We start from the raw sequence: 62,382 nt of genomic DNA on the forward strand, positions 1-62,382 counted from the left end.
AACTAAAGACCTTATTTACATTGTTTCTGGATATCAATTTTGCATTGTAGAATCACTTTACTGAAGAATGTTACATATTTATGTGACAATATGGTGATTTATAGCAAAATTGTTTAGTAAAATTACAGTGAAATAGAATTGGTCAGTTAAAACAGTTATATTTTTGTCAAATATGGGGCCCTTTTTCCAAACTGCTTTAGACTTGTATTTATGGAAAGCCTGGGGAGGCTTTTTGTCTCTATCCTACAGCACGTTTCAACCTGAATACACAAGCACACAGTGATATGGAAAGATTCCAGAACATACTCATTTTAGCTATAGATGGTGATTTTTGCAATCTGTGGTCTCACTTTGGTAAGTTAAACACATTTGTGCTGATTTAAAATACTCACTTAAGCCAACTGGGATTAAATAATAATCATAACAGGACCCTGAATTAGACTGGCCTAGTCAGAATTCCCCATGGTAATTCAATAATTCTACTAGGTATCAAAGACACACTAGAATTATGAGAGATAATCTTTCAGTATTTCTAGAATTTAAAAGCAAAATTAGCAGACGATTAGTGATGTGTGTGTATATATATATATATATATATATATATATATATATATATATATATATATATATATATATATATATATATATATACACACACACAAAACACTGCTCACAGAGCACAAAAATAAAAGGTTTAAACAAAAATAAATCTCGAACACAAAGCACAACATTCAGGTCCGGCTGGGCAGTAGCTTTCATGGCACGTCTGAGTTTTAGTTTCAGTTTTATTTTAAATCTCTCCTCTTGCTCTCCTCTGTACACCCACCCAGAGTGCAGAGAGTTGTGGGTTTATATACGGGTGGCCATCTCCCGATTAGCAACAATCACACAATTAATTTGGGAGAGGGCCACCTTCTGCACTAGGTTTTTAAATTAATGCAACATAAATACAAGACATACGGCTACGCCATCACTAATACAAATAATAATAACAATACAAGAAAACACTCGGCTATGCCTTCATATATAAATACAACAAATAAATCATAATACAAACACAAAATAAAAACACAGGGGCGGATGGGGAGACGCCGGTCTAAAAATAAACAAAACAATACATTTAAACAGCGGGGCTTTCCTACCTGCTACATATATATACCTTCTGCTACTATATATATATATATATATATATATATATATATATATATATATATTAGTGCTGGGATGAACAAAGGATTTTTGGATATTCGCTCATAATTTAAATATTCATTCCAATATTTGTTTGTTTTCAAAAAGTAATAAAATACATTCTATTGCTTAGAACGCAGGCAGAGACAGCATAGCAGCAGGGGCAGGGGGCGTGGCCCCTGTGTATGTGCCTTTATTTTACAGCAAGTTGTTAGAACATGTAACACGTTAAAGTAGAAAAATATCCCAGGAGTGAAGAATACGTTGTGTAGGCCTTACATTACCCAGTGAATTAACTACAAAACAAAGGATGCCAAATTGCAGTCAAGTTAAATGTTTTGTTTATTCCAGAATGAATACTACGTAAACTTGACAACGCTTTATCATCTTTATTTATTACTTTTTTTAATTCCTTGCCATTTACGTTTACGAGTAAACAGTGGCCATAGGCACGTTTTCATAAAGTAATAACATGAGGTTTACTTGTGCTTCTTTTTATAGCTGAACAAGCAAACAAAAACTGAAATTAAACTTTTTAACACTTGAAATAAAACAAATGTGAAAATGCCATTACAAAACAAAGGTGAAAAACTCAGTTTTGCTTCTCGTATATTACATTCCACATAACAGAAAGTCACAACAAAAAACATATAATATGTACAATCTATAAAAAAATCACTACACAACATTTCCAGCAAGTTGGGCACTGTTTAAGCGAGGTATTTCAGAATGACGTGCTTTTCTTTTTTCTATCCCATGACATTCTGACTTGCTCTAAAGCAGCACAGTGTGTTTTTGACCCACATGGTTTTCCATAGAGATCATTATTCTCCCATAATCTGGTTTGTTTACTTTTTGCTGTCTAAAACTTTTAAATAGAGGCTTGAGTTGCTGTGTTGATCTTGTATTTATTTATTTATTTTTTAATGTATATTAAATCTCACATATTACACGGAAGCTCTTTCTCATTTGCTAATTTTTTAATCTTTAAAAAACTTTTTTGAAGACCCCAGTGAGTTTTATCCACACATATGCATATTAAAGGACATCCGAGTTTTAATGTCAAATAACTTGTTTTGTCAACATGGAAATATACTAGGGACTAACACACTTATTTTTAAGTATATATAATTTACTGTATATTAAATGATTTATTTCTGTTTTAAAATGGAACATTTGCTTGCAATTATTATTTTTTTTTTATAAAAATATAAAAATAAAAATCTGACGTGTGGGATTTGAAACCATAACCTTCAGTTTGCAAGAGTGTTGTGTTATTACTCATGCTACATAAGTCATCATTCATCTTTGTCATCATCATCATCATCATTCTGAGATTCTGATCTTGAAAAAAATATATAAAGGCAGAATTTGAACCCTAACTAGTCATACTTTCACTCCAACTACATAACTACTACGCTACACAGACTCAGATCTTAACCCTTTCAACAGACAAGGCTACTTTTTACATTTACCCTATCCAAACAGCAATACATTGCCTCAATATAGGTTGAACAATTTAACTATTCCTGTAATGTGCGTGTGTGTTATAAGTGAAAAAAGAAGTGATATCTGAAACAAAAACACATTGGAAATGTGCAAAAACACCAAGTTATAAAAAGTGCCCAGCCATTTAAAGTGAAGATATCAAAAAAACACAAGCCAAGTTTCAAGAAACTATTGGGGCAACCTTGGCGAGCACCAATAAATAGGCACAACTGTAAAAGCGGTGCGGGTCAAGGTTGCCCCAATTGTTTCTACTAACTTGGCTTGCGTGTTTCAGGTACAATAAAAGCTGATCGAACTTGCATCAAAAACACAAGCCAAGTTAAAGGAAACATCTCCATGCTGGAAAGTACAATTCTTTTATTTAAATAAAAAGTTTCCTATTACCAATATAACAACAAATCGCTAACATAAACTTTGCAAGAATGCTATAAAGTTCATAAACTACTGATAAAGATGACATTTACACAGGAGATTGGGTCATTGTGGGCCAATACAAAATATTTGAAATATAAAAAAACATAAACAATGCAGAAAACTGAAAAAAGATGAAGTACTTAGCCTAAGGAAGTACAACAAATATTCTTAAGCTAAGGCAAATTGGTAGACTTGTATCTATTATTTAAAAGAGTAAAGTATTCAACAGCTTGAGTTACTTATTGAACAGCCTTCCAAGAGTAACACATGGAGCTGCAAGGTAGGTCAACATTAAATGACCTGAACACATGGCTTAGAATAAGGGGGGGGTCAAGAATTCAGATGTGTTGCTAAGCCTCTTTTCCACTGTGCCAGGGAGCAGTGGAAAGGAATATCCATTAGAAAGTGTCCTCAGGGCATCAGATGATTCTAGGGCATTTACAAAGCACTCCCACAGCTCGTCACCTCTCTGACATTAACCCACCCTGACCCTAATCCAACCCTAACCTTAAGCACCCCCAGCCCTAAAACCTAACCATAACCCTAAACCTAACCATTAGCCTTTTGCGGTCCTATATTGGACCAGGTCCGACGTTACAATTTTCCCATTCCAGTCCAAAAAGACGTCAAGCACAGGTCTTTAGCCTTTTTTTCTACTGTAAAAGCCGAGAAAACCTTTCAATGGCCTAGTGACACCGATAGGAGCCGAGAGAAGACGAAAAAATAAAAGGGGCGGATCTGAGCAATACACATAACCCCTGCACCACAGAGATAACACGGACACAAACAAAGAAGATAGCTGCTTCCGCATGCAGTGCTCAAAGACTATCTTTTTGAGATGTTATAGTAATAAAATAATAACTTGGATTATTGAGGAGTTTGGTGACAAAACGAGTGATCAGGAGAGGATTTATCAGCATGCATGACTATGAAGAGGTAAGTGAAAAATACAGCGAACAAGGGTTGGGGCTTGGCTGGAGATGCAGTACTGAGTGTCCTTTTTCTATGCAGTGTCTTTTAAACCTGTTTTACTCAAAAAAAAAAAAAAAAAAAGATTTAGAAATTAAATTGGAACTGACTCACCTGACAAGCGCTGAATAAATGGACCTCTAAGGGTTAAGAATCAACTGATGTCCTGAGGACAGTTTATAGTGGATATTCCTTTGTGCTGCCTCCAGAGACGTACCAAGCCCTCACAGTGGGGTATCCTTTTTTCATCTTCCTAACACTGCTCGTCAGCACCCTGTTTTGCCTGTGCCTGATGCAGAGAGGCTAGTTCATGCCTGTGTTGTCTGTGCCTGATGCAGAAAGGCTAGTTCATGCCTTTGTTTCTTCCCAGCTCGATTATTGCAACACATTGTTTGCAGGTGTCTCCAAGGCTGCTATTAACAGGCTACAATATATTCAGAATTCTACTGCTCGCATTTTTACTGGCATTAAACTGGGTGACCATGTTACACTGGTTCTTGCTTCTTTGCACAGGTTGCCAGTTGAGAGCAATGTTTTGAAAAGAGCACGTTTGGCTGTTTTGCTCGGAAATAGGAGCCTGTGTTATTAAATTCAAAAGAACTTTAGAATCGGTTTCACTTTCACTTTCTTGGGATGCAGCGCGTTCTGTGTGTTTAATAGTTTCACGGTGCCTCCCACGCGTCTAACACTGTATCTCGCAATGCTGCATCACTGTTGAAGATGGTTTCCTCATTCAGCAAAAGTTCCACTTCAATTCGAAGATGACCACCAACCAATACTTTTGGGATATGCCTGCCACAGGTCAGATGTTCACTGGGCATTTTATGTCAGAGCTGCTGATAGGCCCCTCCGTGGAGTGATGTTCTTGCAGAGAACTCATTCTCTTTTGCTTCTCACAACCAGGTAAGTAAGGTGGGTATAAACTAACCTCTTTCCAGTTGTTCATTATCTCTTAAAAAAGTCTCTTCAAGTTTTCTGTATTTCTTGCAATTTATTTATGAAAGTCAGCTTGCCACTTCCCCGGAATCAGAACGCGGCAGTTGAAGCCTGAGCAAAACTTGCTGCCTGTGTTTTCTATGTTTCCTCTACCCTTGGCAGCTTTTGAAAAACACCAGAGAGAGAGAGAGACGTGTCCTCCAGTGAGACCCGGCTTTGTTTAAACTAGTTGTAACAGTATTCCAATTTTCTTAGGTAAGTGAAGAAATCTTTAATTATATGATAAAATATCAACTACAGCACCACGTCAATTTGGGCAAATAATAGATCTTAATACTGTTGTAGTATAACACTGAGAACATACAACTTTAGTTTTTTTTTATTTTATTATTATTCTGATTGTCTTTATAAAAAAGAAATATACCAAGTTAACTGGCATAGTAAAATACTAAATACCAAATGTTTAAATCATTCCATGAAAGGAAGTGTGTTTTGTTTGTTTTATTTTTGCAAATTTAGGTTAATTTAAGTGATTTGCCTTAGTCACTACATTTGAGCCTTTATTTGATAACTTTCATGATGTAATGTATACCGTGATATTAAGGTTACCATGGTATTTTTTTTAACGGTTATCATACTGTGAAAATTTCATACCGTCCCATCCCTACTTGAAACAGACAATGAAGATAAACAATATTGGAAGACAGACTTTACAAACACTCACATTTCACTATTTGCAGGGTATCCTCCTAGGTTGTTTTGTAACCATTTACAAAGGAAACGATCACTTACACTACGCCCCCTATTTATACCCTCGCTCATGACCCCTAGGTTAACAAGGGCATCCGCTCCTCCAATCCTCGGATGCCATGCCGTCTGAGTCATTGAGCTTGATTGCCATAGCTCAACCCCCTTCCAAAATGACCAACTTCCACCTACCCTAAGGAAAAATTGTCGTGCCATTTAGTTAAGGGTACTCCGTTCCTTTTACATAGTGCCCTCACAGGTCAGGAGGGAGATCTAACACCAAGAATCATTCGATCTCTGTCACACCCATATATAAACAAACAATCCAGCATTCTTGAATATAGCAACAGTGAAATGGTTTAATTGTATTTGCAGTTTATATTAATCCAATCCAGCACATTTGAACCAAGAAGCAGTAACAAGTTTATGTCCATAAAGCAACTATTTCCATATCACTACAGAGTTTTAGGAGAGAAACTGTTTTCACACGGCAGTTATTTTATATCCTTATTTTATTTCCTTATTTTATATCATCAAAGAAAGTAAAACATTTAGGAATTACCTTTCACAGGCTCTTGAATCACTTAGTCTTCAGAATGCATAGATCCGTCCCCTTGTTCCACAGGTACATGACATTATTGCTCTCTCCTCCTTTCCCCTGCTGTCAGCCTTTATCTGCCTCTTACTCCCAGTGGGCACTGTGAGTTACGTTGCAAGTATTTCTGGGTATTGAATTTCCGTTTTCCTTCTTTGCACCGTCTGCCATTTTGGGAGATTGGGAACTACTATTTGAACACAGCAGTATGTTTTGTGGCAATACTGTTGATTTGTCAAAACTAAATGCAGTATTTTTACTATCCCTCACCTTCTTCTGTACCTTGACAAGCCCACTTCTGCCACATACCCTTTCCCTCAGCTCCAACCTACTGGTTGTTCTCCCCTAGTATGTACCCCCGAGAGTCCATCAGCTTTAGTATTTTGGGCCCCACTTTGGCATTCAATTTTAAATTTGTGTGATTGTAATGTCAAAAACCACCTAGTCACTCTGGCGTTTCGTCTTTTATTTTCTTTCATTCACTTTAATGGTGAATAATCAGTGACCAGTAAAAACTCTCTTCCCAGCAGGTAGTATTTTAAGGCCCCTATTGCCCACTTCACAGCCAAACACTCTTTCTCTACCACAGCTTATCGAGTTTCTCTAGGTAACAACTTCCGACTAAGATACATTACTCGATGTTCCACCCTGTTTTTTACCTGAGATTGTACCTCCCCCAGGCCTATCTCAGATGCATCTGTCTGCACCACAAAGTTGTTATCAAAGTCCAGTACCAGCACTACTGGTTCACTACACAAAATATCAATGATTTGGTGAAACACCTGTTGCTGTCCATTTTACTGTTTTAATGGCTGCAATGGTAGAAAATTCAGGTACAAAGCACCTATAGTATCCGGTCAGACCCAAAAGGGCTCAAACTTATTTCTTTGTTCGAAGAGTGGGACATTTCTTAAGGGCCTCTATCTTGGTAACCTGGGGTTTAATGATTCCGCCCCCTGCAGTATACCCTAAATACTTCGCTTCGGTGAGTCCTTGTGACGGAGAGCGAATTAATCCGAATCAAAAATCTCCCTCTCAACCAGTGAGGGCACTGTACAACAGGAGCTGCGGGCTTCCTACTGAATGGTTGGGCAGTTCATCCTGGGGACAGTCGGGAGCCGGCCATTCAGGAAGAGGGCGGCGTTACGGTACCTGGAGTCATCGCCCTAGTATGGCCCTAGTACGGTGAGCGAAGTTTCAGTCATGAATTGGAGGAGACGTGATTGAACTAGCTATCGGAGGGGGCGGGGCTTAGGGTACTTTAGGGGGACGTGACGCCGTAATCGGCTCCTTTGTTGTGGTTAATGGGAGGAGACAAGGACGGAATCTTGAATGAAGTGTGGGTTCATTGAGGAGTATTGTGTTTGTTTTACCAGACGGCTGATACGAAGCTGGAGCTGCAGCAAGAAGCCCGGACCTGAACGCGCACGAGCACCAGCACTCAGAGCACCGCACCTGCACCAGAGCACCCAGTTTGGAGACGTGTTTTTGTGTTTATTGTTTCGGGACTGCAACCCCTTTGTTTTGTAGCTGGTAATACCCATTGCTGGGTAGAACCAGCTTTATTATTTTGGGTCCAGTTTTCACTGGCAATACCCATTGCTGGGTAGAGCCAGCTTTATTATTTGAAACCCGGTTTAAAAAGGGCATTAAAAGAAACCTGACTGGTAGACTTCGTGTTTGTCCTCTGTTGGAGCACCTCAACTCACCTATACACCGGAGCACTACAAACCACTTTGCCACAATTGGTGTCAGAAACGGGAGCCATGGACATGGCTGCGCTAACCACGCTGCTACAGGCACTGGAGCACAGACGGGAGACGGAGGATAGACAGAGGGAGGAGAGATTCACGGCGCTGATCGAGAGGGTCGGTCTTGGAAACGCACCCCGAACTCCAGCAGTACCCGTGATGGCGCCTCTTAATACACGGGCGCAAAAGATGACTGCGGAGGATGACCCGGAGGCGTACTTGGTTGCCTTCGAGCGGTTGGCCACCACTGCGTCATGGCCGAAGGAATACTGGGCCAGCCAACTGGGTCCCTGTCTGATCGGGGAGGCTCAGGCAGCATATCAGGCCATGACCAATGAGGAGGCTAGCCAGTACGACCTGGTCAAACAGGCCATCCTCCGACGCCTCAATATCACAGGGGAGACACATCGGCTGCGGTTCCGGGAGTATCGGAGGCCATGGGAGACCCGCCCCAGGGAGGTCGCGCAAAAACTTTGTGACCACATGGTGCACTGGCTCAACCCGGCAGAAAAAACGGGTCAGCAAATGGGGGAAGCCATCGTCCTGGAGCAGTTCTGCCATGTGGTCGGCGCCGAGACCCAGGGATGGATACGGCGCCACAATCCGACCACCTTGGAGGCCGCCGTCAGACTTGCGGAGGATTATGAGGACTCCTTAGTCTCCGTAAAGACCGGACTACTGACCCCTCTCAGCGCGCCCATCACCCGCGGATCAGTGCCCTGCAGTATCAGCAGCGGGACAGACAGCTAACCCCAGTGCCTTCTGCCCCGATCGTCTGTTTCAGGTGTCATGAGCCTGGACACATCGCCCGCTTGTGCCCCGTGGCAATGGAGTGCAACATGGCGACCTGTTATCTGGCATCTGAGGCAGGTAAGGTACGGGGAAAGGGTCGGGAGGGGCCTTGTATTATTGATGTAGTGGTTGGTAATGTGAGTACCCATGCTTTAGTGGACTCAGGGTGTGCACAGACCTTAATTCAAACGTCTCTCTTAGGCGGTATGTCGTGGCAGCCACAAGGCAAGGTGGCGATCTCCTGTATCCATGGAGACACGGCGACATATCCCACCCTAAAAGCATACATGTTGATAGGTTCGACACAACGCCACCTCATAGTGGGGGTGGTGGAAAGGCTGCCGCATCCTGTAATCCTGGGTCGGGACTGGCCACAGTATCGACAATTGCTCCAAAAGGCAGTCCCAACCACATACGTAACCGTGGCAGACAGAGCAGGGGAAACGATTGGTGATATTTTTCCCCTGCAAGCCGACCTGTTTAATTCTCTTTTTCGTCCTAGGAAAACAAAGAGAGAGAGACGGATCGAAAAATGGGAAGGTGCATCTCTAAAACGAGGCTGGGGACTGGTGGGAGAGAGCGCAGATGGTATCAAACGCCACTCAAAGGGAGTCGGTACGCAGTGTGACCGAGGGGGCGAGGTTACTGGGCCATCCAGGGCAGATGCTACTCCAGCCCCTCTCTATGTACCGGACATGTGGGGCTCAAGCGCGGACCTAGTGTGGGACCAGAAAAACGACCCCACACTGGTGCACGCTTGGGAACAGGTCCGGTCTATTGAAGGTAAGGACGTTGAAGGCGCTGGGGCGCTGGTATATCCACACTTCATTATCAAGGGTCAATTACTGTATAGGGTAAACCCTGCCAGGGGCACAGGACAGCCTGTAACGCAATTGATGGTTCCCCCGTCGTGTCGGCCTGAGGTCATGAGGCTGGCGCATGACATCCCCTTTGCAGGACACTTGGGAGCCGACAAGACGAGGGAACGCATATTGGCTCGATTTTATTGGGTAGGACTTCATAATGAAGTGTCGAAATATGTAGCCACATGCCCAGACTGCCAGCAAATAGCGCCGGGTCGAGTGCGCCCCGCTCCTTTGGTCCCACTGCCAATTATTTCCACTCCCTTTGAGCGCATTGCAATGGACATAGTTGGCCCTTTGCTACCTTCTGACTCTGGGTATACGCATATATTAGTAGTGGTGGATTATATGATACCCAGAGGCAGTTCCATTGAGGTCCACTAGTGCCGCTGCAATAGCCAAAGAACTAGTACAGATTATGTCGAGAGTAGGGATCCCCAAAGAGATACTGACTGATCATGGGACTAACTTTCTGTCTAAAACGTTACAGCAGGTGTATAAAATATTAAAAATACGTCCCATCAGGACATCCGTTTATCATCCACAATCGGACGGTTTGGTGGAACGTTTTAATCAGACATTAAAGCAGATGCTGAGACGATTTGTGAATCAAGAGCAAAAACATTGGGCATCGCTTCTCCCCTACCTCCTTTTTGCAGTGAGAGAGGTGCCGCAGAGTTCAACAGGGTTCTCCCCCTTTGAGCTCCTGTACGGCCGACAACCTTGCGGTATCCTCGATCTGTTGAGAGAGGGGTGGGAGGAGCACAAAGGCTCGTCCAAAAATGTAGTGCAGCATGTGCTCCTACTCCGTGATCGCCTGGATTTGGTTGGTCGTTTGGCCCAGGACAATCTAAAATCGGCACAGCACCGACAACAGCAGCATTACAACAAAAATGCACGGATTCGGACCTTTCGGCCAGGAGACAAGGTAATGCTGCTTCTTCCCACGTCGGAATCGAAGCTATATGCTAAATGGCAGGGGCCATATCAGGTGATTCGGGCTATAGGGAAAGTTAATTATGAAATTAGACAGCCCGATCGCCATAATGAACGTGAAATTTACCATGTCAATTTATTAAAGCCCTGGCAGGCAAGGGATGCCTTATTTATAGCCCCAGGTGAGGTAGAGGATTATTTTGGACCCTGTATAGAGGCTCCTAGCATACAGAACATTCCGATGGGGGAACAGTTACTCCCAGATCAGCAGAGAGATCTGCGTAGGTTAATTGAGGAGTTCAGGGATGTTTTTTCTGATGTGCCCGGCCGGCAAAACTAACTTAGTTGAATATGACATTATCTCTCCCCCAGGTGTCACGGTTCGAGAGAGACCTTACCGGATCCCAGAAAGTCGACGAAGTGGCGTTCGCAAAGAGGTGCGGGCGATGCTCGAGCTTGGGGTGATTGAGCCTTCCAGGAGCGAGTGGTGCAGTCCGATTGTGATAGTCGCCAAAAAGGACGGCACCAACCGCTTCTGCGTTGATTTCCGCAAGGTGAACGCTATTGCCAAGTTCGATGCATATCCCATGCCTCGGGTCGACGAGCTTCTAGACAGACTGGGAAAAGCGAGGTTCATTTCCACTTTGGACCTGACGAAGGGATACTGGCAGATCCCATTAACCCGCAGATCACGTGAGAAAACTGACATTTTCTACCCCTGATGGTTTGTTTCATTTCACAACCATGCCGTTTGGGCTACATGGTGCGCCTGCTGCCTTTCAGAGACTAATGGACCAGGTTTTACGCCCACATCATGAATATGCAGCAGCGTATATTGATGATGTGGTGATTTACAGCTCCACCTGGCGGGAGCATTTGGCTAGGGTCGCAGCCGTCTTGCAGTCTCTGAGGGTAGCCCGGCTGACAGCTAACTTGGGTAAATGTGCATTTGCCAAAGAAGAAACACAATATCTGGGATTTATTATGGGACATGGGCAGGTGAAACCCGTCGCCACCAAAGTCCAGGCTTTGATGGACGCAGCAATCCCGAAAACCAAGTCCCAGGTGAGGTCTCTCTTGGGGTTGGCCGGTTATTACCGACGATTCATCCCCGAGTATGCCACAGTGGTCAACCCTCTAGTGAACCTCACTAAAAAGAGTGCACCAAATTTAATTAAATGGACAGGGGAATGTCAGGGGGCCTTTGATACCATTAAGCAACGACTCTGCCGAGCCCCCGCCCTAATCACACCAGATTTTGATAAGGAATTCATCCTCCACACTGACGCTTCGGATGTTGGTCTGGGGGCGGTCTTGTCCCAGCAGGTTGACGGAGTAGAACACCCCATCCTCTACATAAGCAAAAAAATGCTCCCCCGGGAGCGTAACTACTCCGTCATAGAGAAGGAATGTCTGGCCATTAAATGGGCCACTCAGACCTTACGCTATTACCTCTTGGGTCATTCATTCAATCTCGTCACTGACCACGCCCCACTCAGATGGTTAAGCACGATGAAGGATAGCAATGCCCAAATAACTCGGTGGTATCTTTGCAACCCTTCATGTATTTCATGACACACCGTGCAGGGAAAGATCATCAAAATGCGGATTACTTTTCCCGGGAGGGGGGAGTAATGGGAAAGGTAGATTCAGCCGAGTGTTCCTTCGGCTCCACTCTGAGCGGTGGGATATGTGATGGAGAGCGAATGAATCCGAATCAAAAATCTCCCTCTCGACCAGTGAGGGCACTGTACAACAGGAGCTGCGGGCTTCCTACTGAATGGTTGGGCAGTTCATCCTGGGGACAGTCGGGAGCCGGCCATTCAGGAAGAGGGCGGCGTTACGGTACCTGGAGTCATCACCCTAGTACGGTGAGCGAAGTTTCAGTCATGAATTGGAGGAGACGTGATTGAACTAGCTATCGGAGGGGGCAGGGCTTAGGGTACTTTAGGGGGACGTGACGCCGTAATCGGCTCCTTTGTTGTGGTTAATGGGAGGAGACAAGGACGGAATCTTGAATGAAGTGTGGGTTCATTGAGGAGTATTGTGTTTGTTTTACCAGACGGTTGATACAAAGCTGGAGCTGCAGCAAGAAGCCCGGACCTGAACGCGCACGAGCACCAGCACTCAGAGCACCGCATCTGCACCAGAGCACCCAGTTTGGAGACGTGTTTTTGTGTTTATTGTTTCAGGACTGCAACCACTTTGTTTTGTAGCTGGTAATACCCATTGCTGGGTAGAACCAGCTTTATTATTTTGGGTCCAGTTTTCACTGGCAATACCCATTGCTGGGTAGAGCCAGCTTTATTATTTGAAACCCGGTTTAAAAAGGGCATTAAAAGAAACCTGACCGGTAGACTTCGTGTTTGTCCTTTGTTGGAGCACCTCAACTCACCTATACACCGGAGCACTACAAACCACTTTGCCACAGTCCTATAAAACACTTTTCTAGGTTAGCAGTAAGTCCTGCTTTTTTAAGACTTCTTAACACTGCCTCTACCTTTTGTAAATTTTCCTCCCAGGTTTCTGAGAAAACTGCAATGTTGTCTGTAAGACAGACATTTCTTTGTATTGGAGTCCACACAGAGTAGAAAAAGCAGTTTTTTTCCTCTGGAATTACAGGATAATGGTATATGCCAGTAGCCTTTAGTGAGGTCTACTGTTGTTAAATACCATGTTTTACCCAGGTGTTCATTCAGTTCATCTACCTGTGACATTGGGTAAGCATTGAACTTCGAGACATTATTCAATTATTCCATTGGGCTTGGTGGCCATCACGATTGGTCTACTCCAGGGACTATTGGATTCTTCAATAATGTCAAGTCTTAACATGTTCTCTATCTCTTTAATCACATTGATCCTCTTTGTTTCCGGAAGACAATAGGGTCACACCCTGATCTTAACTCCTGGAGGAGTCACAATGTCATGGTCTATTACTGTTGTGCGTCCTGGTAAGTCCGAGAACAGATCTTGGTTCGGGTCTACCAGTTTGTCTACTTCCTGTATCTGTTCCTTGGACATGTTAGGACCTAGGTTTACCTTCCTAGACTTTTCATCCATTACTACCCCTACCAGGGAGTTTCTATCCACCCAAGGTTTAAGCAGATTACCGTGGTAGATTTGCACAGGTTTGCGTTTGCCCGGCTGGTGAATTTTATTGTTGACTGGGCAGATGGCCTCTATGACCTCATATGGCCCTTGCCAGTTAGTAAACAGTTTGCTTTCAGAGGTAGGAAGTAACATCATCAATTGATCTCCAGGCTTAAACTGCCAGAGCTTAGCTGTTTCATTATAAGAGTGGGCCTGTCTAGTTTGGACGTTCCTCAAGTGAGCTTGCACAATAGGGGTTATCTTACAGATACGTACCTGCATGCTAATGATGTGGTCTACTACATTCCTAGCACTACACTTCTGTTCCTCCCATGCTTCCCAGGCAATATCTAAAATTCCTCATGGTTGTACATAAGAGCTTAAATGGGGAGAATCCCATATATAACTGGAGAACTTCTCGGATCGCAAACATTAGGTAGGGTAACAACAAATCCCAGTCCTTGCTGTCTTTGGAAACCACCTTTCTTAGCATAGATTTTAGCATTTTGTTAAAACACTCGATCAACCCTTCTGTCTGTGGATGATAAACTGACGTTAATCACAAAATGGGTTCTTTGATCCATTACAATCTCTTTGTGGATCTTGATTCATGCAAATATTTGAATCAGCTCTTTAGCTATAGTTCTGGAAGCAATATTGCGTAGTGAAATTGCCTCAGGGTATCGAGTGGTATAGTCCATTACTACCAACACATATTCATGTCCACGACCTATTCATTGGCCCCACCAAGTCCATGGCTATTTGTTCAAATGGAACATCCATAATGGGTGTGGACTGGAGAGGGGCCTGGAAATGGAGTCGGGGACCGGCACATAGACATGCAGGACAGGATTTATAAAACCTCTCAACAACTGTATTTATCCCTAGCTAATAAAACCTCTGGAGTATTTGGTGTAATGTTTTCTTAGCTCCCAAAGAGCACCAAAAAGATGAATATAGGCAAGGGCAATACCATCTTCTGAAAACATGGTGGTACCAACAACCATTTTACCTGTTTTTCATTCAATAAAGTCACCCAATATAGCAAGTATTTTTTTTTATAATAAAGTGTTCACATTGGTTAATTTCAGTGCCTTCTATGGATATACCATTAATGGAGACTACTCGTTCATGAACATTCACAAGAGTGGGGTCCTCTGCTTTCTCCCTTCCGAACTGCCCTGTTGAAGGTTGAAATGGTTCACTCCAAGACTCATCGCCACCTTCCCTGTTTTCACTAACAATCACTTCCCCAGTAGCTTCCAAAATGGCCTCCTGGATACATTGGGGGCTAACTCCCTTACATGCACGTTTTCCAGCCTCCCAAATTAAAACTCTATTTCCCAGTGGCCCCTTGTGCTTTTCACGTTGCCGTTTGCATGTTTTATACTCTGGGTGATTCATCCTGGAAAACAGTTCGGGATCAGTAAAAGGGAATAAGCTCAGTAAGCTTTCTTTGGGTCTACTTTCTTCTCCTGTCGAGGTTTCTGACTCTGTTGACTTTGCACTAACCTGGACCAAGTTCCTTAACCCAGGAAAATCTCTTCCCAAAAGCATCTTGTGGGGTAACCTGGGTACTACTACAACCATAACCACATAGCTCTGCCCATTAAAACCAATTTCTACTAGGGTGGTGGAATAATGTTTAACGTCCCCATGTACACAAATGATTCCCGTCATCATCCCTAATTCTAGCTTAGAATCTTCAACACAGACCTTCTCCACTAGCATTATTGAACTACCTGTGTCAATTAATGCTTTTACTCAGATTCTATTGATTATTATTTCTGTGATATATAGAACATTCCCTCCTGCTACTCCGGGTACCACCAGACTGCCATAGAAATAACTGCCTATGTTACATTGCATGGGATCTTCCTTCTGAGAACAGTTTTTCGATATATGACCCCAAAGATTACTGTGAAAACATCAATATTGGAAGTAATCGTGTCTTCATGAACTCATATACATTCTTGGGGTCTCCTTGCCCCACCCATCTGCAATAGGAACTTGGCATGGACCGTAGAAAGCAGTCCATCACCATTATCGCGATGACTCTGGCATTTCAGTTGGAGTCGGGGTTCAACCTCCGTTTGGCCAGGTGGGTTAGGTAAAAAAACTGTGAGCGGGGGGTGGTGGTTGTCTTGAAGTACCAACTATGACACTTCTGACCACTCCAGGCTGGGGTTACTCTAGAGCGGGCCAGTATTTCACCTCAGTTGTTAGCATGCGCAGGAGCCAAGTCAAAGTACACCTTCTGTGTGTCACCACTCAGAAAGGGTGCCAGGACTCCCATCATTCTTTCTTAGGCCACGTCTCTCTTGTGGTGGTCCTTTCGAAGGCCAATAAGTATATCATCTGTGGGTGTTAACTTGTTTAAAATGTGTGTTGACCAGACTGAAGCTGCTCTTGTGGGTTGTTCAGTTTACTGAGCTAGCTGTTGTAGAAGAGCTTGGTTAGTTTCTTGTTGAGCGTTGTTGGTTACCTGCTGTGCAGTAGCGAGGTTCACCATGCTCTCCTGTGTACACAAGCCTTTGAGAATTTCCTCCATGTTGGTTGCCAACCCTTTATGTGGTCCTGCTGCTCTGGCAAGGGGTACTGTGATTTGAAGGGCCACTGTTTAGATCCCACCACTGCCACCAAATGTGAAAAAAGTGTTTCATGAGTTTGTGGGTATCCAAGTGTTTTTGCATTGCAGGCGCAGGGTGAAGAATTGGTCAGAAGAACACAATTTAATTGCCACAATTTCGTTAAGTTACACAGCGTACGATTCCAAAGTAACTTTAAATAAACACAAATATTATTTATTTTAGTCCGGTCCCCAGTTTCTCATCATTGGATACCAGTCTTTTTCATAGCCTGGTCTGGTCAGGTAAGTAGTCTTTAACACAGTCCTCTTTTTCTGTTTTATTTATTTCCAGGACACCATATCTTTCAGTAATTAAACTGTGGTGTGTTTCTGTGTTACAGGTCCAGTAAGGGGTACTAGTCTCTATTACAGTGAAGGAGATCAGGTAAGTACTTCTCACTGCCCTCTAATAAACACCAGTGAATCAGTGTGTAAGGTAAGTAGAGTATGTTCCAGAAGATTAAATTATTGCCTGCCCCAGTACAATTCCAGCTTTTACTTCCTTTATGCTTATTTTCAGGAGGTTTACTGTGATCCCGTGATCCCTGGTATGCTGGTACACAGCTCAAAATAAAAGTTCCTTTCTTCTCTTTAATAAACAAAAAGATTTCCACTCTGTTTTCTCTGTGTCAGTTATTTGGTTACTTGGCTTACAACAGTGCTCAGCATACACAAATAGCCTGCATTGCTTTCACATGGAAGATTCTAAATCATATTATTCTTTCCAGCCAAGCACAAAAATATGAAGTAAAAGAAAACCCAAACCCGACTGACAACAAATATTTCAATCTCTTTGTTTGAGCGAGGTTGCACTTTGTTTCCCTGCGGTTTCCAAGTGTAAACAAAACAAAAGAAACACCTAACTCCACAGGAGAGCTAACTATACTTGTACTGGAACAAACTCTCTAACATACAGGACAGTTAAGCCGTTTTCACGTATATAAACAAACAATCCAGCACTCTTGAATATAGCAACAGTGAGATGGTTTAATTGTATTTGCAGTTTATATGACTCCAATCCAACGCATTTGAACCATGCAGCAGTAGCAAGTTTATGTCCATAAAGTGACTATTTCCATATCACTACAGAGTTTTAGGAGAGCAACTGTTTTCACACGGCGATGAACATGTTCTTATTTTGTACCATCAAAGAAAGTAAGACATTTGGGAATTACCTTTCACAGGCTCTTGAATCACTTAGTCTCCAGAATGCACAGATCTATCCCCTTGTTCCACAGGTACATGACGTTATTGCTCTCTCCTCCAATCCCCTGATGTCAACCTTTATCTGCCGCTTACTCCCAGTGACGTTGCAATTATTTCTGGGTATTGGAGTTCTGTTTTTCTTCTTAGCTCTGTTGCCCATTTTAGGAGATTGGGAACTACTGTTTGAACACAGCAGTATGTTTGTGGCAATACCGTTGATTTGTCAAAACTACATGCAGTATTTTTACTATCCCTCACCTCCTACTGTACCCTGACAAGCCCACTTCTGTCACACTATACACTTGTTCTACACATCCTATTCATAAGCTATTTTTTTATACAGTGAGTTTTGTTACTTTGTTAATTACTGGTCTATTATTGCTTTTAAATATTGAAAGATTAGCATAATTCTAGTCCTACTATGATATCAAATAGAATTACTGGAATACCATGGGGAATTCTGACTAGGCCAGCCTAATTCAGGGTCCTAGTATTTTAAACCAACCAGCAAAAATGTGCCTAACCCACCAATATGAGACCCTGGATACCAAAATTCACCATATAAGGCTAAAATGTGTACATTCTGGAATCCCTCCCTTTCTTCATTGAAAGAAGAGGTGGCTATTCAGACTCTGTAATTTTGCCCAAATAAACAAAGAGAAACAAAACAAAGCTAAAGTCTTTGCTAAATCCCATCTGGCAGGTCTACGTTCACAAGCACAGCAGTCTGGGATCTGTAAAAGAATCAAACTCCTCAAATGGGGGGGGGGGGGGGGGGGGCTGATAAAGTGTTCTTGGCTTAGAGACAGAGAACGTATCATTACCATATGATGTAGTGTGGGTGTCAGCTTGTGTTGTGTTCCTTGACTGAGGCTTGCCTTCTTTTTTTCTTGTGGTTCAAACTGTGCTTTAGAAAGGGAGTACAGGGGGAGTTCTCTACCAATTGACATCCATTGAAAAAGGACTAACGGGACCCACCCTTTCTCTGCCCCACCTCCTCCTTTAGCTCCACACACCTGCTTTGCTTTGGCTGAACACTTTTTTAGTGCAATTCAGAGCTGCACTACAAAACCCTCCCCCTCCTGGATTTGGGAAAAAGACACAGGTATGGCTTCTTGTTATCAAAGTAATATTAGAGTGGAGCAGCACTCACTATGCATGCAGCTTTTTTGCAAGCAGGGCAAGGAGAATCTGTTTTTTGCAAACTACAATATAATGGCTTAGTGCTAGCTTAAATAATAGGGTTCCTACATTGGTGGCTTTTTCAATAAAGTCAGTGCATGCCACTTTTTAAAATGTTTTATTTGTTAAATGGATGGATTGTGTTTCTATAGATTTTTACCAGGGGTTATAAATTATTATTATTATTATTATTATTATTATTATTATTATTATTATTATTATTATTATTACTATTATTGTTTTGGTGAACATGCAGGCAAAAGGGCTAATATCAGTTCTTACAGAGATTTTTAAAAAGCTTAATGTAATCGCTGCACAACATGTCAAAATTGGTAGCCATTCACTTTGCAAAGTTATTAGTTAAGGTACCAGTTCTGTATCTGACAAATAAAAAGTCTGAACACTTAGTTACATGCTAACTGATTAAGATAATATTGTTTGCTACTGTTGTGTAAAGTAGGTATATCGGAGGTTTTTTTTCTTTTTTTTTGTTATCAAAGCACTTGTGACTATCCACATGCATGTCTAAGCAGACAGGAAAAACAGAAAGACAGGCGGACATACTGTTATGTAATCAACATTTTGAGCATTGTTTTACTTTAAGAAGAAAAATAGGGATCTATTATAGAGGGAGTTTGTAAACTTATAAATTAAGCATAGCTGTGGCTAGTTATTACTTTGTTCATGAAAGATTAAAAAAAAAAGAAAATGCATTTTACTTATTAGTCATGTGTGTTAACGGTTATGCTTGAGGATACTAAAAATAATGGGAGGGGCTCCTTTGAAAAATTACTGGAAAAATGCCAATTGTAAGCGCTCAATATGATGGTTTCTTAAATAAAGTGTAATAGAAAATGATCTATATATTCTAGAATACAATAATAATTTTGAGTAAGGTCAAAGCAAGAAATGTTTACACAAATTGTGAGCCTCACCCTAAAATGAGTGAGAGTTGACAGCATTTGGAAAGTGATTATGCTGTGGAAAAGCTGCACAAAGATTTTGTCATAGAATTCTACTTATTATACAGTCAGCAAGTTAAATGGACTGTGTCTGAAGGGCAGAGAAATACAGGAAAGATTTATGAGAGAAGTTTGACTGTAAAAATACCTGCATTGTCTGCGGAAAGACAATGTGAAGTAATACCTTCTGTTTATGCTTGATTTTACGGTCACTGTTTTTTGTTTACCTTTAGGCATAACTTTGTGTTGAGTTCAGTTGACAGCCTGTGTATGGTTCTGGGGGTTGTATTGACTGCCAGTCATCCATTGATAAGTTGTTCTCATCATAATTGATGTTCTGTCATCTGAAACCGTGATTTCATATTTCTAGGTAATTTTTCGTCATTCTGCAGCAATTAAGGTAATAATATGGAAGAGGATAAGACAGGCCCCTTTTGGCATTATCTAATATTCAGATAACAACAGAGCACTATGGTAAATGCCCTTGAACCTTTGAATTAGTAATTCTATTAATGCAGTTACCTGTATGTGCGGAAACAGTGTAAAACAGTTATTATTTTTACACTTATATAAATAATCAAGCCTGAAAGTAATAGTAGGCAATGAATCCTCAATGTCAGAAATACTGTTATATATAGTTTTGTCAGTGAAATAGGGGATGGACAGCAGGACTTTTCCATTATTTTTATATTGTTACAAGATTTGAAAATGCAAAGTAGCAACCACACAGATCCTACCTCTGTTGATAAGAGGACCATTTTTATAAATTAATCACATAGCCGCTTCACAATTTATTGGGGGTGCTTAGTCATATATTAATTTATTTGTTTTTTGTGTCCATATATACTATATAATTGAAATGCCTTTCACAGCTTAACTCGATAGCTGTTTTTAAATAGGTGCTGTATATGCGTTTTTGGATTAGAGAATTACAGAACCCCAACCTTGACCGATCATCTACTCTGTGGATGATGCATCATTCAAGTAAGAACAAATAGCTACATTGTAAAGAATGGCTTATTCAGGCAAGAATTATAATGATGCATGCAACTAGTACAAATTATTTGTTGCAAAAACAACAGGGAATAAACATTTTGCAGAACATATAAGGTTCTTAAGTGACTTGCAATTTGGGAATATATTAGCCTTATGGCAATAATTAATTATATATTTCAGCAAAGAACAACACAACTGTGGACTTGACAAAATGGGCTGAGCATCCTTAAAGATGAGATCATAGCAACCTAATTAATATCTCAATCGATGTATTCTAACTATTAACTAATATAACAATTGTAAAACAGGTTAATGTGGGTTAAGGTTAATTGAATAGTTTCTTTGAGGGATTCTCAGGATATTATGACATTTGTTGAAGCCACCAAGACTAAGATATTAAAAGTATTCAATACCATCTGTTTCTATGTTCCAAGATATGGTGTCATTAGTTTAGACATTTAAAATATTTAATGATATGAGGAAAGCTACTTGACCCAGGGTATATTATATGTTTTTAGAAACTAGAGATGTAATAGGTGAGTAAATAATAGGTTAGAACAGAGAGATAGCAAAATAAAATTATCCAGGTTGAATTTGATAGTTTTCCTATATTCAGGGAACATGGTAGAAAGTATTCAATTAAAATAAAATAAAAAAAAACAAACCACAATTTTGGGGGAAAATGTTACAAAGCTGAAACTGCCTGCCTTGGTGGTAAGTGCAACCAGTGAAATTCCACACACTAGGATTATACTAATCCCAAACATGGATTTATGAACCAGCTTTAGAGCTAGGGAAACCAACAAGGACACAGTAAATGTGTTCCAACCACCAACTACTGCTGCTTACCATGAAACCCACAGTTTACTTCAAGAAGTACATATCTTAGGGAGTTTAAATACTGACTAAAACCATATTTGTTTAAAATTGGCATGTAATTCATTTATCTTCAGGATTTCAAATTCATTTTCTAAAGAGCATTGGTATGTAGAGAGACCACATCACCTATCTATGATGCAATGCCAACATGTCACTCAAACATCCAAGCGATCTAATAAAATACATCTTTTTAAACATTTCTGTTGCCAAACAGCTGTGTGACTTGCAGTGAGTAAAACACACAATAACATTTCATCAGTTTTATTTTAGACATGTCATTACCTGTTGGGTATTAAATTCACTGGGATTCACTTCAGGCACAGAAAGAAGGTTTAAGCAGCATACAGGTGTACATATGTGCATACATTGATGTTTCAAATGAATGCATAATTCACTGATTGCATTGACTAAATATTATTATTACCGCACTCAAAATAAGAAGTAATGCTTATTACTTATTAATTTTTATTACTTAATGGTGACTGAACTTATCTGCATTCTACTTGTTGGGTTGCACTTATAGATTATATAGCTGCTGGTGCATCATTTCTTTCAAGCAGGAAGGGCTTATTTGCTAACACCACACATTGTAATGTTAAAATGAATGCCATTGCTGTATATGGTTTTGCATATAATTTTACAGTTTTAAACTGGCAGAAACTCTTAAAGATGCAGACCAACATTGATAAGACTAGGTTTTACTAGGTTGCAGAACTTTAACACTCATGGCTTACACAGACCCCAATTAACACTAATCGTTTAGTTTTGTAAAGACACTTTGGCTGTTCTAACCTATGTTATATATGTCCAAACAAGTAATATTTGAGTAATTGCATTAATAACTACTCAAAACAATGGTAAATATCATAAAATAGATAAAGGGACAATAAAAACTAAAATGTAAGTAAGTGTATTTTGAAGCTATTTTTTTAGGTCAGATTCTAGGTGGTTGTTCAAAGTGGATACAGATTTTGGCTTCATTTAAAAGCTCCAGTTAATGTTAATAAATTGGTTACTTCTAAATAATCTGCTGCACAGAAATGCAATCCACTGCCATTCATTTTTTGTTGTTGTTTTGGAATAGACAGTTCAATTGTTCTCACATTTTCATATCCCAGCATACATATATCATAGGAAATGTGTAGAGTACCACAAACTTGTAAAGTTAAAATATTTCCTGTGCCAATTTCTGTTTATAGATGCATTCTGATTTTTTTCAGCCAGAAACTGCAGTATTTGTATAGTATTTTCATTTCATTTTCAATTTACTGAACTGCAATTCAGGCTAGAGTCATGACACTCTTGTTCAGTCATCTGGCATTTGGGCATGGAAGAAAAATGGTGATTTCAGTCTATAAAAAATGTTACACTGTCAAATATATCTCTCCCTGATTTTGTTACTGATGATTTGCTTGTACCTACAGTTTTACATGTTGGTTAATGGTGTTTTCTTGGTTATTCATTTGATCTCAAATCCGTATAGCTTAGAAGAAAATTTCACCACAAACAAACCAGACAGAAGACACAGAGTCTGGTTGTTCAGCAGGGAAACATGTGCATTTGTCTCCTGCCAAACAGTTTAGAAAAGCACAATAAGCGCTCCAGTATTATTTCTATAAAAGCAAATGCAGTGCCTTCAAAGGACAGGGCCCACCCAGTCTGCAAGCTCTCTACTTGGTAGAGACCATTTAGCTCACTGATGGGGACTAGCATTTTACATTGTATATTATATCAAATAATTCATAAGAGGTTGTATATCAAGCTGTATATCCCTTATATAATTATTTTGAATGTGCACCAAAACAAACTGTTAAACATGTTGAATCTGGGGGTATTTAGGCAACACAAACAGTTATGTAAGTGACAGTCATGCAGCTAGGGCCTTCCCCATAGTCAGCTAGGAGGCTTTTAAAACGGAGAAAAACTATTCATGAAGACACACAGACAGTACAAGAGGACTGTGTTCCTGTTGAAATTCCCATTAGATATTCTCATTGGTTTGTCTTTAGTTATGAATGATACCAGTTTGCTTGTATAAAATGGTGTGGATGGGAAGAGAAAATGTATTTTCTCATAACTTAAATTGGGTCATAGCTCTATTATCAGATCAGATCAACATTTTTGGCTAGCTTATTTATTCTTCAGATTCATTCTCCACGTAAATCCCTCTAAAAATATGTGTTCCTTGTCACAATACACAGCACAACACCTCTTTTAAAAGGGATGCACACTGATCTTATTTCATATTTCACATTGTCAGGAAAAGCATTAAGAAAATTCTGTGCATTTTCTGTCCTGTGGAATATCCTCTGTTTTTGTGCTTGTTTCTGCAGGATGACTGTACCACCATGGACATTGTTATGCCTCTCTGCCTCATTTTACATCAGTTGAGTAGCTCAACAAATATACTTATAAAAATATCTGTCAAAATCAGACCCAACAGAGGGCTTTTCTCCTTGTGGTGAACCAACCTTCTCTTGCACTCTGTAACATTGTCCTTTACTTTTAGGTCTTCTCAGCTCTGTGTTGTCTGTGAGATCTGAATCATGAAATCGACCATCCTTCTCCTGCTGTTAGCCACAGTTGCCTGGGCAAAACCCTTTCGCCAAACAGGCTTCCTGGATTTCATGTTGGAAGATGAGGGGTCTGGAAAACCAGAAATCGATGGGCCAAAGCCACCAATTGAGCAACCAGATGTGCCTCAAGGGCCGGTCTGTCCCTTTGGATGCCAGTGCCATCTCCGAGTGATCCAGTGCTCAGATTTAGGTAGGACTTTTATGGCTAACCTTCCCCTTCACCTTGTGTTTAAAAACACTTTAAGTGGTTGTAACTAACTGAATAATTCCAACACAGGTTTTTATAATTTGACAAAGAAGCCTGTTTCCAAGCTTTACTTGCAAGTTGTTTTATTCTTTCTTGGTCATTTCAGCTGCAGAGTGAAATTATCCTCACAGCTTCAACGCTTTCTTTTCTCCTTTTCCACTATTGACTGACTGCAGCATGTTTGACCCCAAATACACTTCTGTGATTAAATGAACTAGTACATGGTACATACTTCCTGAAAGTAAGGCAAACACACTGGGAACTTTAACTTGGTGTTGTACCAGATTTCATGTTTTAAAATTAAACAAATGTTTGGATTTACATGTGTTTGTTTTTAAACTGCCCATTTCAGATCTTACAGCTCATGCCAATCAGATGCATGTCACTGGTTCCAGATTTGTGTTTTTCTTCTCTCCTTTCTAATGTTTAGCGTTTTGATCGGTTTGTCTGTATGAAAATATTGTATGCACATTTTTATGACAACCATTGATTTTCTTATTGGAGGTATTTCATGTGCACATAAGATGGTCATTTTTGTTAAACATCAATCTATTTATGAATATGTAAGGATCTAATTTGTAAATATATAAAGGTCGAATGTATCTTTTTGAATTTGTTTTAGGAGGTCTTACTTATAGTCCAGTGAAGTGTAGCGATATAAATGTTTTTACTTTCATTATTGTCTATAATGGTTCTCCCAATTTTCTAAAAATAAATAAATAAATAAATAAATACATATTCTCCACACCTTTGCAATGTTACATCACACAGATTTTGCTTATGAGAGACACCGCAGCATCATCACCGTAATTAATGATTTTAATTTGATTGGCTTCATTCAAGCTGTTTTCTTGCTCTTTGAATACAGTCGTGATATAATATAAATAATATAATATAATATATATATATAATATAATATAATATAATATAACATTAACAGAGAATACCATTTGTATGAAATTTAGTGCTGGGAAAACATACCTCAGAAAGGCAGTGAAAAAAATAGGGATTTATTGGATCTCAGCTGCTTTAGCACTACTAAGCTTTACTGCTACAATGGGTAGAGAGCATTATTTTGTCAAGTATCAGTGTTGGTAACATAGCTTTTGATCCTGTACCTGGTTTGTAGAAACAGAATGCTTCAGTTGCTTCAATCTCAGTTGCTTTAGAACTCTCAAAACACTGAAATGGAACTCAGAATTGAATAACAAATATATATCTTGGCAAAAAAGCAGGGCAGACAGACTGATATTAGAGGAAGCCATTCCATTACCTCATATGAGTCATGCTTCAGGGTCAGAGGAAATGGTCCCAGGGAGAGCTCTGAATTCACATCTTCTTAGGCAGTCTTGGCATTCAAGCGTTTTAGAACAGATATGTTCTCCAGACCTCTTGGATGATGTTCATATTTTATGTGGAAGAGGCAATACCATTTTTTTCTTCATAAAAGTTTCTAATGAAAATGGTGTAAGTGGAGGCCCAGCCATCAAACTTGTAAAAATGACCTAATAGATCAAACATATCACAGCTATTAGATCCACTAACTACAGAAAACATACTTTTATATAACCAGCATGTTTTTATTTAAAGGGTATGAATTGCCTATAGGGTGTAATTTTAATTAAATAAATTCTAAAACAGAAAATAAATAATTTGGGGAAACAGACAGATAATACAAAACATTGAATTGCAAAGTTTGACTATATAGCGCATTGTAGAGTGTAACATCAAGACTTATTCCTGCCTCTCAAATACATCACCAAGAAGCTTCAATTCCTGATAGCCCTTATGTGCCAAGCACCCTTTAAATATGATCAAAGGCACTCAAATCCCACATTCACTCTGTAAACACAGTAGCTTGTGGTTCAACAGATCTCAGCACCTGTTAATATATAAAGGGCCTCATTTACGAAAGGGCGCTAAAATTTATGGTGCACGATAATTGCAATTGCTGTATATGTTAATGATTTCCGTATTTACTATTGCAATTTTATTAATTATCATGAAAATAGTGGGCATATTATGGTGCACACTCATTTTATTGTGCCATACTATGGTAATCAGAATGAATATGTGATTTGTATGATAATGCATGATTATATATTTAAAGGAGGCACCCTGCTCTGAATAATGAGATGAGCTTCATTCACACTGTATTTACTAATTGTATTGTGCACTTTAAAGTGAGCGATAATTAGTTTGTTTGGACACCGGGCTTTAACCACTGATAAGCGTGCTATTTAAACCTATTTTCCTGGCCTGAAAACTAGTGATGTGCAGTTCAATTCTTTTTACTGACTCGATTCATTTGATTCATTCAGCTTAGTGAATCAATTCAACAGATTGGTTCGTTTGATTCACTGATTCACTAATGCGAAATAAATACATTTTGCTGAATTACTTGGTTATGAAAATTTGTTTGAACAGAAACATCTGGCAGCAAGAGTCATTTAAGTTAACACTTAAATATTGTAAGGTACGTGAATATGTCTATATAAATTGTATATAGGTTAATATACTCAAATATACCATTTTACACAAAACATATTAAATAGAAACAGCTTTCCTAGAACACTGACAAAAAACCTCCATATTACAAATGTAATATAATGGAGGAAATAGTATTTTACTTTCAATGGAAATCTCACAGTAAAAAAAGATGTCTGAGTATATAACCCTAAGTCTCAATATTTAACAATTAACAGCACTGAAAAAAGATACTGACAAGCTGTGAAAATGGAAATAGCAGTACTACTTTGAAATGTACCTTTTTATTACTTCTGTCAGGACACTTGACTTCTTTTCTCGCACACTTGATAACAAAGCTCATTACGTGTTCCGATTCTGCAATTTTTCCACATAATGCAGAATCCAGTGTAAGAAAATGAGTACTTCTGCATTTCTTTCTTTAATTTTTTTCCAGCACTCTGCTAGCCAACCCACACTTTTGCTCAGTCATATATGGTACACCCTCTGTTGTAATCCCACCAGTTAGTTTCTTCCAAGGTAATTCTGCATTTTCTATAGCTTCTTGAATTTAAAAATGTCCTTGTCTTTCATAGGGCCTCCATAGTTTCTTTAAATTTCCAGTAAACTCAAAATATGTTGCTTTGTGCAGTGTATCATAGTGATATTGTATGGCATAACCTTTCATAACTGCAACCATTCCACTGTCAATCAGACATGTTGCCTTGTTGTGAAAATTATTCAGTGAAAAAATAATCATCTGGCTTATGATTTTGGAATGTTCTGTGTTCTGCCTCCACCTTTGACTTCCGTGACATCTCCAATTAAGTTTTTGCTACTGATTTTAAATTATACACAAAGTAAAATAAATATATCATACCTGGCTTTTGATATCACGGTGGTCAAGAGTAAGTCTCTGATATTATTGTGCATATAAAATTATCGCTTACAATACATGTAGCGTGCACTGAATGGTATGTAAATTAGCCAAATACTATGCATGTAAATTAATTAGTTCTCCGTTAGTAATGGCTCACTGCTTTACATGCACGCTAACTCCAAATTGAGTGCCCTTTCTTAAATGAGGCCCAAAGAATGCACAACTGAAACATATTTCGTAACAATACACATATGAAACTAGGAAGTAGAATAAAATATATGCAAAATGGAACCCATTTATACCAAGATAGTCTTTTGTTACATCTGCTCATGTAATAAATGTCTAGACTAATTATCATTACATTATACATGTGTAACTCCCCACCCAATGAATTAAATATATCACAGCACTAACTGCTGGGGTCTGATATAGGGATAATGTCTATTTTTCTCTATAATAATTAAAACTAATAACACTTCTAATGGTGAATAGTACATGTCATATTAAATGATTAATTTAATGATATACCTGGTATTTTTAAGAATATAACTCCTTTCCGGATTTTCTACCTTTTGCCTTTGTCATTTTCTTTGTCAAGAAACTCAGCTAGATTTAAAGCATTATAGCACATGGCTAAGTATGTGGTCTTAGTTGTTAAATGAGCCATATGCAGGTAGGGTCCAGTGGAAGCTCTTCGGTCTGCTTTCAGTCTCACGCAAATACACACATTCAGTTTAACTAAAATATTATAAATGACATTGTAATGAAAAAGAGGTGACAGAATATTTTCTGTTTTAGTTCACTTTGGAAACCTAGTTGTATTTCTGAAAGGAGTAAACACTCCTAATCAAATAAGTAATCATCAAACCATATAAATACCAACTTCATCTACGTTCCTTATCATTTGTCGTTCGTTTGGTCCTCCTCCCCTGCCTTCACCTTGCAGCGTGCCTTGTCTAGGGGGGAGGTGGCCCCAATTACCACTTTTCCTGCCCGCTGACATTAGACACTCATCTAATTCATATACTTGCAACTATCATTCATAGCAATGTTTATCTATCAAATCAATAAACTGTTCATTCATTCCATTGCCATGTCTTCTTTCTGCATTACTGCATTCACTCAGAGCCATGCATTAATATGTATCCCCCAGATATCCCCTTGACTGTATTAGGAGCACTGCATTATTGGGAGAATAGTAACAGCTGAAAGACAAAAATTAAGAGTTTCCTGTAATTTAGTTGTCTGATAGCAAAGTAATAAAACATTTTATTGGAACAAACAAGTCAAGTCCTGAGGTCACTGAGAATTGAGAAATTCAAACTGAAAAAAGACACAAGCATACAGTTCTAGTTAACCTAAAAACATAATTGTTTCCTCCTGTAGGTAAGCCTAGTCAACTAATTTTGGATATTTAAAGTTTTGCAAACTGAACCACCCTGTTTTATAATTCACAGACATAAAGAAAAGCAAGAATTATTTTAATATACAGTTCGATAAAAAAATCAAAAATAAAAACAGATGTTCTATGCAGCACACACTTTGAATAAACTGTCTGCTATAATAAAATAAACTAAACTATGCAATGCCACACAGAATTAAATGTATATAATCGGTAACATGCTAGCAGTAAACAACTGATAATTTCTAAAATAACAACTCTCTTTCTTACGCAACTTAAAATCCCAGCTTGTTGAATTCCACAGACATTACTGTATAAAAAATAATAAGTGTACACAAGAGTCACATCTGCTCTGAACCGCATTTACGAACAGTTTTTCTTTTCTACTTCAGGTCTGAAGAATGTGCCTGCTGATATCCCCTCAGATGCATCTCTTCTGGACTTGCAGAACAACAAAATCACTGAAATCAGAGAGTTTGACTTCAAGAACCTACATATTTTACATGTAAGATTAATTCAATTTTTTTGGTCAAATTCTATTTGGCTAAGTCAGTGTACAAGAAATTAAGGAAAAAAATGCTGATTTAATTTACCATATTTCCTGTAATCTTCTTGGAATCTAATGCCACTGACATGGAATATTCCCCCCCCCCCCAAAAAAAAAATTGTGAAATATCAATAACTAACCCCATGGCTTGAAAAATAAGAAGTTCTTGGAGTCCTGTTTGTCTTTTGTCTCTATGTACCACTAGCAACAAACTTGGTATTTATAGAGCATAATGTACTTGTTAAGCACTTTCACACAAACAACTGACGTGGAAAAATTCTGCTCGACTTTTGAATAAAGCAATGTAAATAGTGTGCTTCATACAATGTATCCTTTTGGTCACAGGATGTGTGTTATTTTAAGTGTTTTTAAATGTAGTAATATGCTATTTTACATTACCTCTTTACACTGTAAAATTTGCAAAATCAAACATGAAATTTCAATTTGAAAATACAGAGTGGTGAAAGATGGACCCACATCTGGCCATCTTTGCATGTGTGCAACACCAAGAACATCTGAATGGTGCACCTAGAAAAATAAACCATTTTATTTATGGCTGAGGTTATTTATGGTTGCACTGTAACCTCAGGTCTTGGCCTGACCCTATCTCTAGAACAACAAATGCACTGTTTGAGCTTGTTACTGGGGTAATTTAGTAAAGATTGGTTCGATACATAGGTTAGGCACAGACAGGATTTATATATGATCAATATAAGCATGGAGTATTAAATCTACAGCTGAACCGGCTGGTCATTGTCTTATCTTCGAGAAAACAGGGTGCCAATTAAATACAACCTTTAATGCAAAAGCTAGTTGGGTGACTTTATGCTTTAGAAGTTAAGGTACCTTCAGTTCATGAGTAGGATGTTACAAATGTTTGTTGTACTTTGTAGGTTACTTAACACAATACTTTAAAGCAGGTGATATCCATGGGTCCATGACAATTCATCCTCATGACAATGCGTCCCCATGACAATATGTCCCCCCCGACAATCCGTCCCAAGGTCAGTTCGTCCCCGTGACAATTCATCCCTATTACTAGATGTACATGTTTTAAGAGTCATAATATACAAAAAAATGTGTGTGTACTTTTAAGATGTTAACTGTGTAACCACATAGAAATTGTTTATTCACTTCAACAAGCTAGTACTGTTGATGAGACTGTTTTTAGTGGTTCATCTGGGGCAGTGGGGTGGGGGGGCTTTAGACTTCAGTTATTGACAATCTGCGAGAACAACTCCTCACATGTTTTTATTTATTTATTTATTTTTAATAGTTTTGTGAAGTTAACCAGAGTGGATTTATTTATTAGATCATCAAAATAAGAATGGCACAGACTGTTTCTGACTAGACTGAAAACTGCACCATTCACTTTGAAACGTTCTGAATGAAGTGCCAGTTTTTAAAGTGCTCTGGTTTTCTTAATGTGTATAGTAACAAACCAATAAAAAACATATTTAGAAACACTCTTTTAAGACGTGCATTTACACAACTATTTCAATGTTTTGTTCACTAAATATCAGTAGATTAAATCACAAGTAGCTATCAGCATTTCTAAAAAGTATTGATTGGAAATTATATAACTTAAACTTTAGTAAATACTGCATTTTTGGTATTTACATGTACTACTGTGGCTTTTGCATCTCACTCTGGTTAACAAGAAAACTAAGAAAAACATGGCATGAGTTGCTCTCACAGTTTATTAATGGAAGTGTAGCATTCATAAAACCCCCCCGCCCCTCACATTGCTCTCACTAAAAACTCATCAACAACACTAGCTTGTTGAAGTGAATGATCTACAATTTCTATGTGGTTACAGTTACACAGTTAACATTTTAAAAGTACACACACACATTTTTTGTATATTATGACTCTTAAAATATGTACATCTAATAATAGGGACAAATTCTCATGGGGACAAATTGTTGTGGGGACAAACGGACGCGGGGACAAATTGTTGTCGGGTGAATTGTCGTGTACCCGATATCTATTTAGGCATTAGAATACATTTTCTGTGTGTAGGTCTCATTAAGAGGATCTTTATTTATGCTCAGGTTTTCCAGTCTTTGTTTTAATTTTGACTCAAGAGAATCCAATGATCTCCTAGAACCCTGTTTGGAGTCCTACTTCTAACACAGGAAGTGAATCTGTGGTGTTGTAGCAGAAATCCGTCTCAAAATGAACCAGACAAAATCAGGAAAACAAAAAGATTAACAGCTAGACCATAATGGATTTTTTTTCTAAAGCCCTTGTACACTGTAAGAGATTTTAACCTATTTTAATGGACTAGATTGGGACGGTATTTAGATTTGCCGCTGTTTCAATTAAATCGACTAGACCACAGTGTGCATTTAGTTGCATTTGCATTTTACAGTACCTGCCATGCTCTCCAAGCTTTCAGGTTTACCATGTGTAGGAAAGGGTCTGCCAAACACCCATTGTGTTAGAACGGGAACTCTGGCTTCATCCAGTGATTACGCTAGAAGATTTTTTGCTGGCAGCCTAGTTTTGCCTCGTCTGCATCTAAGTTTGTATTTTATACCATCTGGGCCCCTCTGTTAACCCTTTCATAGTAATACACACAAATTCATACCTATAATAGAATTTCACACAATATCTAAAAAATTTCCATAGATTTATAATGAATTCACGTGCAGCACAATAAGAGCAACAGCCATAACACTGTAATTCATACAAATCTGTGTCCATTATTTTAAATTGTTACAGATAAAGCATTATTATCAATATTGTACACTTGAGACATGATTTTCAATGCTTGGTAAGTTATATTGAGCCAATCCTCAATAATAAATCTTTGAAACCAAAAAAGGAAATCACATTTTTGAACAGTTAAGTTGAAATGCAAAACAGAAAACAGATTTATACTTTTGAAATTGATAAAAGGTTATAATGTGGTGCTGCATTTATTTTATTTTACATAAACCTGTGTGTGTTAATTTCATGTACAATACAGCAGAACAGTAGGCACAGTCATGAATAAACAACCAATCAGACTTATTTACAATTGTTGGTATTGGTATATTTCTTTTTAGTTTCTTGATTTGGTTTCTACATTTGGTTAAATTATAGGAAAAAAACAAGCAAAAATGACCTCAATCCATAACAAGAAATGTTACCTTTAACAGGCTCTGATCCTTGTCAACAACAAAATCACGATCATACATCCCAAAGCCTTCACCCCCATGGGGAAACTGCAGAGACTCTACCTGTCTAAGAACTTACTGAAGGAGATGCCAGTCAACATGCCCAAGAACCTGCAGGAGCTGCGCATTCATGAGAATGAAATTGCCAAAATCAAGAAATCCTCATTCGAAGGGATGACTCAAGTCATTGTGATGGGTAAACACATTTTTTTCTTCCTATATCATTTTTATTACTTAGTGGGTCTCTTTGAAAAATGTTCGCCGTAAATATTTACTGACATTCGGCACCAAATGATCGGCAAGATTTCAGGACTTTCTTCATGGGTCATAAGATAGATGATTAAGTGTCATTGTGTTAAATGCTAAAAATGGGACCCTCGCAGAGGTGAGACCGAATCAATCCGCCTGGCTGGGAAGGAACCATTACTTCCTTTAAGAGGAATCTAGAGTTGGAGTAAAACAAAAGAGAATTAGGATAGATTTGGCCAGTGTTTTCTCTGGGTTGTGAAGAATCTTCCGCGGCTGGGCCTCTAAGACCGGGAAGTGAGATTCACTTGCCTCCAGAGGAAGACCGTTGCAGAGGTGGCGCAGTGTATGGAGGAGGAAGGGAGGATAGAGGGAAACAAGACAGAGAATAAGGGAGTAACACAGGGTTTGAATAGGGAGACTAATCGATATTTATGGGGGACATAAGGGCGGAGCCCTAGCTACTGCCCCCTGAACCACATGAAAAGTTACAATAATATACATTAAAACTGTACACATAAGTTTGTAATTGTATATCTGGTTTCTTGTGGCATTGGTAAATCAATCGAGTTAGCTCACTCATGATTTATATCACCAGAAACCCTTGATAGAATGATAGCCTTATTATGCACAGTTGGGTGCAGGTTATTTATTATTATTATTTAAAAAGATTCAACATTACGTCACATATAAGACTTGTTATATTTCCCTTTTAATTTAAAGAGGAGGGTTTGATTGTGAGCATAGTTAAAATGTGTTTTGTTTTTGTTGTCCACAGAGCTGGGAACAAACCCACTTAAGAGTGAAGGAATTGAAAATGGAGCCTTCCAAGATCTGAAGAAGCTGTCCTACATCCGGATTTCAGACACCAACATCACATCCATTCCTAAAGGTGTATACTCAATTGTAAATTGAACCAAGCTCTAAAATAAAACATTTTTTTTTTATATTACATAATTCAATCTGGCAAGCATGTATGTTCTTACCACAAACTTGTCTATTATGTTATCTGTCTAGCTCCACGTTCATTTTACAGAAAAATTTGAAGAGTGTGTCCAGAGCCCAATAATATACATATATTAATAAAGTTGATATTCTTTGTGGAAAACAATCCTTTTTACAAATTCAGCTCCATGCTGAAGAATAAACTTTTCAGCAACCCTGTTCCATACTGGGAGGTCCAGCCTATCAATCTTCCACCTTGTCTTTAATCGTTCTGCCATTCAGCTTGGAAACTACAGAAAAAAATAAGCCCTAAATGCAATTTCCATCTCATCCCAAACCCTAAAACCCACACCCAAAGAAAGAATTACTATTTGTATCATAGGCAATTTCAATTTTACAAATTGCTGGAATCTGACATATTTTAATACAAATTGATTAGTTTTTAAAATAAAAAAAGTCAGTTCGCAAAAGGGTCTAATCATTCATAAAATGCATGCCACATTTAAACAGTGGCAAAGAGTACCCTTAACAAAAAGTTGCACTCTTATACTAGTGTGTTATCACGTGTATAGTGCAAGGTCTGATTAATTCTATTTTCAGAAAATATAGTTGAAATTCTGTGTGGAAGTAACCTTTTTTTTAAAAATCAGCTCCATGCTGAAGAATAACCTCTGTTATCACCTCTCATAGGTCTCCCCAGCTCATTGTCCGAGCTCCATCTTGATGGCAACAAAATTACCAAAGTAGAAGCTGCCAGTCTCAAGGGTCTCAACAATCTCAACAAGTAATAATGTGTATTATACTTCTGTTATTAAGTGTACCCATGTCAAAAATTCAACCAATGACCAGCCCTGGTTTTAAGTTGGTAAAAGCAGGTTGTGCTGAGTTGGGAGGCAGGTTCAGACTGGATGAAGGAACTGACAAATGTTGTTGTCTTTGATGCCAACTTTGAAATGTACAGTTATTAGGGGTGTGGGGTATATGTGACCAGTACTTGAACTCGATAACATTTGAATTCAGAACTGAAGAAGAATATTGGTGAGAATGACTAAAGCTTAATCTCTAAGAGTACACTTAGCCCAAATTACTCAATTATATTTATTGTAAACCATAAGTGGGTCTTTACAAACAGAGGCCTCTTCTATATTTTGATCTGTTTAACTGTTAACTTTTGACAATCATATGTTGTACTACACAAATTGGTAGTTCCATATTTTTGGATGAAGTTACAAATAACAAAGTTTCAATTTCTCAGTGTAACTGTAGTTTGGAAGTCCACCGTGCTTTATTTGTAAGTTTACTGTGACTATATCCTATTCACCAGGCTTGGTCTGAGCTTCAACCAAATCAGCTCAGTGGAAAATGCAACCCTTGTTCATGTGCCTCACTTGAGAGAGCTGCACCTGGATAACAATGCTCTCGTCAACGTGCCACCTGGCCTGCCCGAGCACAAGTACATCCAGGCAAGAATCCTACTACTATTATTATTATTATTATTATTATTATTATTATTATTATTATTATTATTACTATTATTATTATTATTATTCAACATCATAATGAATGAATTCTGGCCTACAGCTGTACCCACTTGGTTTCTCATCTTGTAAAATCTAAGAAGCTAAGCTTCACTGGGCCTGGTCAGTACCTGCAAGCTCTGCAAGAAGAGGTGTTGGTGACTTAGTTGGAGGCATTGGGCAATGCCCCACCACATACTTGTGATAACAACTCTTGAGACTAAGTTTCTTTAATCAACCTCTTCGATAGTAGGCCTGGAGGAGCCACCACCAGAGGGAGCGGCACCAGCCCCTGTTGTTTCATTTTCAAAATGTAAAATTCAGTCTCTCTCTTTTCTTCTTCCATTCCCACAGGTCATCTACCTCCACAACAACAAAATTGCTGCAGTTGGGACGGAAGACTTCTGTCCTCCAAGCTACAACACAAAGAAGGCCATGTACTCTGGTATCAGCCTTTTCAGCAACCCTGTTCCATACTGGGAGGTCCAGCCTATCACCTTCCGTTGTGTCTTCGATCGCTCTGCCATTCAGCTTGGAAACTACAGGAAAAAATAAACCCTAAATGCAATTTTCATCTCATCCCAAACCACAAACTCCAAACCCCAAGAAAGAATTACCATTTGCATTGTACACAATTTCAATTTTACAAATTGCTGGAATCTGGCATATTTCAATACAAATTGATTGGTTTTTAAAATAAGAAAAATAAGTCAGTTTGCAAAAGGTTCTAGCCATTCATAAAATGCATGCCACATTTAATCAGTGGCAAAAAGTACCCTTAACAAAAAGCTGCACACTTATACTAGTGTGTTATTACATGTGTAGTGCAAGTATACAAGAAGTGTACCATTGAGATTCTAACATGTAATGTACTAATGTTTGTTTTTTTCTTTTTCTATGGAATGTCAGGAGAAGTAGAGTTTTATTTTGAGTTTTCTTTTCCAGGCTTGCTTTTGTGTTGTATTTTTATTTTTTATTTTATTTTTTTTTACTTTTAGCACCTTTCCAAATTGCCCCTGTAATTTCCCTTTTTAAGACCAAACCCAGGGTAAATGCTAATGTTAAAGCTTTAGAATAAACAATATACATATATCTATATATATATATATAGAAATGTTGTCACAGAAACTATTAGCATGCTTTTTTTCTGCAAGTTGGTTTATGGATTACAGCTTTTTATATGATTAAGGTAGATCAGAGACAGCAGGCTGATAACACAGAGCACTTCGTCGCTGAGAAAAAGGGAACTCCCACCCAGGTGGTCCAGTCCAGATACAAATAAAATGAGTTAATAATATAATTGTCACTACATGCACTCTAATTGGTCTTACTTAATATGTGTCCTTACCAAGACCATGTTTTCCAAAACCAATGTAATATCACATAAATGCCATAAGTTTTCCGTCAAAAATATTTAACAGCTATGGTTTATCACTATTGTAAAAACATAATGTCACTACGAAATGTTGTTAGGAATTGGTGTGGGGTAACGCATGGGGTAAGGCATGGATAATACTTTGAATCATTTTTCAGTTGACCCTTGGATAGGTTCCTTAAGCAGAAGGTCCTTTCACACTTAAAATCAGTTTCAGGTATATTATGTGTTTTCCCTGAAAGTGGTGCACTATAAATCCATGAAAGTCTTAGTGCAAGAGTTTTTGGTAACTTGCAGAACCCAAGATGTCCAGTCTAAATCTACAAATTCTGCACTGGTTGCTTGAATTGATTCACTTCAGATAAGCTTATAAAAACAATACTCTGCCAATAAGACGTGTACAACAGCTTTGAGATTTTTGTTGCCAAATGCGCTGGGCGCAATTTATCACCAGGTGAATGCCAAAAAAAGGGTTCAAAGCCTGGAGACTAATAATCAGAACATTGGGTAATTTAGATGTGTTCCACCACCTGATGAGAAGCCATTAGTTCTTCTGCTTCAAGATAGCATTTTAAATCATATCATAGAAAGCACAATTTTGTATAAAAAATATGTTAAATGGAAATGTATTCTGTGTTGGTTGTGGCCATTTACCCTCTCTAAGATTAAAATGCAATTGCTAACATGCAGATGTGGTTATATGAACTAGTAGTTTAAGGTTGAAGAATCAATAGCAGGTCTTTCGTAATTCTTCTTCTATGGTCATTTGAAAACAGGTTGCTTATGCATGTTTTTTTTCCCAATAAGAGATCCACTCCCTGTCCTCCCACACTAAGAAAATAAAACATTGAAGCAGAACCTCATGGCCAGTAAAAGACACTGACTACTTAGGTCTTTTACTGGACATGAGAAAACGCTCTTATCCCCTATGAAATCTTCAGCAATGACACAAATATCTTTTAATATGTAACGGGCAGTGTTGGGTGATTCACAGCCATTACAGATTCTGTTCAGATGAAGTTAAAAGCTCTAAAAGCATGAATGCAAACAAGCCTGACTCTCTTGCATTTTGGTTTAGATATTTACTTGCGGTGCAGGGAGTTGCCCGCTCGCGCCCAGCCTCTGCCCTGTACATTGGTGCCATGACTCGGATCTCATAGATAAGCTTCAGCTGATTGCCAAGGTTAAAGGGGAGAAGAGTTGGTGTTGCGTGATACACTGCTATTACAGATTCTATCGACCCCTCCCTGTCTGTGAGATGAGGTTAAAAATGCTAAAACCACGGATTCAACGTGCCTAGCTCTTTTGCATTGTGGTTTAGTATGAGGCACCATTTCAGACAAAAGTCTGTCAAAATACAGCACGAGGAATCAGTTTGTGGCTCAAGGTTGGCGAAGGACGGTTCATAAGATGCGTTGTTTCAGACAAAGGTTTGTAAAATATGGCGAGAGAAGGTTCGGGGTTGGTGAGGGAGAGGTCGTATTATGTTGCTCAAAGATCAGGGTTGGTGGGGGATGGGTCGTGCTGCATGCAAAGAATTATGGGATATAGAGAGCTCAGGAGACATTTTTCTATTGCGAGTCAATGGAGCCATGTTATATTTCTGCAGATTTTCTATGTTAAAAAAATGCATGAAACTTTTGTGGTAATTTTCACTTTTGGCCAAGGTCTCTTGAAGAAGATGGCAATATTGACAAATTATGATAGTACGTAATTATTATGAAATATGCTATTTTCTGAGGACAGACATGTATTGTGATGCATGCACAGAAATACAAAGTGACAGCATTTAAAAGTGTGACATTTGGGAAGCATTGGTAACTTTGGAATACATAACATGAAAAATATAAACAATACACATAACAATATAGCTAATGGGATGAAGCGGGTAATTGAAATAAGCATCCCCATCCATATGTTGTGTGGTTATTTTATCCCTCAAAAACTTAAAAATATATATGTTGTTTATTTTTATAAATTAATACTTTTAATAGAATTAGGATATATTGTTATGGATAGATACTCAATAATTGTGTAAATAAGGGAGAACAACAGTACCACATTGTTCTGTATTGAATAATTAACATGTTTTAGTCAATTTAATGAATGCTAACAACTTCACATTTTTTATGAGCAAGTACTCAGAAAATATGAGTATTGACACATCCCTACTACTAACATCTTCCAGGATACTAACCTTAAACAGATTTATTAAATAGGACCGCGTGAATTTTAAACTCTGATATCATCACCATTATTTCTCTTTTACAAGTATATCTGTGAAAGGTAATCCCAATATGGCCCACTTCTGCCATGTGATATTGAACAATCAAGTGGTAGACTCTATTTCCCAAATATTGCAGCAATCAGTTGTTTGGAAAGAACAAGTTGCAGTTTGATAGGTCGCTCAAACTGGGATCCTGATTAATAAACTTCCTTATGTCCTATACTCAAGGCAGATAACATAATGGAAAAATCTTGTTGGTAAACATTGTGTCTCAAACCATGTCAGGTACTGTTTTAAGATAAAGGACCAATTCCATTGATCTCAGCTGTGGCAGATGCAAATACCACATGCTGTACTGTGAGTTAAAACATCACATTACCGGCTACACTGAAGAAGCATGTTTATCACATAACTGTTCTGTTGGGGGCAACAGCAATCTGTTGCCCCCACCAGAATAATGCCCACTTAATAGCTAGAACCGGGTATAAGGCATTAAGAAGCAACACCCAGGGTCCTCTGAGAGAGGAGGGGGTGAAGGGGAATGGGTAAAGGCACGAGAAAGATGCTCAGAAGCTGAAGATGGGAATTGCAAAACCTAACAACCTAGTAGAGAACATTTCAGTCTCATAGTTGGACCAATAATATGCTTTTTTTTTGGATTCCGTAGAAAGTGGTGAACGATAGATGTCGGAATTGGGTGGTGCACACACACATATAGAATTACATATGATTAAAAAAAATGTTGTGTTTGTAAAAGTGGAAAAGATTTAGGCCACTGAGGTGGACTGATATTGGCTTTTACTGACACTACTAATGACTGCACTGGCTTAAAATGTCATGTGCCCCTGGTCATTGTAGATGGTCAACAACACAACACAACACAAAGCTTTAATCATCACTGGAGCGCCATCATTAAACTCTACTTAAACTAGTCTCCATTATTTTATATTTTTTTTTTCAACTTATATTGTCGGAAGACCACACAGTTCTGAATTGCGTATACAGGGGTCATATAAGCTTTTACTCTGTTGTGTGACTAACTCCAGTTATTATAAAGGTGAAACATCCTAGTTAATTTTGATTGAAAAATAATTAATAAGCGTGCTTAAGAGAACTTCAATCATATTACTTAGTTGTTTGGTTCTAGTTTGATAAAATGTACATTGTTTCACATTAAAAAAAAAAAAAAACAGGAATGGATAACAGGCCCAATCAGAAAATCAGACCCAATGTTCAGCAAGCTACTATTTTTTGTAACATCCACAAACCATAAAGCATATATTGTACAAAGAAGTTTAATTAGGATCTATTTTGTTACATATTAGGAAGCCATACAGTAACGTACCAAAATAAAGTATGTCTCACATCCCTTAAAGAGGTCATGGAGTCTATACTTCTGAAGGATTTGTCAGCTGCGTTACTCAATCCAGAACCTAAGAATGGGGTAAGGCACTTGCTCAAGACTACATCGGAATGTGTTTCTGGGATAGTAGTGTTGCCCCACCATTTACTTTCTTAATTGCTTGCTTCTCACAATCCATCATTTCCAAATGTTTTCAAACATTCTTTGCAGATCAAATAAAGACGCGTTTGGTGGCATTTGCCCTTTTAGTTTTCCCTTCTGCTCTGGGTTCCTTTACTCAACACCAGAGGTTCTCAGTACTCATTGAACAACTGAAATAAAATCCACTCAGTGACTTTTAACCTTTGCCCAAAGGTGCTTTGGAGAACTAAGCAGAGCACATATGCAATAGATTAGCTATTGGTGCAAAATATTTCAACAAGCTATGCTTAAGAAAGAACCTGCATTAAATGTCATGGGGTGTTCAGGCCACTGCTGTGAGGGGAAACTCCATGTTAGCACCATGCCTGAATTTAGCCTGTGCCATTTCACTTCTCAATACTACAGTGTTGTGTTCACTGCAGGTTACTATACCATGACAAGTGAACCATTGAATACAATATTCTGTCCCCTTTACTTTTAAGGAACTGCTAAACCTTTGGTGGGTATTTATGTGCTTGAAGCACGAACATTAACTATAATATGTATAGGCAATAGTAAACTTTTCCACCCACCTTAGACAAAAACATAGTTATCCAACAACAATGGGTCCATCTGAAGTGGATTATTGTTAAGAACATTTGTGTCTCATGTGTGTATCATTTACATTTGGATGGGAAACTTTCTAAAACTAGAGACTGGTGTGTGTAACCAGATACATGTTTAAAAAGTTTGTTTTTAATTTTAGAGAACTGTTGAAAGAAATGCCTAAGATTCTTAAGATCTCCAATTATTTCCCATTTGTAATATTATACATTTTACAATTATCATTAATTATCATGACATTTTATGACTTTTCTCATGAGCATATACTTTACACAGTAAAACCCCAATTCTGCCACGTTTAGTATTTTCTTGAACTGCTTATGTACATAAACATGATGTCTTGGATAACCAAATCCTCAGTATAAAAGGAGGATCGTTCAATCAGGAACATTTAGCAATAATAGCTTTAATTTGCAAAGAAAACATATTTCAAATGTAAAAAAAAAATATTCTTCATCTTTGATTGCTCCTTGCAAAAAAAAAGATCTGCCTACTCAACAAGGATACAATCAATTTATATTTTTAAAGTACATTTTCACAGCATTTTTTATCAAAATTAAACAAAACACAGGGAAAAAAATACTAAAATGAGATTGTATGGATGTAAGACATTCAAATATCACATTGCTATCATCTTTAAGAAGTGCTGTGAGACACATTTTATTGTAAGTACCCGCAAGAGAAATAAATTTGTATTTCATGTAAAGCCAAACAAAAATGTTTGGCTTCCAGTTTGGTGAACCTCATTCATCTACTTAACATTCAATTTCCTTCACTTTATAGTTACAATAGATAAACACAAATTAATACCATACCCCTGTTTTGATCTTCACCATTTTTTTCTCATATGGCCAATGGAAAGAACAAAAAGAAAATTCAGCGGATTTCTAGGTTAATTTCCTTTGGACGATGCCAGATAATATGACAAATGTTTTGTGGTCTATCTTTTTTTCTTTGTGGATTTTTAAGTTTGGATTTATATGTTTAAATATTTAAAGCTTCATGGTACAGTTATAAAATGCTACACTTAGTCCTTGAAGAATACCTACAACAGTTGGGAAAATAAGACCTTTTACTGAAACTAACATAAAAATGTGTTTTGTTTTTGACATTACGGTATAGAAAATTGTGAGCAAGGAAATGTTAACACTGACACCGTCTTTTTATTTAAGCCCCAGTTCATGTTTAGCTGTAATAATAATAGAATGATAACTTAAACATTCAGGTCCCATTACCTGGCTGTAAAAACATCTGTAACCTAATGTTCCCTTTCAATTCGAAGATGACCAGCAACCAATACTTTTGGGAAAAGTATATCAAAGCTGTCGCGAGGGAGCGTTAGCGGAGACAGCTGACGAGGGACGTCTCACTACCACAAAAAGTGTTTGTGGTGCGAGCAGGCAACCTTAAGGACCCTTGTGCCTAATGAAGGCATAGAGGGATTGTCACAAAGACAGCTGCAGTGGGTGACGTCAGACCAGAAACAGGAACTAACACAAAATAATCAGAGACTTGAAGTTTTGGTGAAGCTGAGCTCTTGCTGGAGCTCAGCATTTAATAAATGAACAGACAGAAATTAAAAGGTTTGAAAGACAAACAAAACACAGGACACGGCACTTGTAGCCAAAACAAAAAGACAAACAAAACGGACTACACAGACAAACACGGTGAGCTGGTATTATTCTTACTATTATAACCTCCATCTCCAATCCCGTTCTCCACTCACCGAACACACAACCTTGAGTGAGTGAAAACATGCTGCTTTTATGCAGCTGTACTGAGACTAGATTGCTAATCAATCATTCAGTTGGAATCTCGGTACAACTGCATGTGAATTAATAAAGTGCAATTCCCCGTGCTCTCATATCATTGCATTTTGCCTGCACATGAAGTGCTGTGCAATCCTCATGCCTAAATACAAATATACATTTTAAACCACTCCTGTTACACAGACCCATTTATATCCCATGTACCGATGACTATACACCAACATTAACACATTACACGTAACATACAACGCAAATAAATAGCCCAGCGGTGGGGCACTTTGCCACAGGGATCTACCACATTAAGTTGGTAGAACCTAGTGAAAGTATGCAGAGTAGTCCAGCCAGCCACAGTACATATAGCAGCCAATGAGGCTCCTCTAAAAGGGCCTATGACGTAGCCACTCCTCAGGTAGAGGGTGGGTGTAGGCCGCCATTAGTATACGCAGTTGAAACTGTGTCCACAATCCAGTCAGACAGCCACTACTTCAAAAGGGCTTGGTCCAGGGTCTTTAGAACATGACAGATGAAGAGCTCTCATTTTGCTTCTCAATGCCCGAACTGGGCAGAGGGAGTTTAGTCTCTGATCCTCCTCCAAAAAAAATGGAGGATGATGGAAAGCCTCTAGTTCCACTGACAGATTCAAGTGGAAAGCCGTAACCACCTTAGGGAAGAAAGCAGGGTTCGTTCCTAACAACACTCTGTTTGCATCGACCCAAACACGCATACAGGAGCTGTGCACCAACAGAGTCTATAGCTCACTGACTCGCTTTGCGGAGGTGATAGCTAACAAAAAGGCTGTCTTCAGAGATACTCCAACTCTTTGGAATGCATAGGCTCAAACGTGGCCTTAATGAGAACCTCCAGTACCACATCTAGACTCCACTCGGGAAGGGTGTCCTTTCTAGGTGGACGTAACCGCTAAGCACCCTTGAGAAAACGGGTCACCAGGACACGAGCGCCTGGGGAAACCGAGTCTACGGGGACATGGCATGCAGATATGGCTGCCAAATACACTTTGAGCATAGAGGGGGTTTATCCTCCTCTAGCAGTTCTTGCAAGAATTGTAAAATGGCCGCTATTGGGCAAGACACCAATCCTGAAAATACCTGTATGTGTACAATGACATTGTGGAGGAGGCCCTAGCATTCTGCAGTGTACTAACGACTGCGTCTGCCCTAAGGCGGACAGACGGTCCCGTTCAGGGGCCAGACCCATATTTGGAGTCTGCTCGATTCTGAGTGCCAGAGAGTACCTTTCGCTTGACTGAGGAGATCCAGTCGTAGCAGGATCTCCCAGGGCTGGCCTTACAGTAGCTGGCAAAGGTTCAAAAACCAGATTCTCCTGGGTCATCTTACGGCTACCAGGAGAACTGTAGCCTTCTCTCTCTGGACCTTTTCTAAGAAGGCCAGGAGCAATGGTAAAGGCGGGAATGTGTACAAGGGCATCCTGAGCCACTCGTGGGCTAGGGCATAGGTGCTTAGTAGACCGCCACAGAGGTGGATGGAGAGCCATAATAGGCAGTGAGTCGTCTCTGCTATGGCAAAGATCATCCCCATCCTTACACTGTGCATGTGGGAGGCTGCCATTTTTTGTATACTCGGCGCTGAAGCCGTGTAGCTCCAAGTAGGTTGTACTTCGAGGGAGTCCGGGAACCCGGGGAAGGGCTAGGGGCGGGGAATCGGAGGCTAGATATTAAAAAATAAATTGGCGCTGTTCAGGCGCTGCCTTCCAAGGCACCTGCAGGAACTTGGAGGCCCGCTCCATCAGCACTGAGATCGAGCATGAGGTCGAACTTGAGATTGGGGAAACTCCAGTGTCAGAGGTTATCTTGGGCCTGTCTCAAAGGTCAGCTCTTAGATCTGTCCTTTCTCCTCCTCCTGATGGAAGGAGCTACCCTCCCAAGAGGCTGTGATAAATATTGCATCTTGGTCAGCCATGCTGATCCATAATATCCGGCACCTGTCTTGAGTGTTTGGCCTGCTTGGAGCCGAGTGTGAGACTTAGAGCTGGTGCGAGACAAAGGCATCTGAGCTTGAGTGCAGGGAATGCTCTGCAAGGGGCTCAGGAACAGATTGAGGAGAGGGGGGGAGAGGAGCTCCCAATGCAGCAGGTGGCTCAGCCGTACTAGCAGGGGACCTTGCGCCCATAAACTGTACCAAGAGCACCAGGGACGTGCTGGAGCACGAAAGCACCAAGGCACTGAGCATCTAAGCAGCAAGGGCACTGAAGCACCGAGGCTCTAAGGCACAGAGCACACCAAAGCACAGATGGCAGCGAGCACCTAGGGTGTGTACACCAAAGGCCCCAGGGACATGCTGGGGCGCCGAAGCAGCAAGGCACGTAACATCTAAAACAAACTGGATATTTGCAGTCTAATAAGCTGAGTATTACGCCGGTTCAAAGTGGAAGAATAAATGGTTGGATTTTTTGTTAAACTGCCACACGTTCACTCTGAAATCTACAATCTCTTCAGCCTGTCATGACATCTAACAATATATTTCAAGGATGAATATATGTTGCAAACCTCAAGCTATCTCAAATCATTACTGTATATTTGTAACACATCCTATTGCATTTCAACGATTTAGAAACTGGGGGGGGGGGCAGGGTAAGAGAGAGAGAGAGAGAGAGAGAGAGAGAGAGAGAGAGAGAGAGAGAGAGAGAGAGAGAGAGAGAGAGAGAGATTCAACCTTATGAATAAAAGTCATGATATATGATATGTGATGCCTAAATCAATGAATGTCAAATTCACAGGAGACATCTAATTCCATGTGTAGGGTATCAAAACCCTCCAAGCATTGTTAAAAACTTACTGTATCAAATACTTGCACTAATGGCTTCATTTATATAATATAGCAATAACATTAGTCACTTAAAGGATAAAGGATTTGAGGACGGATTCAGCATTCTATTACACCATTTACTTTTTAGTTTTTTTTCCCAAAGTGTTTCCTCAACACACAATGGACTGTAGACTTTGGATCTCAATGAATAAAGCATGTGCATGAATAAGGTATTACGAAAGGACCCATACAAAGCTGACATTGCTGAAGAAAATGCGTTGAAAGCCAGATATAACAAACACAGGATAAACCTTACAGTTGACACAATTTCCATGCAAAGTAAATAGTCTTTTACTAGTGAGTAAGTATGGACAACACATTTTAAGATAGCCAAGGACATGAGCATGGTTATGTAGCAGTGAAGATAAATGTTATTACCTGGCACTCAAAAAAAGCAAGAATTAGTAATTAGTAGGCATCAATAGAATTACTGGCCATTGCACTGGCCATTGTATTCTGAAACTTGAAGGGAAAACCGTGCTGCTTTTGAAACCAACAGCGCTGTTGAAAGGCTGTCCATTGAACTTGGCTGTTTCATTTAATCCTGTTTAAATGTTTTCAGATAAACAGCTGTGACTCTGAAAATGACCCTTTTAATTACACTTTTTTTGTGAAATTAAGAAATACTTTTGTGAAACCTACTGGAAAAATATGAATTGTTCTTTTTATTGGCGCAGCCACTACCAATTAATTGTAATGCCTTGTTCAGTGTCATGCACTGAATTAAAGCTAAAAGGCTCAATAGATGCATTGTATATAACCAAGATACAATGAAAGTGGGGACAATTAAAATATGAATTCAACTTTATATAAAACAATAAAAAAATAAGCACTAGGTAAGTTGGTTTTTGTTATAGTTTGATGCTGTAAGCAATTATTAGTGGAGAATTGTCTGTATTATTTAGGAACAAGGCAGATGGTGGTAAATAAAACAGTGAAGACAGTCACCAGTAAGCACTTTGAGAACATTTAGCCTGTAGTTTATATAAAGACATCCCACACTACAGCTGTAAATTTAAAATTCTGTCAATAATAATACATACATAAGACACTAATGTTAAATATGTTATAGAAAGGTCCATGGTACTACAACTAGAATGATGCTCAAGTTTTTTTCTTGTTTTTTTTTTCATGACTACTCATCACATTTCTCTTGTAGAATTACACTGAATGTTTTCTACTCCAGCTGTACCACTATCTCCCAAATAACTACATGGAACTAACTTAAATCTTAATGCAGTGAATGAATGAAATCAAAAGCTGACTAAGATTCATGTGAGCCAGTATGAACAGGAACCTGGGTCCCTGATCAGATCTAAAAGAGAATTAGTAGATTAGTTTATCGCCAATGGGACTATTTAAATATGATAATAAAAATATACCAGGCTGCTTATGACATCAACAGAACTTACTGAGTGACATATTTGCTTGCATGGAATCCAATTATGTTTAATCTATTATAATATGTTCTCCTTGAGCTTTGAAGATCAATCCAGAGACTTCCAACCATCCATCCGGCAGCAATTTGATACAGAAAAAGTATTTCTCTCATAGCTAACTGTTCCCACTGGGATGGAAAACTTCCACCAATGTAATGAAAAATATGACATTGTAAGTAAATGATTTATGTACATTGCCAAGGAAAAGTGCAGAGAGAAGCATCCATTTGATTATGAAAATAAATGGCTATAGACAGCTGGAATTGTCTATAGTAAGCTACAAAAACTCCAGGTTGTTTATAACTTGTTTATAATGTTTCTAATTGAGAAGAGTTAGTTTAGGTAAAACCGGGGATAACTAAGTTAGTTATACAAGGATTCTTGTAAATTAAAAGCCCCCTTTTTTACTGCATTTTTACATTTTTTTGTGTTTAGTAGTATTAATAAAGGAGTCAATAAAATATTAGACACATTAATACAGTCTTAATAGGTGGACTTATTTAGGTGCACTGATGTTCAGATCATGCATAATGTAACAGTGTTACTTGAATTCCTGTAAATGATCAAAAACTAATGTACTTTGCAAGTTATTTGCATTGCATAATGGGAAGATTTAACACCCAATGTCTAACATGCATTCTTAAATGGCAGCCATGAAAAAGAGAAACAGGCCTTGCTAAATTGATTCCAGACCTCAGTAGAATTTGGAAGTGGGGGAAGGGGAGTGGATAGATAAGTAACTAAAGATAACAAAAACACACATGTGCGTTTGCTAAACATGGTATTTGTTTCACTGCTCTTAATGAACAATTTGCATAGAAGTATATTTATTATTGGATACTACTGTTAACCAGCTTGTGCCACTTTGCTACTTGAATATATTGTGTGTGTGTGTGTGTGTGTGTGTGTGTGTGTGTGTGTGTGTGTGTGTGTGATGAGAGTGTGTGTGTGTGTGTGTTTTGTTTTTTAAAACCTCATCTAATTGAAGTTTCTAGACATTACATTGGCACAGCCAGGTATACAGTAAATGGAATACCTCCCTGCTAAGGCATCATAACCTCATTCTGTTGCAGATGTCTGACCCCAATGCACCTGCACCTCGTTAACGAGACATATTTTCTCCTGCTTTACAGCAGCGTGACTACATTTGGTTGCTGTGTTTTGTCAGCTCTGGACCGCAGAGGTCTGGCAAAAGCTGCTTGCTTTCTCCTGAGCCCTTTCTCAGACCAAGCTCTACCTAAGTTGCTTCTGACTTTGCTGCTGTTGCTGAGGCTGATCTGGGAATTGATCAATCCAACAAGGTGTCAAGAAAAGAGAAGGTAAGTACTTTTGTAGAATACCCTTTCTGATATTGTTGAAAGCTATGCTTAATAAATTTGTTTTCTGTTCCTAAATAGAAAACAACAGTAGCATTTTTGTCTCTATAGCATGAAAACAAACATTGTCATTTCAGAATACAGTACAACTACAATGGTGCACTTGAATTGCAGTTATATTGTGTTATTAAATGTAATTAGAATTCTACTTTAGTAAAACTCTTGTTTCAGTGTGAATGTTTTGTACTATCATTAGATTTGTGAAAGTGGCTGATTTTGTTTTTATTGTCTGTGTTAATTTTTATGCAGCTGTCTTTGGATAGACAACACAAACTTTAAAAGAAAAACTGGTGAGACTGGTGAAATTTGATAATTAGACAGCATCCTTTTGACAAATGTCTGCATTTTTATTTCTCTGCCTTCAGTTTTTACTGTTTAAATGTTTTGTTTTTTTAATGTTTGTATGGTGTAACAATATATTTGTTTGTACTCCAATGAAACATTTAAAATTAAATGCTGAATATGTTATACATCCTTCATGCAGCCTACAAATACCAAAAATGTGATTTGTAGAGGTTAGTGATCCTGTAACAACATTTGTGAATTAAAGTTTCATGTTTCGTTTCTGATAGATTTTGTTTTCAATAGGGGCTAAAATGATCAGGCCACTAGTAGAAGTGGAAAAAAAAACACTTAACTAGATCTTTTACAGAGACCATCAACCAATTGTGAAGTCTTATACCTGATGAAGGAAAAGGAAAGTAGTACTTTATTTAATATAATATTACTTATTCCAAATCATACTTGTTTCTGCTTTTCATATTTGTTTTGATTTGCGAGTTTTGACATATTCTGTTCCTTATAAGAAACCATTATATGGAAATGAACTGTAGATGATCTAACATTGGCAAAAGTTTTTTTTTTTTTTTAAATGCTAATAACATTTGTAGACTGTGAGGTAACAGCCCAGTCACTACTGTTCTTTTGTGGTTGCCTCAATAGACAAGTAATCAGATGGTCTGTTGTCCTTTATTTATAGCTAGGGCTTCTGTTTTCTGGTTTTTATTAATTTCATTTTCTAGTGCTTTTTCCCAGGGCTTTCGTTTTTTATGTGCTGTGTGAAATTATTGTTCTCCTTTATTTTGTTTTGTTTTTTTCTGTCACGTTATATATAGTAACTCGACAGTATTTGCACACTTTTCCACATGTACCTTGTTTCCGTTGCCGTTTTCCACAACAAAATCCAATAGAAATTTAGGAATTTGCTGCCACTCAGTAGTTGGGGTGAGTTTAAATATTCAGAACAAATCAACGCGAGATACAAAGCTTGCATTGATTCAACTGCCCAACTGCACTGCATAAAGCTTTTTTGCAGGTTATTTATTATTGAGTAACTATTTCCAGTGTTTTTACGGTGTTTATTGGATATTACTGATACCATTTTTTTATTTTTGTATAAAATGTTATAATTTTTTTTTATTGATAAAACCGAAAATCAGAAGCCCTATTAATAGTGTATACAGATATTATTCATGTAAAGAAATCGTCTGAAAGTGGCTATTTATACTAGTTTAATTTAATTGAAAATTGAATAATTGAGCTTTGTAACAATCCAAAATATAACCAATCTGGTTATAAATATAGGGAGGATATATAAAGGAGAGAAAGCCGATGTTTTATTTACAGTCCATTTTATATATTGACCAAGTGTTCGTCAGTTTAAAAACATCCGTGAGAGATAGCTCAGGCCTGCAGCAAGGCCTGCCATTTTCACGGCACCTTTGATTTATAGTTTGTTGTATTGTGTTTTGTTTTGCATTTCTGTACAGCTTGCTGTATTAGTCCTCTGTGCGTTACCATCGCTGGTAACGTCACATGACCACCTTTATTTACTTTCGTTTGTGTTTTGTATTAATACAACCTGCACACCTGTGCCGGTGTTTCAACTCCACGTCCATGTGTCTCTGCATGCTTAATCAGCGGCTACCAACACACGTGACACGAGCAAGACCCGGTCACAGCGTGACATTCATCTTTTTCTGCATCTTGGGAAGTTAGATTGAAGTAATATAAATACCTAACTGTGCATTATCACAATAAATAATTTAAACACAGTTTGAAAACCCTTTATACTCACACAACACGCTCTTGTTTATTACAATAATGTATATTTCAATTGGGCCCTAAGTTGCAATTTCCCTGGTTTTGGTAAAACAATATATAATTCTTGTTCATGTACAACACTTTCCTACTGAACGGTGAAGCTGCCACAAACCAAACACAATTACAGCTTTTGACAAACTGAATCAATTTGAGTCAATTTGTTTCCTTATCACATTCTTTTTTTTATGAAACAAAATGTTTCATACAGGAAGGTCAAATTCAGGCTTAGATCAAGTTTAGGCTCTTTTTCATAAGAGCCTAAACATCTACCAAGAGTGATGACTGTTTGATAGTTCAACACAGTATGCTTGGGGCTTGCTGTCAATATGCTTGCAACCCATTACTGAGGATGTCAGTTCCCAAAAAATGTGTCTACTTGACTTTAAATAGTATTGCACGGAATGAATAATTTAAGATTTAAGTTATGGAAAAATTGAGAGCATGCAATATATATAGTATATCTTAGTAAAAGTTTTCTATTTTTAAAGATAAATGGTTACATGACCATTATATTTGGTGAAAATTGTCTCATATTTACCCACAATGAAACTAATGCTTTGACAAAAATGCTTCCCTAGATATGCTTGTTTGTGTGTTTGGTTCAAACTTTTTGTTTTGTTTATTTATTATTAAACTGTGCAACAGCGTGTTTACTCACCAAACTGTGTCCTGTCTCTCTCGGGTCTGACGTCACCACAAACCATCCTGTTTACATTGCTACAATAAAGTAGATGCTGCTTGTCACTATAATTTAAAACAGCACTTCAACCTAAACAGTATTGTACATTTTCTGAAACATTATGTAACTCACAGAGGATTGGTTGTAATTAAACCTTTTCCAGATACATTTGTAGCAGTAATGGCGGAATCATAAGGGAAAATTCATGCAACTTTCTTAGTCAAACAGAAAGTTCTCCACAATGTTTTAAAAAGTTATATAGAGGATCCAGTCTTATTATTTCAATTATATTGGTACGTTTACTATAGCTATGGTGTAGTGTAGAAAAAGATATTTGACTGCAACAAATATTATTAGTAGCCTGTATGGCATTTTCCCAAATAATTAGTTAGTCTTTGGATTGGGATGCTATAGGTTGGAAATTGGAATGGCTGAAGGGGGAGTTATTGCTGCTTGATACAGATAGTGAATTGTTACATTTGACCCCCATATAGCACTGGCCACTTCTCTGACCCTCTCTGCATTGTGGGATAGGTGTACTGGTATAGATAAAACAGGCAAATTAAAGCGAGCTTGAATGTGCCCTTGACTAATACATTCCTTTTCTCTCAACAGAATCAGCTGGTGCCTTCAAGATGAGTCTTCTTTGTCTCCCACTTTTCGCTGCTCTATTCAGTGGTGTCTTATGCCAGTATGATTATTACTATGAACCTGCATCTCAACTGGGACCCTCAGGACCTAATTGTCCAGAAGAGTGTGAATGCCCAATAAGTTTCCCAAGTGCCATGTACTGTGACAACCGCAAACTAAAGTACATCCCAAAAGTGCCTTCAGGAATCAAGTATCTTTACCTGCAAAGAAATCAGATAGATTCCATTAAAAAAGATGTCTTTGACAATGCCACAGAGCTCTCTTGGCTTATCTTGGATGAAAACCAAATTGTCAACAGCAACATAGGAAAAAATACCTTTTCCAAGCTGACAAAGCTAGAACGGCTGTACATGAACAGCAACAATCTTACAGAGCCTGTTGGACCTCTCCCCAATACCCTGCAGGAGCTTAAACTTGCAAAGAACCAAATCTCAAAGTTTCCATCCAACCTTTTGAAAGGACTCCAAAACCTCACTGTTATTCATCTTCAAGAAAATGAGTTGCAGGATGGTGCTCTTGCTGGAGTTTTTCAGGGGCTCAACTCCCTGATGTACCTTGACTTAAGCACCAATAAAATAAAACAAATGCCTCAGGATCTTCCAAGCTCTCTGGAGATGTTATATGTTGACCACAATGGCATCTCCAAACTTCCAGACAACTATTTACAAAAACTCCCCAAGCTGCAGTATCTGAGAATCTCACACAATCAGTTGGTGGATTCTGGCATTCCCGCTGATTTCTTCAACGTCACTTCTCTTATCGAGCTTGACCTGTCTTTCAACAAGCTGAGGTCCATCCCAGCCGTTAACGAGAACTTAGAGAACCTCTACTTACAGGTCAATGAAATCAACAGTAAGTTTTTTTAGATTTTCCAAGTGTGTGTGTGTGTGTATATATTGTATATATATATACAGTACTGTGCAAAAGTTTTAGGCAGGTGTGAAAAAATGCTGTAAAGTAAGACTGCTTTCAAAAATAGACATGTTAATAGTTTATATTTATCAATTAACAAAATGCAAAGTGAGTGAACAGATGAAAAATCTACATCAAATCAATATTTGGTGTGACCACCCTTTGACTTCAAAACAGCATCAATTCTTCTAGGTACACTAGCACACAGTTTTTGAAGGAACTTGGCAGGTAGGTTGGCCCAAACTAACCACAGTTCTTCTGTGAATTTAGGCAGCCTCAGTTGCTTCTCTCTCTTCATGTAATCCCAGACAGACTCGATGATGTTGAGATCAGGGCTCTGAGGGGGCCATACCATCACTTCCAGGACTCCTTGTTCTTCTTTATGCTGAAGATAGTTCTTAATGACTTTCACTGTATGTTTGGGGTCATTGTCATGCTGCAGAATAAATTTGAGGCCAATCAGATGCCTCCCTGATGGTATTGAATGATGGATAAATATCTGTCTGTACTTCTCAGCATTGAGGAGACCATTAATCCTGACCAAATCCCCAACTCCATTTGCAGAAATGCAGCCCCAAACTTGCAAGGAACCTCCATCATGCTTCACTGTTGCCTGCAGACACTCATTCATGTACCGCTCTCCAGCCCTTTGGCAAACAAACTGCCTTCTGCTACAGCCAAATATTTCAAATTTTGACTCATCAGTCTAGAGCACCTGCTGCCATTTTTCTGCACCCCAGTTCCTGTGTTTTCGTGCATAGTTGAGTCGCTTGGCCTTGTTTCCATGTCGGAGGTATGGCTTTTTGGCCGCAAGTCTTCCATGAAGGCCACTTATGACCAGACTTCTCCGGACAGTAGATGGGTGTACTAGGGTCCCATTGTTTTCTGCCAATTCTGAGCTGATGGCATTGCTGGACATCTTCCAATTGCAAAGGGAAGTAAGCATGATGTGTCTTTCATCTGCTGCAGTAAGTTTCCTTGGCCGATCACTGCGTCTACGGTCCTCAACGTTGCCTGTTTCTTTGTGCTTCTTCAAAAGAGCTTGGACAGCACACCTGGAAACCCCTGTCTGCCTTGAAATTTCTGCCTGGGAGAGACCTTGGTGATGCAGTATAACTACCTTGTGTCTTGTTGCTGTGCTCAGTCTTGCCATGGTGTATGACTTTTGACAGTAAACTGTCTTCAGCAACCTCACCTTGTTAGCTGAGTTTGGCTGTTCCTCACCCAGTTTTATTCCTCCTACACAGCTGTTTCTGTTTCAGTTAATGATTGTGTTTCAACCTACATATTGAATTGATGATCATTAGCATCTGTTTGGTATAATTGTTTAATCATACACCTGACTATATGCCTACAAAATCTGTGACTTTGTGCATGTGTACCTAAAAGAATTGATGCTGTTTTGAAGGCAAAGGGTGGTCACACCAAATATGGATTTGATGTAGATTTTTCTTCTGTTCACTCACTTTGCATTTAGTTAATTGATAAATATAATCTATTAACATGTCTATTTTTGAAAGCATTCTTCCTTTACAGCATTTTTCACACCTGCCTAAAACTTTTGTACAGTACTGTATATATATATATATATATATATATATATATATATATATATATATATATATATATATATATATATATATATTAGGGGGTTTTAATTGATTAATGATTAACCGATTAATCACACCTGTAGGCTTTGATCAAGCCCACATTGAGCGCTGCATCAAAAAACGATGAGCAAAAAAGAAATCTTGAAAAATGGTGGAGGCAAGATGTTTTATATTTCCAAAATACTCCACTTTGCCTTAACTTGGGTCATGCAGCACACAAGGGATCATGGGATATAAAGAGAGAGTATCCATGGAAGGGGGTTGGATTGGACTGATTGTCTCAGTGTTTAATTTTTTTAAAAACTTTTAAAGTCTGTTTCACTGTTGCCCATGGTCCATGGAAGAAATGTATTAAGTTGGTGAAGATAGCATAACATAATGGATAAGAAAAATTTATTTTTCTGAACAAAGTCCGTGCATGCACAGTTAAGAGTTTTCTAGTGCTGTGGAAAAACTTTTTGTGGTTGTAGTATCAAATTTACACGTAGCAAAATGATTTATTTAATAATAATTAATCATAGAAACCCCAGATTAATCTTTCTATATTTCTATTACAATCAATGTTTTTCATAAGAGATACATGGATTGCCAATACCATCCTTTGTTGTCTACCACAGCTTTTATTCAATAACATATTAGAAAATGAAGACAGAAAGTATTCATATTTTAGATACCCATAAAATGTTCAGTGGTAACATCCAGATTAAACTATTGTCTCTTTATTTTACTATTTTTCAGAGTTTGATCTGACTAGCTTCTGCAAGATCTCTGGCCCATTGAATTACTCCAGACTGAAACACCTGAGACTGGATGGGAACGATATCACTCACAATGACTTGCCATTGGATATGTCGAACTGCCTCCGCCAAGCCAGTGAAGTCATCTATGAATAAAGGCCTGGTCTACTGTTAAGCTGGGGGTCCTGGTCTGTTTTCAATCTTTCCAGTAGATCAGCTTCTGCTCTGTTAACCTCAGCATGTTTCAAGATTTTACTATTGTTAAGAGTAGCATGTTAATTAAAGGCATCTAACTACCTGTACAAAACCAGCAAAAGAGGTTCAGTACTTTGATGTGCATGAAACTGTTCATGAAACGAATCCATAGGGAATGTGTACTATAAATGTACTCTGAATATACTATTGAATATTGATCTCATACAAGTACATTACACAGTATGTGTTCTTAAGGAAAGAACACTTTTATTTACATGAGAGCAATGTATCACCAAGTATGATATGACTGTGGTTCTGTAGCAGAATATACATTGTTAAAAACATTAAAAAGTCAAACTTACTCGGACCAAGCAAGATATTTCTTTCTCTTATTAAAATGCACTCTTTTGGCTTCTAAATAAGAATACTTTTCTTACATTTTCTTAAATCTTTGAAACAGTGCAAAGCTAATGGGCATGTTATTTGTAGCTATGCTAGGTTAAAGGGTACATTTACTTTTGTGTGTGAAGTTGTTGTGGTTTCTTACTTTATTTGCTTTTAATATGCTGTTACAGCATCATCTAGCAATGAATGACAAATGCAATACATAGTTACATTTGCGGAACACGGAATGTGGTTTAGAAACTCTCTAATACATAACATACAAGATTTCTGTCAGTTACATGAGCTGCATAGTGTCACTAAATGTCAGCAAGGATATGATCTAGGAAAGTATTGCTGGATTACATTTGATAATTATGGTAATAAATATTTAAGCAGCTACTGCTTAAGATGAGTGAAAATATCAGATGCTACTAAATACATTTTAGTCTATGCTACTGGACTAAAGTTTATTTAGTTCAGATTCATGATTCATGTTTTAAGCTATGGATACCATGAGCATTGACATTGCTATTCAAAGTAACCTACAACCAAAGTCTATCAATACTATCTAAAGAAAATCACCTTCAAAGTGATACAGTAATGCTTCTAGGAAAATTTAGTAAATGTTAAGCATTTACCACAATGAATGTTTTTTGTAACCTGGGCTAAAAAAAAGCTCCACTGAATAAACATGATGTGTAAAATTATTCAGTCGTTAATTTACTCTTTTATTATTTTGTTTTTTACATTTTAAATCATAGTCAACAAGTCTAAATAAACACATTTACTTTCATCTTATGCCATGTAAACCTATATACAACATTGTCAATTACTTGCATGCATTTATAGTAACTTTGTAAAAAAAATAAAACATAGCAATTCAAGTTGTGTTTATGATTACCTTGTTTGTTCTGATTTGTTCTTGTTTGTTCTGATGTGTTTTTTAATGTCATCTCTTAACAAATAAGCTCTTCAATATCCACTGTAAGAACTTCACTTACAGACCAATAAATAGATTTACTTAACCTCCGATTTTAAAACTTTAAGTAAATATGTAATCCAACCCATCAATATCATACTGTACATAAAAACACTGCACTATACCAGTTTACCTAAAATAAATCAATTACATTTCTAAGAACAAAAAAAAGAAAATTTATTCAAAATAACTTGCGAGTTTTGTGAATAGAGGCACATATCTCCTCTGTGTAGTTCTTCCACATAGTCGGCTCTCTTCACCACACTTTAAATCATGAGTTATTTAATATTCTCATGAGTTATCTTTTAATATTGCATTTATATAATTTCACTGAATGCCTCCAAATGCAGAAGGGGAATGGAGTGTTTGTTGGACTTGGGCAACAGAGTTTTAGTGACAAAGTCAAACAGACAGGACAGGTCCCCTACTGCCTGAAGATCCACTAGCTGCTTGAGCTGTTGTGGAGAGTAGGGTCAACATGGATAGAGGAAGTCATCCCCCCCCCCCCTTGGTGGAGGACCCGTCACGGCAGCTTGCCTGGTAGTACCAGAACCCTGAAAAGAAAAAGATCTAGACAGGTCCCGTCCATAGAAACGACCATCCATCAGGCGTGAGGAAAGAATAGGTGTGGCCAGGGGTCCCCTCTGACCCATGAGGAACCTGGGTGGCGGAGCTAGGCCCGGCCAGGGGAGTGAGACTCACTTCCCCCCCAAAAATGAACCCCCAGCTCCCTGCAGAACCGCACCCGTGTGACAGGAAAGAACCGTGTGCCACACACATAAACATGAACTGGAAAACAAAAAGGACACAGAGAGGTTAGTAGGGACAGGCTATGGATTGGAGGCCGTCCATGCTGTGGAGAGGAAAACCCCCCTTCCTAGCAGGAGGAAACCTCTGGTGAACCTGGCAGAGAGGGCATGCTAACCAAGGATTGTTGGGCAGCTGCAATGTCCGAAGTCGTCGTTATGATATAGGTCTCTACGGCAGAAGACCAATGTCCCAGGGATTTAATTATGAGTTGATTAACCCCTGCTCGTGCAACTGAGGTGGCAGCGCTGATCTGGAATGAATGAGGAGAATAGGACTGGGAAGGAAATCCGGCTCTTGTCAGGAGGGAGGAGAGGTGGGAAGAGAACCAGTGTCTAGAGATAATAGAATCTGAGTGGTCTGAGAACAGAGGATCTGAGGGAAGACAGCTCTTGGTCGCGAGATACCTGGTTAAAGCAGAGCTGGGGCAGAGAGAGGAATGAAGCTGGATGAAGTGACCTCTATGGAGTTGATCCACCTTGGAGGACCACAGGAGAAGATTAAAGTGATCACCGGGAAGCTGGGATAGGTCAGAGCGTCGCAAGCCAAGCGTTGGAATGCTGGATGGAGAAGGAACCGAGAATTCTGAACAACGAAGGAAGCCAAAGAAAGCATAGACACAGCACCTCCATGTTGGGGTCATCCAATGGATTAAAGCAGCCATTCCTGAGCGAGAAGATTAGAAGTTGAAGGACGTCCAAGGATATTGCTAACCTGGAAGGCACGGCTGCTGGGAGAGCTCTTTCCATGCCGCGGAGAGTCAAGAGGATAGCCGGGACAGACAGGAGCGTGGAGCAGGGATGGACGAAAGATGGAACTGATGAGGAATGCCGGAGATGTAGGATCTGATAGATAAAGGGAGGAGGTTCAAGGAGACCCGTAGATAGGTAATGAATGCGAGGAAGTGGTCTGGGTTGCTGACTAAATAAGATATCCGGTTCTTGGTGCAGAATAGGAGGAATGTTGACCAGGCGGTGGAGTAGGCGGACCGGGTGGAAGGAGCTAAAGCCTCAGACATGAACTGTCGTGCGGAGCATAACAGACTGGAGAGAGTTCAGGGGGGGGACGAGAGTCCGCATTGGGAACCAGGCTTCCAGAACTTGAGGACCAATTGCTCCTTTAATGCAGCTAACGTCATTTCCAAGTACTGCTCTTTAGAGTAGCTATCCAGCATTCTTCCCTCACTGGGATGACAGTGAAGACGCGTCTTGGTCCACTGCCAAAGCTTCTTGCAAAGTATGACTGTTTCAAGTTCAACATATGTAGTTCTTGCTATCCAGTGAGAGCAGCATGTAGCCTTTCCCAAACTTGCAGTGGTCTATCACCACTGTCACAGATAAGTGCAGACCTGGACCCTAGCTTTCTGTTCTACATGTCTGTCGGAGACCTAGGAACATGACTTTTTTTTTTTTTTTTTTTTTTGAGGACGGAGGGGTGAATGCAGAAAACTGCAGCGGCAATTGATGTTCTTGCTAAAGCGACTTGGTGTTATGTATTGAAGATGAGCAGCCGGAACTACATTCATTGAGTGTTCCAGTGTTCCAGTGTTGCAGCAATCAACGGTTTGCTACTGTCATTTCTGTTTGGAATTGAAAAGGTGAACTTACATTCAGAGATTTGGGTTTCACAACTCCAGTCATTCTCTTAATAGTGGAACTCCTTAACTCATAATCAAGCCAGATTCCAGTCTCGTACCACATCTCTCACCATGTATTACTGTTGTAGTATTTGAGAGGATGAGTGGACATACTAGATGGGAATTAGCGTTAGCCTTGACTGTGGAAATGGCTGCCATGATCCAAGTATGGAGGAAAGCTGGAGCATTGAAAGCTCTGGCAGAGGCTTTCTTGCTTCTGAAAGAGATATAGATAGATAGATAGATAGATATCAATCTATCTATCTATTTACAGATTGGGCGAGAGAAAGAATGCGTGATATGAATGTTCTGCTTTGGAATAATGCAAATTGCGAAATTGAAGTGTCTGAAGGGAAATAACCGGTTGTGTTTAGAAGTTGAAAATACTTGGAAGTTGATAATGAGCTGACAAATCTACTCCAGGATTTGTCGAGTGGGAGGCTGATTTCGGATTGACGGTGACCAGGGTGATTCCCAGGAAGGCATGATTAAGTGCATCTAAAATATCCACTTTTGAGAGCTAAGCGCCATGGCCTGCTGCTTTGACAGATTAATAGCGTCAGAAATTGTAATGTAACATAGAGAGAGTTAATCGAGGGGAATTAGGGCGTTGAGACCGGAGGAACTGCCCACCGGGGTGAAAAGATCAATGATTACGCACTTCCCGATATTTTGTGGGTTATATTTGAATTAGAGACTCTGAGATTCTGGGTTTAGAGGAAGCAGAAGGAAAGTTTTGCATATGAATCAGATGGAGAGAGAGAGTGTGAGTCTGTGACTGGGGCAGTGCAGAGTGTATGACCATTTTTTGCTGCGGGACAGTGTGGAGCATATGAGCATTTGTGACTGCTGGGCAGTGCAGAGCATATGTTGCTGCGTAACGGTGCAGATCGTATGAGCATTTGTTGCGGCGGGACAGTGCAGAGTGAATGAGCATTTGTGACTGCGGGATGGAGTGAATCTGTGTCTGACCGTTTTGCTTGTGTAGAACTGACTATCTTCTATTATTTACCCTCGAATCAATGGCGAGCGTGCGTAATGTCGGATGGCCGGCTGCTGATTGGAGCCTGAAGCAGATGCAGTAACTCTGTTGTACTGTGGAATGGATAGATGAGGGCGGGACCCGGACTGCCTTGGCTGGGGCAAGCAAGGAGCCACTGAAAGAGATGTAATGAAGGAGAGGTGAAGATTGGCATGAGGGGCTGAAGGAGGAATTGCAAAATGTGCTGGAGCATGAGTATGCCATTTAATCAAGGATTATTGCTGGCATTGCTGGAGCTGCTAAGAGAACAGGGGAGCAAGTGAAACTTGCTTTGCTGGGGTAAAATCAAAATATGAAAATATGTTTAGCTCAGGAAAACTGGCAGTGTACAGGATGGGAAACAGCAAAATAGAGTTGTGAAGCCTGTTCCAAAAAATTAAACTTAACAAACTAACTCAGCCGTTTGTTACAAGCAGTCTACATTAGAACTGTACTTGGAAATGTTCCTTTTCAGACAATAAAATGAGCTTGGAAAATAGCTTTGTGAAGCTAGCCATCCATATTGCATAAACATGAAAAGCAGAAACTATATGGTGACTGGACTTGGTTTCTGACTACAGACGTTAGCTGTGGCCATTGAGAGGGCTGATGCCAAGTTACAGGTCGGAATGTTAGCTGTGGAGACCGAAGTGCTGAGCCGGAGACGGCGGCCATGTTTGGAGTGGCGAATGCCGACGAAGTAATGCAAAAGCAACCGGTTTGTCCATATATTAGAACTGTGTATTAAGCAATTGAAACGCGATGGGGTGAATGAAGGAGTTCATGTCATGTTGTAGAAACATTGTTATGAAGCATAGGGATGAGTTCGGGTACATCTCCTGTTTGCTGCGCTGCTGCTGTGGAGAAAACTGCAGTTTGTCTTGTGATTGTGCGAGCGAATTTCCTGAATAGCGCTTGGGAGAAGAGGCAACGTGGAAACTGATATAAAGGTACATTTGTTATAGCAACGCCATACACTCGCTTCCAGCTGGGAAGTCTGTTTTTTTTTTAAATGTTTGACGAGTGGTTGATACTTATAAAATAGCTGCTCCGGAGGGTGGGCTTGCTGGCAGGAGTGTTTTGCTATCCGTAGTGCCGGGGAGCGGGTCTGGGTGCTGGGTAGAGGTTTGTATTAAGTAGACGGTCCATCTGAGAAATTAAGATATTTTAAGGAGAATCCGACACATAGGTTCCTGTAGCGTATGAAAACCAAATCAAAATGAAAGACAAGAGCAGGAAATAGTGCACAACTTAAATTGGGAAGAAAGAGAGATTGACAGATGGTACAGCCAGAGGGGACAGAAACTGGCGACAGCACAATGCCAATTAATGGGAGCAGCTGGGGGGACAGCTGCTGAGTCATCGCCCGCCCTAAAGCGGATATACCCAAAATGCGTCCGCTTCCGTTCCCCCAGCCAAATATCATCAATAAGGATAGGACGGCGTGGTTTCGGGTTAACTGGCTGAGAAAGAAATAGAGGAAAGCAGTACTAAATTGACACTGAATGACCCATAATTTGTTTTAAGAAGATCAGCAAGTTTGACAAAAGCTCTGGCTCAGACAGACTCCTTGGCTAGGAGAGACATGTTAATTCATGCAGTTGTGCAGATTGCTGACTAAGTAACTGTTTTTTTTTTCCCTTTTGCGGAATCAGAATATTAGTTTTCCCCAAACAGAGTTATATTACATAAAATATAATTGTTTTCTTTCTCTACTGTAACAAGGAATCTCTTTGACAGTCTTTTTAGTATTCTACTGGAGACTGCATATCTCTAAAAGGGCTGCTCAGAATTGTATCTAAGACAATTCAATTGGAAACAGTACATTTCTCATAGTACCAGTACTTCTACAAGTGCTGTATTAAAAATGACACCTGAGCATTTGACATGAATAACTC

At 39.0% G+C, this 62,382-nt stretch overlaps 2 protein-coding genes across 3 annotated transcripts; both read left to right on the forward strand.

The window, feature by feature from the left end:
- Positions 1–18,512: 18,512 nt before the first annotated feature.
- On the forward strand, positions 18,513–37,694 carry LOC121318484 (decorin-like). 2 transcript variants are annotated; one of them, XM_041255206.1, is made up of 9 exons: positions 18,513–18,730; positions 23,978–24,030; positions 24,154–24,410; positions 29,608–29,720; positions 32,909–33,122; positions 33,951–34,064; positions 34,808–34,901; positions 35,442–35,580; positions 35,989–37,694. In XM_041255206.1, exons 3-9 carry the CDS (start codon positions 24,191–24,193, stop codon positions 36,187–36,189), a joined length of 1,095 nt encoding a protein of 364 aa, XP_041111140.1. In that variant the 5' UTR covers positions 18,513–18,730; positions 23,978–24,030; positions 24,154–24,190; the 3' UTR covers positions 36,190–37,694. The 2 variants fall into 2 exon arrangements, with proteins under 2 accessions (XP_041111140.1, XP_041111139.1); XM_041255205.1 differs by lacking the exon at positions 23,978–24,030.
- Positions 37,695–48,446: 10,752 nt separating this feature from the next.
- On the forward strand, positions 48,447–56,925 carry LOC121318485 (lumican-like). The gene is made up of 3 exons (XM_041255207.1): positions 48,447–48,713; positions 52,168–53,055; positions 55,464–56,925. The coding sequence occupies exons 2-3, from the start codon at positions 52,188–52,190 to the stop codon at positions 55,616–55,618; spliced, it is 1,023 nt and encodes a 340-aa protein (XP_041111141.1). The 5' UTR covers positions 48,447–48,713; positions 52,168–52,187; the 3' UTR covers positions 55,619–56,925.
- Positions 56,926–62,382: the final 5,457 nt, after the last annotated feature.

Source organism: Polyodon spathula, chromosome 7 (assembly GCF_017654505.1).
Source record: "Polyodon spathula isolate WHYD16114869_AA chromosome 7, ASM1765450v1, whole genome shotgun sequence".
NCBI lineage: Eukaryota > Metazoa > Chordata > Actinopteri > Acipenseriformes > Polyodontidae > Polyodon > Polyodon spathula.

Bases quoted from the DNA above. Each gene is read 5' to 3' on its own strand.
- LOC121318484 (XM_041255206.1), top strand. From the start codon at position 24,191: ATGAAATCGACCATCCTTCTCCTGCTGTTAGCCACAGTTGCCTGGGCA. The intron at 33,123-33,950 runs GTAAACACATTT...TGTTGTCCACAG, and splicing joins GACTCAAGTCATTGTGATGG to AGCTGGGAACAAACCCACTT. The intron at 35,581-35,988 runs GCAAGAATCCTA...CCATTCCCACAG, and splicing joins CCGAGCACAAGTACATCCAG to GTCATCTACCTCCACAACAA.
- LOC121318485 (XM_041255207.1), top strand. From the start codon at position 52,188: ATGAGTCTTCTTTGTCTCCCACTTTTCGCTGCTCTATTCAGTGGTGTC. The intron at 53,056-55,463 runs GTAAGTTTTTTT...ACTATTTTTCAG, and splicing joins ACAGGTCAATGAAATCAACA to AGTTTGATCTGACTAGCTTC.